The sequence below is a fragment of the Palaemon carinicauda genome, chromosome 8 (genome assembly GCF_036898095.1).
Source record: "Palaemon carinicauda isolate YSFRI2023 chromosome 8, ASM3689809v2, whole genome shotgun sequence".
NCBI classification, from domain to species: domain Eukaryota; kingdom Metazoa; phylum Arthropoda; class Malacostraca; order Decapoda; family Palaemonidae; genus Palaemon; species Palaemon carinicauda.
Genome location: NC_090732.1, coordinates 169289789 through 169361877, shown reverse-complemented (window position 1 = coordinate 169361877; position 72089 = coordinate 169289789). Strand labels below are relative to the sequence as shown.

General features: G+C 38.2%; 3 long non-coding RNA genes across 3 annotated transcripts; 1 reads left to right on the top strand and 2 right to left on the bottom strand.

Annotated features, from left to right (window-relative positions):
* Positions 1 to 1342: 1342 nt before the first annotated feature.
* Positions 1343 to 20394, top strand: LOC137646127 (uncharacterized). Its single transcript, XR_011045399.1, has 3 exons — positions 1343 to 1496; positions 17716 to 17961; positions 20234 to 20394. It is a non-coding gene; the product is annotated as an uncharacterized lncRNA (long non-coding RNA).
* A 3309-nt stretch (positions 20395 to 23703) lies between these two features.
* LOC137646125 (uncharacterized) lies at positions 23704 to 43618 on the bottom strand. The gene is made up of 3 exons (XR_011045397.1): positions 43495 to 43618; positions 41897 to 42033; positions 23704 to 23809 (listed from the first exon to the last, which is right to left on the bottom strand). It is a non-coding gene; the product is annotated as an uncharacterized lncRNA (long non-coding RNA).
* Positions 43619 to 44605: 987 nt separating this feature from the next.
* Positions 44606 to 58743, bottom strand: LOC137646126 (uncharacterized). The gene is made up of 6 exons (XR_011045398.1): positions 58578 to 58743; positions 52643 to 52741; positions 51440 to 51633; positions 50323 to 50421; positions 45701 to 45840; positions 44606 to 44709 (listed from the first exon to the last, which is right to left on the bottom strand). It is a non-coding gene; the product is annotated as an uncharacterized lncRNA (long non-coding RNA).
* Between the last annotated feature and the right edge of the window lie 13346 nt (positions 58744 to 72089).

Sequence of the window (72089 nt, the reverse complement as noted above, 5' to 3'; positions counted from 1 at the left end):
TTAATGTTCTCTCACAAACTACTATAGAATGAAAACACAGTAATTATTTTTGCAGATTTCAAATCAATGTTCAAATTAATGTTCCATCACAAACAACTATAGAATGAAAATACAGGGATTATTTTTTCTGATATCAAAGCAGTAAGGTTTAATAATGTTCTTTCACAAATAACCATAGAATGGAAATATAGTAATTATTTTTACTGACATTAAAGCACAAAAAAAAGGGTTTATTAATGTTTTATCATTACATAAACAGGGCATAGATTGTTACAAAAAAAGGGGAGAACTAATGTTAGGTAAATACAACCTAGGACAGCCGGTTTCTCTCTTTTATCAGTTGCAATGGAAAATTCAGAATTTATTTTTATGGACATCAAATCAATAAGGTTTTTAATTTCATTGACAAGTAAACTTCATGAAGGCGGTAGGTAAAACAAATAGTTACAAGACGCTAAGAGGAATGCAGAGTGAAGTGTGTATGAGCAATGATTTGTTATTAGATATTTGGTACTTTAATTATATACAGTATGTGTGAGCATTTAAGTGTATTCCCTCAGCTATATGGATTGGTACAGAGAGTTTCAGGTACTTACTAAGTTGTGTTAATCTGTAACTAGTTGTGAGGAAGGGGAAGTATTTGTATTATAGAAAGCATACAGTGGGAAATATTTAGTTTCATTAAAGAGTTGGTGGTATTTGAAAGTGCAGTGCTTTGAGTCTTGTCAGGTTATCCAGCAGTTGTTCAGTCTTTTGAGTTATTGAAAAAGAAGTTAGTTCAATATATAGAATGATTTCTAAAGTATGAAGAAGTAAAAACTGGAAGTATGTACAGTATGTCCTCAACTTAAAAACTTAATAGGTTCCGAGAAGTTGTTTGCAAGTCAAATTTTTTTTTAATTTGGCTTGGGATAGGCCTAACCTGAATCCCATGCTTATGATTTCAAGCTACAAAAGTCAACAAATAGTCAGGTTTCATCTGAAATAGATATCAGGTTATTACAAAATTAATTTTGCTTACTGTATTAAATATATTGTTTTATTTCAGTATTTCTTTATCGTATCTTTGTTATTTTCAGTTGGATTTATTTGTATCTCCGAATGTTTGTAAGTTGGAAACCTCCTGTATACACAAATCATGTATAAACAGACCACAGAGGAAATTCAATTGATATAACCAGATATAAAAATCTATATAATTCTATTATTTGGTTTTCATTGATTAGAATATGACTGCACTCTTAATTCAAGAAGAAATATAATCTAATATTACAATTTAAAATGTTTAATTGAAGTTCTCTTCCAGATATAGCCATGTGGAAACGGGGCTTAGTCTCCCACACCCAAAACGGTGCTGGCAGTGAGGACGAAAAGAAGTTCGGTAGTGACAATGAGCCCCTCTTGTCCTGCCACAAAGGCCATCAAGTGGAACATAAAGGATCCCTAGTTAAATCCTGTGACAAATATGGAGTTCTGCTGTTTTTCTCTTGATGGAGGTAAATAATATGGTACTTGGCACCATGTGTGTGGAGTTACCATGACAATTTTGTCTCTAGTGTGATTTTCTATTTGCAGAGTACCATCTGAAATATTTATCTAAAAGGTTTTAGGGGCTTAATCTGTAGATATTTGTATCCTCAGAATGTATTGATAATGAAAACATTTTTTTCAATATTAATCTTACCCGATAATCATGTAGCTGTCAACTCCGTTGCCCGACAGAAATCTACGGACGGGATACGCCAGCGATCGCTATACAAGAGGGGGGTGTACTCACCAGCGCCATCTGTGGTCAGGTACTCCAGTACTTCTTGTCAACACCACCTCAATTTTTCCTCTGTCGTGCCGCCGGCAAGACCTACATGGATACGCTGTTGATTTTGGAGTCTTTGTTCACGGTTTTGGTGAAGTATTGCTCTAAAATTTAGCCTTCGCTATACAGGAAGCTTTTCCCTTAGCTTAGATAGCTTTTGGAATTAAATTGATTTATTGGTTAACGATCTTTGCTTTACTTTGGAATTCCCCCTTGACTGTTCTCTAAATTCAAGATGTCCGACCACTCTCAAGCTCCTAGAATTAGGCGATGTAGTGTTAGGACTTGTAATAGGCGTCTTCCGAAGGCCTCTGTTGATCCTCACACCGTTTGTTCCGACTGTAGGGGGAAAATCCTGTCAGTTGGAAGATCGATGTGGGGAATGTGCTGGGCTTTCGGAATTCGATTTTAATGAATTCCTCAAGTATACGACTAGGTTAGAGAGGGAGAGAGTTAGGAGGAGTTCTTCTCGCTCTTTGGTTTATTCCTCCCCCCATGATCCTCAACCTTTTCCTTCCCCTGTAGTGGTGACCCCCGAACCTATTACGAGTGCTCAGCCTGATATGTCGGATATGTTACGTGCCATTCAGGCTCTAGGTGATAAGGTGGAGTCTTTAGTGAGTGACCACAATCTTCTCTTGGCAGATGTCAAGGAACTTAAAGTGAAAAGTGCAGTGGGAAGTGTTAGTGCCAGTGCTGTGCCTAGTGTCAGTGTCAGTGTTGCGCATGAGGATACTTCTGTGCGTGCCAGTCGTCCTCCCAGTCCGGGACCTCTTGCAAGCTCCCAAGCCTAGGGGAGAAGCAACGTCGAAGGGCAAAAGGGTTCGGCAGGCCTTGATCGGCGCACAGTTGTATCCTCAGTGGTTGCGGGCGTATCTGATAGAGATCGTCACTTCCACTCCCAGACGATTGAGCCCTTAAATTCCTCGTCTGCGGAAGAAGTTTCCAGGAGGAAACGCTGGACCCAGGTCTCACGACCTCTTAAACGTAAGGTCCCGACCGAGCGAGTCCAACGGCCCAGGTGTAGCCACTGGGCCAGTTCGGACTCGCCGCAGTCATCTGATGACTGCACACCTCCTAAGAGAGGTAAAGTGATGCCTCAACAGGCCTCTGCTCCAACTTCTGTTGATCCCAAGTTGTCTATGCTGCAGACAATGCAGTCTCAGCTTGCGGTTTTGATGCAGGAGTTTCAGGCAGAGAAGGTTAGCACACCTCCTCCTGCGAGCGCTCCTCCACCTCTGCGCAGTCCACCCTGCCAGACGTATGATGTTGAGGCTCCTCCTGCCTCCATGCGTGAGCTGCCGCATTGGGAGTTGCCAGGTACCAGCGCTATGCAGCAACCTCCTCTTTCCTTGAGGCAGGAGCCTCTTGCTATGCGGCAACCTCCTCAACCCTTGAGGCAGGAGCCTCATGCTATGCGGCAACCTCCTCTACCCATGAGGCAGGAGCCTCATGCGTTGCGGCAACCTCCTCCATCCATGAGGCAGCAGCCTCATGCTATGCGGCAACCGCCTCAACCCTTGAGGCAAGAGCCTCTCTCTGCGCAGCAACCTCCTCAACCCTTGAGGCAGGAACCTCATGCTATGAGGCAGCCTCCTCAACGCATGCAGCAGCCGCATTTTTCGCAGCATGAGCCTCTTCCCATTCAACATGAACCGCATACCATGCAGCATGAGCCTCATGCCTTACAGCGTTCGCTTCTGACCACGCTTGCTCCTCAGACCTCCGCAGAACCTCCTTCACCGCAGCCTCATGACTTTGTCATTGCCAGCCCTCATCCTCTTCAGCAGAGGCGTGATGATGGATCCGCAAGTGCGCATGCACCCGTTCTACAGGATTCAGCCATTCAGCATGCCACTATACCGTTACCTCTCGCTTCTCAACTCTCAGGAGATGAGGTTTCTGAGGATGAAGCTGCTCACCTGGATGATCCTTCTTCTGATGTGGAGGAACACAAGTCGTCGCCACCTTCCTTAGACTTTCGTAAGGTCCTGACTCTGTTCAGAGAGTTATACCCTGAACACTTCGTTTCTGCAACCCCTCGTTCTCCTCCATCCGAGTTTTCTCTAGGCATGCAGCCTATTACGTCTGCCTACACCAAGCTTGTCCTCGCCAGATCATCAAAGAGAGCTTTGAGGGTTTTAGGGGATTGGTTGCAGTCCAAGCAGCAACTGGGAAGGACATCTTTTGTGTTTCCTCCTCCTAAGCTGGCTTCTAAGTTGGGCGTCTGGTATGCCACGGGAGAGGAACCAGGCTTGGGGGTCCCTGCCTCTGCCCAGGCCGACTTCTCAAGTTTGGTTGACTCTCCCCGTAGGTCGGCTATGAGACGCTCGAAGGTCTGCTGGACTTTTTCTGATCTGGACCACTTGTTGAAGGGAGTCTTTCGCGCCTTCGAAATTTTTAATTTCCTCGATTGGTGCCTGGGGGCCTTGAGCAAGAAGACTGCCCCTTCTGACAAAGACTCGGCCATGCTGATCATGTCCTGTATGGACAGAGCAATTCGCGATGGTTCTGGCGAACTTGCTTCTATTTTTGTCTCAGGAGTCCTCAAGAAAAGGGAACATCTATGCTCCTACTTATCTACTGGTATCACCCCTTGTCAGAGGTCACAGTTGCTGTTTGCTCCTCTCTCCAAGTTCCTGTTTCCGGAGGAGCTTATCAAGGAGATGGCTGCGGCTCTGATCCAGAAAGATACGCATGACCTCATGGCCTCTTCAGCACGTAAGGCTAAAATCGTTCCTTCAGTGCCGAGATCATACCGCACCCCTGTGGCTGATACACCTGCTACCAGATTCATTCCGCCCTTTCGTGGCAGAGCCCCCAGCCGAGGAAGTTCCCGTGCAGACAGTCACAGGGGCAAGTCCAAGAAAGGTGCCAAGTCCACGAAAAGCAAGCTTTGACTTCCCTCCTCTCCAGACAGCTGTAGGAGCCAGACTCAAGACCTTCTGGCAAGCCTGGGAAAGAAGAGGTGCAGACGCTCAGTCTGTCAAGTGGCTAAGGGAGGGTTACAGAATTCCGTTCTGCCGCAATCCCCCTCTGACCACATCTCCCATCAACCTCTCTCCCAACTACAAGGAGAAGGACAAGAGGCTAGCGTTACATCAAGAGGTGTCGCTCCTGTTACAGAAGGAGGCAGTGGTGATAGTCCGGGACCATCAATCCCCGGGCTTTTACAACCGTCTCTTCCTGGTGGCCAAGAAGACAGGAGGTTGGAGACCGGTGCTGGACGTCAGTGCGCTCAATGCTTATGTCACCAAGCAGACGTTCACAATGGAGACGACGAAGTCGGTCCTAGCAGCGGTCAGGCAGGAGGACTGGATGGTCTCGTTGGATCTGAAAGACGCCTACTTTCACGTTCCCATCCATCCAGACTCCCAACCTTTTCTGAGATTCGTCTTTGGAGAGGTTGTGTACCAGTTCCAAGCCCTGTGCTTTGGCCTAAGCACGGCACCTCTTGTGTTTACGCGACTGATGAGGAATATTGCGAAATTCCTTCACTTGGCAGACATCAGAGCCTCCCTTAATTTAGACGACTGGCTTTTAAGAGCCCCCACAAGTCGTCGCTGTCTGGAGAGTCTCAGATGGACTTTGGATTTGACCAAGGAACTGGGTCTCTTGGTCAATTTAGAGAAGTCCCAGCTTGTTCCTTCCCAAACCATCGTTTACCTGGGAATGGAGATTCAGAGTCGAGCTTTTCGGGCTTTTCCGTCGGCCCCAAGAATCAACCAAGCCCTAGAGTGCATCCTGAGCATGCTGGAGAAGAACCGATGCTCGGTGAGGCAGTGGATGAGTCTAACAGGGACTCTTTCATCGATAGCCCTGTTCATCGAGTTAGGGAGACTCCACCTCCGCCCCCTTCAGTACCATCTAGCAGCTCACTGGAACAAGGATATGACGCTCGAGGCGGTCTCTATTCCTGTTTCCAAAGAGATGAGGGCTACTCTAACGTGGTGGAAGAACAACATTCTTCTCAAGGAGGGTCTCTCATTAGCTGTTCAGACCCCCGACCTTCATCTCTACTCGGACGCATCAGACTCGGGCTGGGGCGCGACATTGGACGGACAGGAATGCTCGGGGACATGGAACCTGGAACAGGAAACGCTTCACATCAATTGCAAGGAGTTGTTGGCAGTTCATCTGGCCTTAATGAACTTCAAGTCCCTCCTGCTAAACAAGGTGGTGGAGGTGAACTCCGACAACACCACAGCCTTGGCGTACATCTCCAAGCAGGGAGGGACTCATTCGAGGAAGCTGTTCGAGATCGCAAGGGACCTCCTCATTTGGTCAAAAAGTCGAAAGCTCACGCTGGTAACGAGGTTCATTCAGGGCGATATGAATGTCTCGGCAGATCGCCTCAGCAGGAAGGGTCAAGTCATCCCCACAGAATGGACCCTTCACAAGAACGTGTGCAGCAGACTTTGGGCCCTGTGGGGTCAGCCAACTATAGATCTGTTCGCTACCTCCATGACCAAGAGGCTCCCATTGTATTGTTCCCCGATTCCAGACCCGGCAGCAGTTCACGTGGATGCTTTTCTGCTGGATTGGTCCCACCTCGACCTGTATGCATTCTCGCCGTTCAAGATCATCAACAGGGTTCTTCAGAAGTTCGTCTCTCACGAAGGGACACGGCTGACGTTGGTTGCTCCCCTTTGGCCTGCAAGAGAATGGTTCACAGAGGTACTGCAATGGCTGGTCGACGTTCCCAGGACTCTCCCTCTAAGAGTGGACCTTCTACGTCAACCTCACGTAAAGAAGGTACACCCAAGCCTCCACGCTCTTCGTCTGACTGCCTTCAGACTATCGAAAGACTCTCTAGAGCTAGAGGCTTTTCGAAGGAGGCAGCCAGAGCGATTGCCAGAGCAAGGAGGATATCCACTCGCAGAGTCTATCAATCTAAGTGGGAAGTCTTCCGAAGCTGGTGCAGAACCAATGCAGTTTCCTCTACCAGTACCACTGTAACCCAAGTTGCTGACTTCCTGTTACATCTTAGGAATGTTAGATCTCTATCAGCTCCTACGATCAAGGGGTACAGAAGTATGTTGGCAGCGGTTTTCCGCCACAGAGGCTTGGATCTTTCCTCCAACAAAGATCTGCAGGACATCCTTAGGTCTTTTGAGACCTCTAAAGAACGTCGGTTGTCCACTCCAGGCTGGAATCTAGACGTAGTCCTAAGGTTCCTTATGTCATCTAGATTTGAACCTCTCCAGTCAGCCTCTTTCAAAGACCTCACTCTCAAGACTCTTTTCCTCGTCTGCCTTGCAACAGCCAAAAGAGTAAGTGAGGTTCACGCCTTCAGCAGGAACATAGGTTTCACATCTGAAACGGCTACATGTTCCTTACAGCTCGGTTTTTTGGCAAAAAATGAGCTTCCTTCACGTCCTTGGCCTAAATCGTTCGAAATTCCTAGCCTTTCCAACATGGTGGGTAACGAACGGGAGAGAGTACTTTGCCCTGTCAGAGCTCTTAAGTACTATCTTAAAAGGTCAAAACCCTTGCGAGGACAATCAGAGGCCTTATGGTGTGCTATTAAGAAACCTTCGCTGCCTATGTCTAAGAACGCAGTTTCTTATTACATAAGGCTTCTGATTAGAGAAGCTCATTCTCACATGAAGAATGAAGACCTTGCTTTGCTGAAGGTAAGGACACATGAAGTGAGAGCTGTGGCTACTTCAGTGGCCTTCAAACAGAACCGTTCTCTGCAGAGTATTATGGATGCAACCTATTGGAGGAGCAAGTCAGTGTTTGCATCATTCTATCTCAAAGATGTCCAGTCTCTTTACGAGAACTGCTACACCCTGGGACCATTCGTAGCAGCGAGTGCAGTAGTAGGTGAGGGCTCAGCCACTACATTCCCATAATCCCATAACCTTTTTAACCTTTCTCTTGAATGCTTTTATTGTTGTTTTGGGTTGTACGGTGGGCTAAGAAGCCTTCCGCATCCTAGTTGATTTGGCGGGTGGTCAATTCTTTCTTGAGAAGCGCCTAGGTTAGAGGTTGTGATGAGGTCCTTTAGTATGGGTTGCAGCCCTTTATACTTCAGCACCTAAGAGTTGTTCAGCCTCCTAAGAGGACCGCTGCGCTCAGTAAGGAAGACGTACTTATTAAAGGCAGAGTAATGGTTCAAGTCGACTTCCTTACCAGGTACTTATAATTTCATTTGTTATTTTGAATAACTGATAAAAATGAAATACGGGATACTTAGCTTCTTGATTAACATGTACACTGGTTTTCACCCACCCCCCTGGGTGTGAATCAGCTACATGATTATCGGGTAAGATTAATATTGAAAAATGTTATTTTCATTAGTAAAATAAATTTTTGAATATACTTACCCGATAATCATGATTTAATTGACCCACCCTTCCTCCCCATAGAGAACCAGTGGACCGAGGAAAAAATTGAGGTGGTGTTGACAAGAAGTACTGGAGTACCTGACCACAGATGGCGCTGGTGAGTACACCCCCCTCTTGTATAGCGATCGCTGGCGTATCCCGTCCGTAGATTTCTGTCGGGCAACGGAGTTGACAGCTACATGATTATCGGGTAAGTATATTCAAAAATTTATTTTACTAATGAAAATAACATTTTCCCCAGTAGTTTACTTTTTTTTATATTCAGGCCAGAGACATTTGTTTTGTCTTTAATGTTTTCTGTCTTGAGTGTTTGCTTAGTGAACATAAGAGCTCAGAAATATGGGTACAGTGCTGCTGTACTGAATAGGATTCGTGTGGGAAATGACTTAAAATTTGTGAATGCACGTCTAGGACATGAAACGGAAGGAAGAAGGTAAATTATTATTATTTTAACTACATGCTAAGCTACAACCCTATTTGGAAAAGCGGAATGCTATAAGCCAGACGACTCCAACAGGGATAATAAAGAAGTTGAATGTTATTTTTCAGTGATGATTTATTTGACAAGGTACTTCACAAATTCATTGAAGGTCAGGTTATTGTGCATACTGTGTAGGAAAAGTTGTCTCAACATTGTGTTCTACTGGTTGTATGAAGTTGGTTCATTTGCCTGTTATACATTTATTTTTTCCTCACTGGGCTATTTTCCCTGTTGGGGCTTATAGCATCCTGCTTTTCCAACTAGGGTTGTAGCTTAGCAAGTAATAATAACAACAATAATTGTAGCTGGTGTTGGTTTTGACCCCTTGTTGCCATACAAGATTAACCCTTTTACCCCCAAAGGACATACTGGTATGTTTCACAAAACTCATCCCTTTACCCCCATGGACGTACCGGTACGTCCTTGCAAAAAACTGCTTTTTAAAATTTTTTTTTTTTCATATTTTTGATAACTTTGAGAAAATTCAGTCATTTTCCGAGAGAATGAGACCAACCTGACCTGTCTATGACAAAAATTAAGGCTGTTAGAGCAATTTTTAAAAAATATACTGCAAACTGCTTGAAAAAAAATAACCCCTGGGGGTTAAGGGTTGGAAATATCCAAATAGCCTGGGGGTAAAAGGGATAATTCTCATTCTGTACTTAGGTGAATGGCATATATTATTCCTTCATTTTTAGAGTTGGTTCATATATTGCTGTAATTTTATATCCTTTTCAAGCTTTCTTTTTTCAAGATTTAAGTGTGTTTTTTTTTTAAAGTTATACCATTTTTATTTTTTGTGCTCTTCCTCTCTTCATTCCTTTAGATTTCCTAAGCAGTTCAGCCTTTAGAGGCAATTGTTTTAGTTTTACTTTCCATTTAACTTTTAGATTTATATTCCTTTTAATTTTACGGTGAATTTCCATTCATTTTTAGGCTTATTTTCCATTTCAATTTTACGTTTATTTTCCATTGCAATTAACAATTGATAAGTATCAAGATGATAGATTAATACAGTATTGCAAGTCAAAGGAAGAAGTCTCCAGCCTAGAAGTATATTTAGTCTTTAAGGACCTGTCATAGAAGCTGAGAGACATATCAGTGAACTACACAGAATTGGAATTGAATGGCGACGGTAATGAAGTATTAAAAAAAATGGGAACGGTTTATTCCTAACATACTTGTAACACGCCCATTAAAGAAATTTGACATTTTTAAAAATCCATGTATGAAACGCAAGACTTCCAAGACATGCCATGTTATGTAATGAGCAAGGAGGTTTATGAATAAATATTTGATATACATGGAAGACACATGGAGTAAATTAGGTGTCAGGAAAATATCGACATAGTAATGGAATATGAATAAAACACAGAATCTAGCCAATACCTACTTATTTTAATTTTGTAACCATCTTCGGACAGAAACTTTCCTGTGCAATGGTGACGTGCTATCATCTAGCAAAAGCAAATAAAGACAAATGCTAGTAACCCATCAAACTTTTGAACCATAAGGTTAACAAGCTGTCTGTATGAAGACTATGGAAAAAGTGTAAATTCAAGATAAATTTGGTTTTAAAAAACAATTTGACAGTAATAACCTTACCTTAAGGCAGATCACAGAAAAATATACCTACAGCTAATCCATTGTCCCTTTGAATACCATGTTCAAAGGAGATTTTAGAGAAAAATAAGTAATTGTTGTAATACTTCTTGGCATCAAAAAGGTTTATTAAAGTTAATGGAGATATACTATATAGATCTTACAAAGTGTACTTTTCAGGGGCATTTATATAACATTTACGCTGAAGCATGTAAATTGGAAAATGGTGTCCCACAGGAAAGTGTTCATAGTGACATTCTTAATTACAATGAAAAAAATATAGAACGATTATAGAATGGAAGGACAAATAGTTTACATAAATTGAGGATTTTATAATATTTTACATAATCAAATTTACTCAGCATTGCTCTTAAAAAGTAATTATAGTTCTTTGATATCGTTAGTACAGTAGGCTTTCAACTTTCTATAGAAGAAACTGAATCAATTATGTTTTTCAAAGTTACAAGAGGGAGCAAAAAATTTGGATCTTGATATAAACATTAGAAATCACCTAATCCATACCAACCAAACAGTAAAATTCTTCGGTTTAATCTTTGGCACACTTAAATTGGAAATCTTACATTGCATACATGAAAAGCAAAAAAATAATTAAATCTCTTTTCCAATTAGGGTTGTAGCTTAGCAAATAGTAGTGATAATAATATATTTAAGATTGCCCCGTTTTCAAGTCATAACATATATATTGGAAACAAATCCTTAAAGGAAATTTTGTCAGAACATTTTTATCCTCGTTAAATTTTTGAGTTGTAGCATATTAAATAAGATGTAATAAATTGATTAAAAGTAGGCCCTTCTTGCCAGCAATATGGAGGTATAGATTGTTAACTCTGATTGGGATAAACTAACTTTTTAAACATGTCAGTAATTCATGGAGGAATTGCTTTGTGTTTTGTGAATTTTCGCAATCTGTAATAAATGATCATACCTCATCAGTATCCCAGATTTTGGACTCTGAGATTAAAGTTTTAGATTCATTTGGTGGTTTTGCTCTTAGTTTGAGCTCTATGCTGGAGTTTTCATTCATGTGTTTTACTGTTTTTTTCTCTTTTTCAGTAGTCTTTGGAATTTATATACTCATTCTGAAATTAATTTGGAATTTCCATTTATAAGGTCTGACATTGGTATTTTATACTTGAGATACTTTGTTTTGACAGACAGGCTTGAAAAGCCTACCTGGCGTCTGGCTAGAAAGAAAGGAAAGTTAGTTAGTTTTCCTTTCTGGTGTCTTTCCATAGCAAGAAGCATGTTACCTAGGATATGATTTTAAGTTATTTCTCACTGGTCCAAAGTTATTTAGTAATCAAATTTATTAGTATCTGTTTTTCTCTCTCCAAAGTAAGTTGGATTCCTTTTATGCTTGATGTCCAAGATTTTTTGAGTTTGTTTGATTTTTTTTTTTTTTTGCTTTATATTTCATCTGTTCAGCTTTTTGTTTTTCATGGTCAGAGTGATTGTACTCAAATTTCAAGGTTTATCTAGAAGTTCCTCCTCCAAGGTCTAAAAGTTTTCATTTAGTGCTAGAATGTTTTTGTTTCATCGTGGTGTTTCATTGTCTATAGTGTGATGGATTCTTCAATTAAAAAATTTATTCAGAATTTCTATCTCTCGCATTTGAAATTTATATTCTATGCTTGATTTCTTAATTACATTTTGGTTGTTTCTGTTCTCTTGGGGATTTACTCCATTGAATTCAAGGATTAATCTGTAGTTTCTTTTTCTCAGATTTGAAGTGTGTTCCCTGATTTTTTAACTCCATAGTCTGAGGGATTTTAATGTACAAAACATTTTTCTGGTCATAAGGTTTTTCTTTTTCTGTTTTTCATTCAACTCTGTTGACATACTTTTGTAGAGTCTGGAAGCCTTGTAATATGCCTAAGTCCCAAGATAATTCTAAATGGTTTCTCTCTGAGCTTTAAATTTTTATTCTAATCTAACTTCCTCTTCCTTGGTAGGGAGAATTTTCATACGTCCGAGTTACATAATTCATTTAAAGTTAGTTTCTGTTTTGTCCAAACTATTTGTTTTATGCTCCACTCATGACTTACACTCTAATAACTTGAATGGTTTGTAATATGCTTGACTTCCAATATTCACTTTAAATTTCTTTTGTCTTTGGTCCAATATTATTTCATAGAGCTTGAATTCTCATCTCTGTGAGGCCTGGGTTTTTTACCATTTAAAGTCAAGTACAGTGGTACCTCTACATACGAATTTAATTCGTTCCACAACCAACTTCGGATGTAGAAAATGATCGGATGTAGAAACGAATTTTCCCATAAGAATACATGGTAATTCATTTAATTCGTTCCTCAGCCTAAAAACCCATAATAAATCCTTAATAAATGGCTACACATAATTACACATAACAATAACATAACTTCATAATATGAAAGATAATTACAAAGAAATAATAAATAAAAAATGTGTTTTATTACCACTTTACCTTAGAGACAGGCCAACGCAGGTGTAGGATTTGCTACGCCATGAGGAGACGGACGATCGGCGAGAAGGTACACATGGTGTTAACATGTTCTTTAAATAAATACTCTCTCTCTCTCTCTCTCTCTCTCTCTCTCTCTCTCTCTCTCTCTCTCTCTCTCTCTCTCTCTCTCTCTCTCTCTCTCTCTCTCTCAGAAAAAAATAATAGACGTCTCTAACACTAACAGTGAAGAGAAGAACAAGAGAGAGAGAGAGAGAGAGAGATTAAACAAAAATGAGAGATTAAACAAAAATGAGAGATTAAACAAAAATGTGTTGTGTAGCCTACATATGATTTTTAACAGCGTTAACGAGTTGAAAGACAGTTAAATGTAACTAAAAAAAACAATATCAGAGAATCTGAATTCCTTTATTAACTAGAACAAATATTTATACAAACACACTCGTGTGCGTATGCGCAAACACACACACACGCACGAGGAGACACGATCGGCGAGGAGGGAGAGATTGTGACTGAGATAACATACCGTAACTTACACTACGGAAATTTTAATTTAACTTAGCTTATTTATTTATTTTTTTTATATATTTAATTTTTTATACATTTTTTTCTCTAGATTTTTTTATTTTCATCACTTTCAGTGACGAGTTACGGTATGTTATCGCAGTCACCATCTCTACCTCCTCCCCGACCGGCTCTCTTACTGCGTAGCAATTTTTGCACCTGTGTGTGTGTTTGTGCATACGCACACGAGTGTGTTTGTATCAATATTTGTTTTAGTTAATAAAGGAATTCAGATTAGCTGTTATTACTTTCTTAGTTACATTTAATTGTTTTTCAACTCGTTGACGCTGTTAAAAATCATATGTACTCTAAACACATTTTTTTTAATCTCTCTCTCTCGAAAAAAAAAAAAATAATAGACGTATCTAACACTATAACAGCGAAGAAGAACGAGAGAGAGAGAGAGAGAGAGAGAGATAGAGAGAGAGAGAGAGAGAGATCTTATTTAAAGAACATGTTAATGCTATGTTTAGAGAGAAACAGAAAAAGAGAGAAGTCTTATTTAAAGGAGCTTGTTAATGTTATCATGGTTTTCTTTGCTTCACTTTTTTCTTTCTTTCTGTTCATCACGCTGGCTCTTTTCACAAATGATCATTGCCAACAATCACTTTGTCCTTTATCCCTATCAACAAAAGGCGTTCTATCTCTTCCAGGGTATTGCTAAGATGTCTTGTAATAATAGTGATCCCCTTCGATGGTTATTTGCTTTAATGGCTGCCTTCAGCTTGATGATCCTCGAGATCATAGGCCTATTCCGGCCATATTGTTTAGCCATACAGTAACACTCACATGCACACTGCTCTCATGTTTTTCTATAATTTCTTGCTTCAATTCTAATGAAAGAATTGCCCTCTTCCTGTACTGAAACTTAGCTTCTTAGGCACCATGATTATAGGTAAAATCAAAAAGGAAATGTGAGAAAAGGAAGAAAATAAGCACTGTTAATAACAGACCAAACAGAGGACAACCACACGATACACACAAGAATAGAGAACTGAGCACTCGACGCTCAATGGCGAAATGTTTACTTCGTGTGTCAAAAATTTACTCGAATTTTACTTCGGATGTTGGAAAATTCGGATGTAGATACGTTCGTGTGTAGAGGTTCCACTGTACAATACTATAATTTTTACATGCATTAGTATTATGATCCAGAATATATTTATTTTTCTTACAGGCTGATGGATTGTCTTTTTCATTAATTTTAAGGAGTGCCTGTGCATTAGGCAAGTAAATATATTTTAGGTGTTATATGATATTACTTGAAAAAGCCCCACAAATTTTAATTAGGACTTACCCTTCTGGTCTTGAAATTTGTTCTTATTTGTAGATGAATCTTTTTAGGCAAGGTTTTAAGTCAAAAGCTGTTCATCTCATCAGTAGTTATTAATCTTTTCTCTCTGCCTCAGCTTGCTGTATATCTGTTGCAATTAGCCGCTACATTTTAATTTAAAGATGCTAGCTCCCTCCTGTCTTTGATTAGAAACAAATTGAAAAGCAGAGACAGTTTGTGAAGATGTGATAGTATAAAGCATAATGGAACTATGTTATCATTACAGCTTTGTAGAAAATGTTAGTTTTGCAATGAATATTTCCTTTACTGTACATAAGGAAAAACCTACATATCATTGAATATTTCCTTTACTGTAAATAAGGAAAAACATACATGACCAAAATTTCCTTAGATTAACAATGAAAAACCTGAGGGTTTATGATTAAAGCTTTTTTTAGTTATGCTCAAAACAGGTCCCCACCATTTGTTATAATGAAGGTGATAAACTTTTTTGGAATTTACAGCACTAAGATCATGGCAATCAGATTGTCGTATATACCACCATATAAAAGTATATCAGGCCTGCAGCCCATTACAGTACTCAAAATGATCCACAGAATTATTATTACCTAAGCTATAACCCTAGTTGGAAAAGGTACTTACAAATTATTTGTTCAGACTTATTTTTTCTTAACCATATGATGGTACTGTGTAGGCTTTTGTTGAGTTTGGGGTTACATTATGTAGTTTTGCTCATCCCCATCGTTTTTCTTTTTTTAAAGGCAAGACTCAAGTGCTTATGATACCCTACAAAAGGTTCAGCTTATTACTCACAGCAGACAAGGCAACTGTTATTGTTCATTCTTATACCTATTTAAGTGGTCTTCAGAGATTTTTTTTTTTTTCTTAATACATTATGCTAATAGCAAGCAGCTCTTCTAGGGAAAGGACATTCCAGAATCAGACCATTGTTCTCTAGTCTTGGTTAGTGCTATAGCCTCTGTACCTTGGTCTTCCTATGTCTTGTTGGAGTTCTCTAGAGTACACTCGGGCACACTATTCTGTTTTTAAATTTCGTATCCTCACTGGACTATTTTCCCTGTTAGATACCTTGGGCTTATAGCCTTCTGCTTTTCCAACTAGGGTTATAGCTTAGGTAATAATTCTGTGGATCATTTTGAGTAAAGGGCTGCAGGCCTGATATACTTTTATATGGTGGTACATACAACAATCTAATTGTTATGTTCTCTGTGCTGTAAATTCCAAAGTTTTTCACCTTCAGTGTAACAAATGGTGCGTACTTGTTTTGAGCATAACTAAAAAAAAGCTTTAATCATAAACCCTCTGGTTTTTCTTTGTTGATTTAAGGAAATTTTGGTCATGTATGTTTTTCCTAATCTACAGTAAAGGAAATATTCATTGCCATGTAGGTTTTTCCTTATGTACAGTAAGGGAAATCTTCATTGCCATGTAGGTTTTTCCTTATGTACATTAAGGGAAATATTCATTGCCATGTAGGTTTTTCCTTATGTACAGTAAGGGAAATATTCATTGCAAAACTAACATTTTCTACAAAGTTGTAATGATAACATAGTTCGATTGTGCTTTATCACTTCTTCACTAACTGTATCTGATTTTCAATGTTTCTTGTAATAATCATAGCTTTTGTCTTTGCTGGATTTATTTTTATGCAGGTATAATTCAAATACCCTTCTTGCGTAATTTTTCAATTCACTCATGTTAGAGTTAAATTCTTATTCTCGTTCTTGAATGTATTACACAAAAAAGTACAATCTTCAGCTTATAGATTTCATGAGTTTTGAGATAATTTTTCTCGAATGTCCTGCTGGGAGGAACATATAGAGGAGACTTCCCCTTTTTGGCTTCATTTGTTCGTCGGCTACCCCCCAAAATTGGGGGAAGTGCCTTGGTATATGTATGTATAAGATTTTGTATGACTACCTACATTCGATTCTGTAGTAGCTCTACATTTGACCTCAGTTGTTTTAAACCTGGCTGTTTTTACACGTGCATAATCCTGGCTATTTGATGATGCTATTAAGCTATGAATGACCATTGCTTTTTCTAACATTCTTGGTTGGTGCTTCATGCTTATTTTTATATTAGGTTGAGGATAAGTTATTTCCATACGAGGTTTGGATTTCAATTTTTTTTTCTTGATTTATGAAAGATCCTTGGTTTTTTTTTTTTTTTTAATTTTACTTGTTCTATGGTTTCCCTTAGTTTTGTTTTACGTTTTACTTTGTTTACAGTGCTTATATACCGTATAAAATATCACAACACATGCAACATTTATTCTTACCTATAACCTGATCTATAAGGACTGTATGAAGTATTCAGTTGAATTGAGCATCAAGAAAAACATTAAACTTTATTTAATTTATTCTTTATTGCTGTTAGGGTCAACATGATTGTGTTCTAGATCTGTATTGACATAAACAAATATTCAAGTCTGTTAGTGTATATCTTAAACAATACAGCAATGCTATACTTTATTTCTTGGGTCTTGCGTTCACTATGCAAACACTTGGAGAATGTTAGTATTATATGCAAATTGAACTGAAGTTTTGGTTTAAAAGTATGGAAATTATTTTTTTTTGTAATCAAACTTCGAAATGTATAGTAACAAAAAGATTAGTTTGAAAATGATAATCTTTGCTACCCGAGAAAGTCTTACTTTGGAGAGTTGGGAGTTTTATACTAATGGTTTTTTCATCCAGAGTAATTCAGCCTTTTTATGTGGTATTTCTATATACTGTACAAGAGATTTTGATGTATTTTGAACTGAATGTTATTTATGATATTTATTGAAGGTAAGACCCGCATTATATACAGGAGGCATGTCTTACTATTGTACAGTAGAACGTTTGCTGTACATGTTATTTACAGCTTTAGTTTAGTAGGTAATGCATATTACTGTAGTCAACTTAATAGCCTTTCCACTTGTACTATTACGTTTCCATGTTTTTCCAGACTGATAAGGTACTTGGCTAGTTACGGACTGTGTGTTATACTGATATAGAGATAGACAATAAATTGAATAAATATCCTGGAAATAGAAGGATGGTCTGTCTCAAATGAATATTACATATTAATAAACTATGAAGCTTTTCCACCTTTATTCTATCATAATCATGTTTTTTCCAGGTTGATAAGACACTCGGCTAAGTAATGACTAAATGTTATCCTGATAAACAAATCGGCAACAAAGTGAATACTTTATCTGGAACAGAAGACGTACAATATCATTTGGTCGTCTTCGTTATCTGGAGGATGCGAATCGTGTTGCTATGCTTATAGTTTGCTCAAGTACATCTGGACGAATGAAGTGTTCTCTGAAGCCATATTTATCTGGGCTGTTCAACCGTATACCCTGTAGGGGCAGAGAATCCGGTAGGTAATGTAGTGTTGTAGAATATGACAATCCTGTCTGTGGCAGACTTTACACTTGGTAATGACTGATTTCTCTGCATTTATGTTTACTCTCGTAACTTGCCACATGTATGAGTACCCCATTCCTATTGTGCACATTTTTAGTGCTTGAGGAGAGAGGTGGCATTGTAATTTGATGGTCCTGATATCCCATTAATTGCAAGCTATCTCCTATCTGACTCACTATTGCTATTCTGTCATTGTCTCTCCAGTTTTTCAGCTCTCTTCCCACCTTCCTCTTGATTGAAGATAGTTATTGCTGTCATACTGGACTTGTCTTCCCGCACCTTCTAGGGTTAAGACATCCTCTCGATCATTTCCCATTATTCCGTGTGACAGGGCCCAGATGAACTTGACTGATCCTCCTTTGTTGTTGATCTGGCTATTAGTTGTAGTATGCTCCACATGTATGTTTTAGACTCGCTTTTCTTACTGGTTAGGGATAGCCCTGCTGTTGCTAACCAAAATGATGTCTTTGCTGTATTTCTTTCCCAACTTGATTCTGTCTAGAATTCTGAAAATCTGTTAAAGAGTACTGGAGGTTCCATCACTAACTTCTAGACCCTCTGTAAACTCCCACAAAACCCTGCACCATTTGTTCCATCATCGAGTACAGATCTATCTGTGTATACTGTTACTCCTTATTATGTTCTCTAATTTTCTAAGGAACTCTTGTAGTAATTCCTGCCCACACTGTCTTTCTTTCTCGTAGCGATTTGTTCCATTGCACTAATATCGATGGTATGTCATGGGGTGCCATTTCATGTGTTTAGTACTTCGCCTTTGCTTCAGTGTAGTCTTTTTCTATGTTCGTCATCTTTGCATCGGTTTGCTCTTGCTTTTCTTTCCCACTTTGTAGATGCCTTCGACCGATTTAGCAGTCTGTCCCTACACTCGTATTCAGCTTTATCAGCCGCTGTTCTTATGAGTTGTCCTGCTACTATTATTTCCTTAAGGCGCTGTTATGATTGGTAGTCCTGCCTCCTTTCTCAGAATGTGAGCATCATCACACATCGTGTATCATAGACAATTCTGATTTCCTTCAGCTGAATGCTCACTAATATTTTAGCCTGCCTCTTGGGTGATGTTTGCCTGGGAGCTGGCCCTATATTGAATGATTGATCCTATCAAGATGTCAGTTTTTGAGCATTCCGACAGTTGACACGAAATTCCGCCTAGCCAACTGCCAACGTTGCAAGTGGCTTATAAATTACACAGACTTTTAACCCTCTTTATCTCTGTTAGTGTGGTCTTCTTAAAATTACACCTATGTACTTGAAGGAATTAACTTGTTCTACCTTGTCCTTGTATTGAAGTTACAGTCCCCTTTTCCTTTTCTTCTAATCTTTATCCTATCAGTTGAAACGATAAGGCTATCGTTATTGCAGACTTTGGTGATCTTGTCTAGTGCATTGTGTACTTGTTGTATAGTTCAAACTTGAGTACTATGTCATCTGCACATATGACACAGGCAAAGGGGAAGACAAAAAGCATAAGTACATTAATTAATGTAGGTGATAATACACCTCCCTAGGGTTTTCCCAACTTTAGTGTCTTCCATGATGGCATCGGTCCTTGAAATTAGCGTGCGCACTGTCTGTCTACTAGGTAATCTTTGATGATGTGTAGCAGGGTACTGCTCATGTGGTTTGATGACTTCATGGTTTGCTTTGTCGAGTGCCTATTTTAGGTATTTTAGGTCGATGAAGATCTTTGTGTTTGGTCCTCTCATGACCTTATATTATGCAGAATTGGGTACTTTTTGTTTATAAAACCATACATGTTATTTAGTTTCCCTTGTAGGTAATGGTTTAGTCTGTTCAGGACAATTCTTTCAAAGTACTCATAGACACACTTTGTGAGATTACAGTGTTCCTTACAGCTCAATAGAAAAATACAATTACAATTGTTAATTTGAAGATGACTTTGCAGTATTCTGTCATAAAGCTATTTTGATGGTTTGACCTGATAAAACCAAAATGTGGGCAATATTTTGATTGAAGGTTTTCAATTATTGACTTGGATATAAATTTTTAGCATTGGTTAAATTCTAAGTGAATTCTCTTCAGGTTGGTGGTTCTGTTTTGCTGCTTAAAAAGCTCCAGAAAATATTAGTAATTTTAATATACGCTTAGATTCAAATACTACGCTAAGCAAAATACTTTTTTTTTTTTTTTTTTTTTTTAAACATGCTATGATCATCACTAGATTAAGATGGTTTTTGTTTTTTCAGCAAGTGAATACCAAACTGGAATTACGAGTTGGAATGCTTCTGGTAGTTTCGTGTACTTTTGTGTCCATTACCCATGAAACTACTTCATTCAAGAAAACTGCAGCACTCAATTACGTATGGGAAACGAGTGGGTTCTTTACCCTCTTTGCTGATAACCAGGATCTACCCTCTTTGCTGATACCCAGGATCTACCCTCTTTGCTGATACCCAGGATCTACCCTCTTTGCTGATACCCAAGATCCACCAAGAGAAGGCCCACACTCAGTAGGGAATGATTTGATGACATATGATGGGCCTGCTCACCTCTCCTGCCAGTTCTGTGAGATGGCATGTCCAACCTCATCATTGTGCTGGTTCATTTTTACAGTGGCCTATTTCAACTGAACCTGTGTATCTTAGGCAAGATATCACATTATTTGTAGTATATTATTTTGAAAGGGGAATGAATATACTGATGTATTCCTATAAGAAAATTTTTGAACCAGCAGTTTTTACATTTAACATATAGGATACCCTATAAGTGTTTGGTCTACATGCTACTACTGTATTACTTTTATTTCTTCTGCGTCTCCAAGACATGAAGTCTTGGAGACGCAGAAATAAAAGTGATACAGTAGTATGTAGACCAAACACTTATGTTAAATGTAAAAAACACTGCTGGTTTGAAAAAATCTTTATAGGAATACGTTCGTGAATACATAAGTATATTCATTCCCCTTTCAAAATAATATGCTACAAATAAAAACTACAAAAAATGTGATAGCATAAGATACCACAGGTTGAGTGGAAATAGCCCGCGGTAACAACAACCATAATAATGTGAAGATCACCTAATACGCAAGTGAAGTGAAAATTAAGAAATAAGAGTCCTAGTAAATTAAATTTTTATTTAATCCTATTACATAATGTATTACAAATATCTTGTAGTTGCCATGAAGGTTGCACATGCATTGTCCAGAAAAATACATGTTGCACATACTTCAGCAACTTGTACTTTGAGTGAACAATCTCCGATTCTTATACCCTGCTTTTCCTTGGTATTAAAAAGTCTACTTAAGAGTTCTTCTTCAGATTTCATGCAAACCAAATCTTGAAGACTTAAATACCTCCACAGCATAGCAGAGACAATATCCAATTAGTTGCATGTTTGAAGTTTACTTGGTTTCTCGCAGCAGACTTTATGCAACTTGATACTTGAAGATATATGCCTTTAATACCAGACGAGACTCCTCACTCAAGAGCACAACATCCACTGTAAAGAAAAAAGTTGATTTTGTAAACAGTATAAGTGTAAATATGATGTGAATTTTCTTTAAAATACTTTCCAATCTGTTCACTTTGTAAATTATGTCATTCATTTAAAGTAATGAATTAATTTTTTATAATTTATATGGGGGTCATAAACTTTTCTCGCATGTCTAGTACAAGTTTTTGCAATACTTAACATAATTGATATCACTTCTTTGAACTTTGATAAATTATATATATGATCTAACCAGGATATGAGGAGATAGATAAACAAATACTAAATATATGAGAAACAAAAAATGTAAGATGTCTAAACTTGAGGGGAAAACATGACAAGAATACAAAAGTACAAAATTTTTTAGTTCAGCAAATTTAGCTACATTTTGCATATAAGATCATTCAACACGTGAAATGAAACAAATAAAAAACCGGCTAATAAAAAAAAAAAATTACAAACCCACAGACCGAACTCTCTAGCTTAATAATGTCAGTGTTAAAATTATCAGGAAAAAATACCTACATTTGCAAAAAAAGCATGATGGTTAAAGGGTTAAGTGATTTATTGTTGAGATATGCTGTTGTCCAACAGAACGTACTGAATTAAAGACTTCAATATTCAAAGGTCCAAAATTCCTCTGGAGGAGGCCTGATTTTCATATCTGGCCCCATAGACCTAGTTAGATCTGAATGCAATAGATGATTTGAATCATGAACGGCCTTATACAACATGCACAAAGAACTAAATGACTGTCAGAGCTAAAAATCCAAATTAGGAATTTAACAAAACCCACATTTCTTTCCAACAAATAAAAATGAGTCAGCAGCTGCAATGAGAGAGGAGCAAAGGTATACTCAAAACAGGGTAAAATTTAAGAATTAGTAAAACTATTTCCTCATGTATCATCAATTATCAGACTAGGCCAAAATTTTGTTCAATTGGAGATGAAACCGACCAAATGAGCTTCTCCAAAGTAAATTTGCAATAAAAAAATCACGCCCATAATTTTAGATGAGTTTTATATACTGTAGTTTGAGGAATGACGAAATATACATTGGGCAAGGAGGTTTACAAAGTCACAAGCACAGAAAACTTCTGGAACAGAATCAGAAAAATTTCCTCGGTTTCCTATTTCGGAGATAAACAGTTTCATGTAAGTGCTGAGCAAACTCATAGGAGGATATGGCAAATGAGGATCTTAAATGATTAAATTCAGCCTAAAACCAATAAACATGGGCCTGCACATCACCCATGGCCGAGACGAAGGCAGAAGCTAAAGGTCTCGGCTCGCTAAGAAGGGCAGGAAAAACTATGTCAACAACCACTATCAAAAGCTTAATTGTCATTCTTCATAATTAAATTTCCAGGAGACTGAAACGAAATACCCAAAGAAAGATCTGGCCTGGAAAGGTTAAGGCTCCGGCTTTATTTCTCTTCCGAGGCTGAAGTAGTCGGAAAAGAACAATCACACCTGGCTTTCTTCCTGCATCCAATGAACTTCTCCCATTGAGAGGATAACCACTTCCTACACACATCACAAGGAGAATACATAGAACACTCACGTCCTCTGCACAAAGGACGAATGAAATGAGAATCAACGTCAATGTAGGTCATAAATTTACCAAAAGGGTGCCCTTCAACAACAGGCCATGTACACATGAACACTTACTTCACACTCATGCTGAAGATAAAGAATAAAAGGGCCGAAGAGGTCAGTAACAAACAACAATTGACTGGCAAACGGAAGCAGAGTGAGGATCCCAGACACGAGCACTACGCAACAGCCCTAAGGTGGATGATGCAGCCTTCTTCACATTAAAGGTCTTTAAAGGTTGCTAATGAATGGCAGATGCAAGGGACAGTAATATTGCCCTAGCAAGCAGGACAATGCCCTAGAGACTGACCATATATTATATGATCAGCGCCCAAATCTCTCCACACAAGCTAGGACCAGAGAAGGCCAGGCAGTGGCTGCTGATGACTCAGCAGATAGAACTAGAGGCTCTCCCAAACCCCCAACCTTAGCTCACAAGGATGGTAAGGTTGCAGACACTAATGGCACCAACGAGTGTGAGCGGGACTCGAACCCCAGACTGGTAAACACCAGGCAGAGACGTTACCAACAGATCAATAATTCTTCAATTGGTCGTAAGAGGCTACACCAAATGACGAGGGTTTCTATCCACATATGAACTAACGTTATTTATGAAAAAGCAACATAAATCAAGATCTCTGATACTTTACCTGAGGTTCTCAGAGAGATTCTCCCCCCAAAGCAGCATCCCTTCTTCCTCCTCTGTCTTGTCTCCTGTACACTGGCCATAACTCTCCTAAACTGTAAAGTGTGTGTTAACGTCAATGTTCACATTTTTTTTATTAGGATTTAATTTGTATTAATTTTTTATGTTAGGTGTTATTTGCTCTTTATATGACATTCATTGCAAACCTTTAAAAAAAAAGGGTATAAACTTTTACGGACATGTGGAATTCATTGTGATTTTCCCTTATTTCTTACGATAAACTTTCTCATATTTACGAGCCTGTTCCTACAACGAATTAAACGCCTAAACCGAAGTACCATTAGGCTACTATAATTTTTAAAAAATTCTTGAAAACCAAGTAAAGACTCCAGCAAATATAGACATTTCCCGGTCAAAGTCTTAATTTTCATCTAAAAACTAATACTGTATTACATTGAGTTTACTTTCTCTAGAATTACATTTTTTTTTCAAGAGGGTAAAATGGAGTGGACAAACTAATCAGGGATGAACCAGCAAAATATGTGATGATAGGCCAAGTGAATTAATCAAAATAATGAAGACCAAGATCTTGTTAAAGAGGATTATGCATTTATCAGTCCACTAGAAATCAAAAGACAAGGTGTGAAGAATTTTTCATTGCAATGTAATACTAGTGGAGGTTAGGTTGGGTTGATAGTCAGAGCCATTTTAATAGGTAAAAAATTATGAAGCAAAAATGGTAGTTGATGGTATAAAGCATGGAAACTGAAAAATAAATGATTCAATGTAAATATAGCATCAAAAGAAAAATTAGGGTAAAATGGCTTAGAAATCATATAGACAATACATAATGGAGAAAGGTTCATGACATAACAGAAGGATCAATGGGAAACATTACACCAGAAGAGGCTTTGGAAAAAGTCTTTGAAAAGAATAAAGTACTGAGTCCAAGGATCATCAGAAGCAACTTTAAAAACAAGAAAGCCAGCAGTCTATGAGCTTGCTCATGAAAATATGGTAAGAAAGATTTACAGTACTGTAGTGGTATGCAAAGGAAAAACTCCGAGGAAAGACGACGAAAGTAGTAGTCTTTTTATTGAAACAATGTCATGAAAAGCACTGTACCACAAATAGAAGATTGAATTAAGATAATGATTAAAATGGCATTACAAAGGCAGGGGATACCAGAAATTTTCATTTAGATAATGATGTAACTACTATAATACTATATTAAACTAGAGGCATTGACAAGGGTAACAGAAGTCAGATATGTCCCAGGATCAGCATGGAGCACTTGGCTGTTTTTCATAGTAATAGAGGAAGCTACAATTTAGTAAAAGAAAATCGCTCCCTGTCAAGATACTTTCTGATGATCTAGTGTTGACAACAGAATCTGAGGAACATATGGGAAGATTTTACCCGGGAAGAACGGAGTAAGGATGAGAACTGAATAAGAAAAACATAGCTAATGGTGACGAGAGAAAACATGAATAGGTTCAATCCGGATAGCAGCCACATGTTTGCTGCAGGAAAGGTGAATGGATGTAGTGCGTACTAAACATTATGTAACAAGAGGTGTGATAAATATAAGTCGGAAAGCCTTAAAAAAGGCAAACCATTTAAGCAAGTGCTAAGAGAGCAATAAGATTTGCTCCAGCATGGGGGAAATGGAGATAACTGGATTACAGTACTGCATTTCTTGGATTGGATTTATGGATTTGGGTTACATTATTATTACTATTATTATTATTATTACTTGCTAAGCTACAACCCTAGTTGGAAAAGCAGGATGCTTTAAGCCCAAGGGCTCTAGCAGGGAAAACAGCTGAGCGAGGAAAGGAAAAAAAAGGAAATATACTACAAGAGAAGTTTAAGAAAATTACAAGAGGAAATATACTACAAGAGAAGTTTAAGAACAACAACGTAAAATGAATGTATTGTAAATAAACTATACAAATTCCAAAATAACAAGAGGAAGGAAAAATACAATAATCTATGAGGCCATTCAGCACCCTGGTGCATCTAGGGTAAAATCCATCAATTACACTGGAGGTAAAAGTTTGACAGCAAAATGGAAGGATAAAAAGCAAGTGCATCTGGGCCCAAAGGAGTGCTGCAAAGACCCAGTGAGCTTGACAACTAATCAATAGAAATGTACCATTACTAGAGAACAGAATAGACTTAAATTGTACTAAAGGCCTGAATAACTTTTATACAAGAAATGCTGGCATTGACAAGAACAATGTCAGACTTTGAAAAAGTTTAACATCATACTATTAAGATTTATGGCTGGAGTACTACAAATGAAGAACTCCCCCTGCCCCCAAAAGTCAGTAAAAAAAAGACTGAAAAAACTAGATTTATTCATCTTTTGGAATCTGGACCATATTATCCGGCATTACAGCTGGGGATACCATTCGGAGAGAAAGTGGAACTATGGTTCAGACAAGTAATAAGGTAGGATGAGAAAAATTTGTCAGAAGTGCTGTAGATATGAAAGTGGTAGGGAGAACAATCTTTAGGAAGAGCCAAAAAATAATGGAAAAGGGTTTATCATACAAAAACCTAGATTTTCCAAGATTTTGTGAACAATGCAATAAAGAGGAATGAATTTTTACATTAACCTTCTCAAAGGAAAGGAGTGGTAAACACAGTGATGCTTATGATGAAAGGTTGGATGTTCTGTAATCATTTGTATGAATACAACAGAGGTTGTTTAACTTGTATGTTGATGGAGTGGTGAGAGAGGTGAATGCTCGAGTGCTTGGACGAGGATTAAAACTGGTAGGTGAGAATGATCATGAATGGGAGGCAAATCAGTTGTTGTTTGCGGATGATACTGTACTGGTAGCAGACACAGAAGAGAAGCTTGACCGACTAGTGACAGAATTTGGAAGGGTGTGTGAGAGAAGGAAGTTGAGAGTTAATGTGGGTAAGAGTAAGTTATGAGATGTATGAGAAGGGAAGGTGGTGCAAGGTTGAATGTCATGTTGAATGGAGAGTTACTTGAGGAGGTGGATCAGTTTAAGTACTTGGGGTCTGTTGTTGCAGCAAATGGTGGAGTGGAAGCAGATGTACTTCAGTGAGTGAATGAAGGTTGCAAAGTGTTGGGGGCAGTTAAGGGAGTAGTAAAAAATAGAGGGTTGGGCATGAATGTAAAGAGAGTTCTATATGAGAAAGTGATTGTACCAACTGTGATGTATGGATCGGAGTTGTGGGGAATGAAAGTGATGGAGAGACAGAAATTGAATGTGTTTGAGATGAAGTGTCTGAGGAGTATGGCTGGTGTATCTCGAGTAGATAGGGTTAGGAACGAAGTGGTGAGGGTGAGAACGGGTGTAAGAAATGAGTTAGCGGCTAGAGTGGATATGAATGTGTTGAGGTGGTTTGGCCATGTTGAGAGAATGGAAAATGGCTGTCTGCTAAAGAAGGTGATGAATGCAAGAGTTGATGGGAGAAGTACAAGAGGAAGGCCAAGGTTTGGGTGGATGGATGGTGTGAAGAAAGCTCTGGGTGATAGGAGGATAGATGTGAGAGAGGCAAGAGAGCGTGCGAGAAATAGGAATGAATGGCGAGCGATTGTGACGCAGTTCCGGTAGGCCCTGCTCCTTCCTCCGGTGCCTTAGATGACCGCGGAGGTAGCAGCAGTAGGGGACTCAGCAATATGAAGCTTCATCTGTGGTGGAAATGTGGGAGGTTGGGCTGTGGCACCCTAGCAGTACCAGCTGAACTCAGCCGAGTCCCTGGTTAGGCTGGAGGAACGTAGAGAGTAGAGGTCCCCTTTTTTGTTTTGTTTCTTGTTGTTGTCGGCTACCCCCCAAAATTGGGGGAAGTGCCTTTGGTATATGTATGTATGTACAACAGAGCTTATACACCCACTTTGTTTACAGTCGAGATAATAGATATTTCTAGTGCATATTAAAACTAACTTGACCCCACAAAACCAAAGTGTATGCATAATGTGTTGAACCAGTTAAAAATTTGATAATTTCTGTAGGCAAGAAAATTGATAGCAAGAATAAAAAGCAATTTCCCCGGACATCCATGTATTTTTACACTTAACGCATGTTTTACTTTTAAGCTGTTAACCCTTCAAATAAAGTGATCATTAACATAAGAAGGGTATTTAACATAACCTTGGTAATACAACATAGTTAAAATCTGAGGTTTCCAAGGATATAAATTCCTTAAAATAGTATCGCCAAACCGGGCAACATTGTTCAACTCATAAGGCAAAACCAAATGAAATTTATCTACAAATAAAAGTTATCAGGCCTTTAACCCTGGATAGGTACGCTCCTCGGACACCCCTTTAAGGGTATACTCGGACGCGAACGACCCCGACGCCAAAAAAAATTCTTGAAAAATCAGTTTTTGCAGTAACCTCCTTTTTTCTTTTGCCAAAAAAAACTTCAATGAATGCTTAAAACAACTGTAAAGATAAATACTACTCATCTGCAGAAAAACTATTTATTATAAATATTTTAAAAAATTAAGTAGAAAAAAAAAAAGACCTGACATAAAAATTCATAAAAAAAAAGTTTATACATATATACACAAATCCTTTTAGGAATTGATTCTTGAATGTTTAGGACACATCTTGATGTATTTTGGATGAAGTCAGACCCATGGAGGTGAAGATCTGAAATGATCTGAAATGAGAAAAAAAGGGTAACTTTTTTTGGCCAAAAAAATTTGTCCAAATTTCATGAATTTTTTGGGGTACCCAAATGAAATAGGAAGTGGCTAATTTTTTTAGGGAATAAACATATGTTATCCTAAAATAGAAATATGTAAAAAAAATCTTCATTATTTTGTAAATTACATTTATATCAGGGGCCATATCTAAAGGTAATTTTTTGAGTACTTAGAAATTTCGTAAAAAAATACATATATTTAATATATAATATGATATTTATGCAGGTAAAAATATACCAAAATATCACAAATTCTATAGGGAACAAGAATATATATAGATAGGGCAGCTTACGCTTCGGATATGTCCACAAAATGGCCGCCAACCACACTGACTCAGACTCCCTAATCTGCCACTTGAAATGTAGGAAGGGCATGTCAATTTCAAGGTGTTATTTACTAATCTAATTATTATTGGATATGCATAAAAATTGTATGGTGGGTTGCTGGATAATTGTCGATTATTTTACGACTATAAAATTAAAATTCTGACCCAAAAAAAATTTTTTGAAGGGAAATAAAATCGAAAAAAAAAAATGTAAAACAATATAATATTTTAGCTAAAAAAATTTGATGATATTCAATCAAAAAAAAAAGTAAACAAAATTTTCCGACAAATAAACATCTAGAGGAATCATTACTCTGTGATAGTTCCTTAGTACGTAGTAATTTTGAAAGAATTGGGAAAAAACGAAAAAATGGCAATCACCGGAAAATCGAACACATACCTATATATACGCCATATCTGGCTAAAAAAAAGATAGGCATGGGTAGCCAGATCATCTAGAAACACTTTCCAACACTATAAAAATATAAGTTTTGCGACACTACTTGCCAATTCCTTACGGTAACATGACTGAGCAAAAAAATGCAAAACAAATAAAAAGGGGCACTCGCGGAAAAATGGCTAACATTCTAATATACGGCATTTCAGAAGAAAAAAAATTCAGCCACGTGCTAGGCAAACCATCAAGGCACATTTTCCGACAAATAAACATCTAAATGAATAATTACTCTGTGATAGTTCCTTAGTACGTAGTAATTTTGAAAGAAATGGGAAAAAAAAAAATGGCAACACAGGAAAATCGAACACATACCTATATATACGCCATATCTGGCTAAAAAAAGAAGATAGGCATGGGTAGCCAGATCATCTAGAAACACTTTCCAACACTATAAAATTATAAGTTTTGCGACACTACTTGCCAATTCCTTACGGTAACATGACTAAGCAAAAAAATGCAAAACAAATAAAAAGGGGCACTCGTGGAAAAATGGCCATTCTAATATACGGCATTTCAGAAAAAAAAAATTTCAGCCACGTGCTAGGCAAACCATCAAGGCACATTTTCCGACAAATAAACATATAAATGAAATATTACTCTGTGATAGTTCCTTAGTACGTAGTAATTTTGAAAGAAATGGGAAAAAACGAAAAAATGGCAATCACAGGAAAATCGAACACATACTTATATATACGCCATATCTGGCTAGAAAAAAAATAGGTATGGGTAGCCAGATCATCTAGAAACACTTTCCAACACTATAAAAATATAAGTTTTGCGACACCACTTGCCAATTCCTTACGGTAACATGACTAAGCAAAAAAATGCAAAACAAATAAAAAGGGGCACTCGCGGAAAAATGCCCAACATTCTAATATACGGCATCTCAGATAAAAAAAAAAGACATGCACGTGTTAGCCCAACCATCAAGGCACACTTTCTAACACAAACATGAAAAAAAAATCAATAATATACGGCAATTCCTTACTACGTAGTAAATTTTTACAAATATTGAAAAAAAACAGAAATTGGCAACCGCAGTTAAATACCCAATATACCAATAACTACGTCGTATCTGACAAAAACAAAATCACGCATGGGTAGCCAGATCATCTAGACACACTTTCCAACACTAAAAAAGCAAAAGTTTTACGATACTATTTTGCAATATCTTACGGAAAAATGACTTGGCAAAAAAATGAAAAAAAATGAAAAAGGGACACTCGCGGTAAAATGCCCGACATTCTAATATACGGCATCTCAGATAAAAAAAAAGACATGCACGTGTTAGCACGACCATCAAGGCACACTTTCTAACACATAAACATGAAAAAAAAATGAATAATATACGGCAATTCCTTACTACGTAGTAATTTTTACAAATATTGAAAAAAAACAGAAATTGGTAACCGCAGTTAAATACCCAATATACCAATAACTACGTCGTATCTGACAAAAACAAAGTCATGCATGGGTAGCCAGATCATCTAGACACACTTTCCAACACTAAACAAGCAAAAGTTTTACGACCCTATTTGGCAATATCTTACGGAAAAATGACTTGGCAAAAAAATGAAAAAAAATGAAAAAGGGGCACTCGCGGTAAAATGGTCCTCGTGGTGATGAACGACATTTTAACTAAAAAAAAAATCATGCACATGGTAGCCAAACAATCCACCAAGACTTTCCACAACTGATAACCTATACAAGTTGCACCATTCTACGACAATTTCATAATACGTAATAACTTTGATAATTATGCAAACTACCTTAGAAGGGTAAACTCGGTCGCGCTCGACCCCGACGCGTCTCAGAAATCGGGGAAGGAGTACAGCTACAGCAATGCACATCTGGACACTACTAGAGCGTGTAGGGGAGACACCTCCTGCAGGTCGATCACCCACAAATTCAGTCACGGGGGTGAGTCACGTGAGAAAAACCTGTTTTTTTTTGACGCTCGGGGTCGCAAACGACCCATCGTACCTATCCAGGGTTAATTCATTAAATGTAGCAAAACAACTATGTGACCAAAAATCTATTCGTGATAGGAAGATATACTTTCCAAATTGACACACAAAAATGAAACTACTGAGAAACAATTAAAGCAAGCAAGGCATAAGCTTACTTATGGATCAAGTATCATAACATCAACTTAAAAAGTACTACCAATAGCTTGTATTCCGAGACATTACGTGCTTTCTTGAATTATAACAAACTGGTATGTGATGAGAAAGTGAAATTTCTATGTTTGACTTTTTCAAATGATCTGTATTTGATTTGTGCTAAATTATTCTAAAAAACATGAAGGATACAGAATTTCTTGAAAATTGTAAAACAAAAAATGTAACAAGATTTTCAGCAGTCAACTTAAAGGTGCTGTTTAAATTAGTTTTCTGGGTCGAATCTGTGGCGCCCGGTGAAAAGTCCTTCTTGTATATCTTTTCTGATAAAACCTTCCAATTATACCAGAGAAAGATAAAAGCATGGAATGCTGAGGTTACAACCCTAGCACGAGCACCTTTTGGGTGTCGTGTATAAAGCAAAGGCGCGTGAAATCCACTATTCACAGGTTGTCTTCCATTTAGTTAATTCCTTCGTCAAAGGGATGGGCCGATACAGAGGCCCTAGACACACCCCCATCGCCGCACCACCCACGCCACGACGCGAGCGCCATCTGAACAACATCCTTCTTTTTGGAATACAAAGTGTTGAATTGTTTTGTTGTGCTCTCGGTCTTTTTTATCAATCGTGGATTTATTTTGTCATGTCCGAAGCTCCATCTTCACACATTCCAATGTGAAGTACCATAGTTTGTTTTGACAGTATTTTATTGTACCGGGCTTTTGTTTTATATCCAGTATAGTCTGTTTTGTTATTCCCGTCTGGCCTTTCATGGCGGCCATTGTTTGTTCACTGTTTGGGAATTCATCTTTGTCTGCCCGTTTAGTACTCTGTCACTTAGGTTCTTGGTTAAGTCCCTGGCCTTATGCCTTTAGAACCGTTATTATTTTTATTTTTATTTTTTTGTGTATTTATACTCATGGTACTTTTTGCTAGTAAGTCCAGCCTACGATCGAGATAGCGATTTAGCTTTGTATTTGTTTAGTACCCGCCCCTCCGAGGCGTTCGTCACTCGACTGTGCTATTTATTTTAAGTTTTAGCAGTTGCTATTCTTCGATCGTAGTGTTTTATGGATGTAAAGGTTTATTTTATACGTTTATAATAGTGTTGTGTGTTTTTTAGTCCTGTTTTTGTGTTTAAGAGAGCGAGAGCTTGGGGTCCCCGTTTTCTGTTCGCAGTCACGAGTTACCCCTTTCTCTCGTTTTCTTTCTTAGCTCAGGTGGGGGAGCGGATTTCCCGTTTTCCGTTTTGTGCGTTCAGCGGGTTCTCCCTCCCTCACCTCTCCCCCTCTGGGTGGATGATAACTTACGAGTTATTTATTTTTCGTGACTTTTCAATTGTTAGCGTTATTTTGGTCCGTGTTTCGTCCTCTCCCCGTTACGGCTCGGGAGTAGTTATGAACATTTTCCACTCCGCCTTGAGTTATACTCCGCCATGAGGGATTCTCAATAACTTTCGTTCTAGTGTTATATTTATATTGTTTACTACATGGGACGGGCTTCATATTGTTTAGATACGACCCTCCGGTGGCCCTTACTTCGGTCTCAGGCCACGGCCATATCCACAATAGCCTTTGTTATTACAACTGTGTTTGTTATTCACAATAATTATTCAGGACCTTTCTTCTCCCTCCGGCCTCACCGGAGATCGTAAATACGCTTTACTATAATCTAAGCTTTAGTCATTAGCTGCGGCTTAGCTTTTTATCTTTCACAATTGAATTATTAGCCACAATTGAATTATTCAGGGCATCTCATTATCCTCCGGCGTCACCGGAGGTCGCCCAAACACTTCACACTTATAGTTGCCTTAGCTAATTAGCTAAGGCTCCTTTATTCAGGACATTTCATTACGCTCCGGCCTCACCGGAGCTCCGGCTTCACCGGAGGTCGCCCATACACTTCACACTTATATTTGCCTTGCCTTTAGCTAAGGCTGGTGTTTATATTTATTTTAAGGGCATGTCACTGCTTCCCCGACCCTTGGAGGTCGGCGGATTGCTTTAAGCTAATTATCCTTATGTCATTAACAGACATTGGGTGCATTACAAATATACAGAAATTGAATATTAAAGTGCCAACAATGGTATGGGGCGGTATCAACTTAAAGTTAATATTCAGTTGTTTGGTCAATGTAATATGGGTGCTTAGGTAATTCAGTGAGTGCCGGAACTCTAAAATAATAGGTTTTTTATCCCTTATCAGAGTTTCAAGCAACACCAGCCTTATGTCTCCTTTCTTTTACAGAAGGCCCGTTGTACTGCTGAAGGATGCTCTGCCTCGTTCAGCGACCCCGTTGGGCATGACCTCTGCCGGTCTCATGCTCACTGCTCCATTCCCTTTATCCAGGAACCGGGACAGGCCCAATACCCAGTGTGGTTCCCGGATTTGTGCTCGTTCTGTTACGAGTTGTCGTCAGTTCTGCTGAATGATGATGTAAGTGGTTTTCCCTTTGTTCCTTATTTCTCATTGGCAGACACTAATATAGACATGAATATGATATACACAGTATATTTGGGAGGGCAAACCCCCTCCTCCATCACTAATCACTGCAAATCTTACAGGCCGATGATGTCTCTCTTCGGTCAGCAAGGGCTACTCTTCGTCCGTGGGTGTCGGGCTTTGGCAGGAATGCCCCGTCTGGCGCACCCTATCTCCTCGATGGGGATATGGCCTCCCGTCTCTTCCCAGGCTCGACTACTGCTGCAGTCTCCCCTGACTTTGCTGCCCCTTTAATTGAAGAAGTCAGGGCTACCATTTCCGTGGAGGACGAACCCCTCGTACCGATGGACATGGCGGGTCTGGATATAGACGTAGAACCCAGGGACGAGCAGGTAAGTGGTGCCGAGTTGGTGGAAACCCTTTTCTCTCCTACTCCCTCTCCTACCTCTTCCTTTCTAGGTTTTGATAACTCTAAGGCTTCTCCTCGGGATCCCTCTGCCTCCGTACGACCCAAGGTGAAGCCACTTCGAACTTATAAGACTTCAGCTTTGGCCAGTATCAACGTCACCGGTCCCCGGACCCTCGACAGCTCCTGATATTCATATTGCTCCTCGTAAAACCGCTACTCCTAAGAAGTCTAAGTCTACCAAATCCAAGAAAAAACCAACGGGTGACTTTCAGGTACCCTGGGCTGATCTCCTCCCCATCCAACTGATCAAAGGATTGGTCAGGGATCAAGTTCAACATCACTCTGGTGCAATAACAGAGATTAAGGATATGATGGCTACTCTGATCCGCGCCGGAACTCAGTTTCCTCCCCCTTCTGCCCCAGACGCATCGAAGCTGCCGCCCTTCGATAAAAACAATCCTTGGCGGTTTGCTTTGCATGCTCCATTCGTAGATGGCTCCCTAACTCTGGAGGGCATGGGCACCCGCCCTCTAGAGGACCTGGAGTTCTATCCCCCGGGCCTAGCATTCCCGTTCAATGGTTTTGTACGGTTAAAGGAACATGCATTGGTCCGTATGGACAAGGTACCGAAGGAAACGGTCATATTTCCAAAAGAGCAGGCCCAGGCTATCTGGGCCAGAACACTATCAGAGTGGGGGTGTATTAACTCCAAGCTCACCCCTCACAAAGGTTCCTACACTATTTTTACGACAGCGGCCTCCATCTCTTTGCCGCTCATAGACAAAGTCACAGAGCTGACTATACAGGCCATCAAAGAAGGCTCTTCCATGCCGGCTCTCAAGGAGACGGACCCCACCTCTTTGCTTATTCCGGGTTCCTCGGCAGCCTGGGATGCTGCGGCCTCTACCTTCACGGTGGGGAAACTAGACCCGGACTGTGCCTCTACTCTTTTCTCTGAGAAGCTTCCCAGATTAATAGAGAGTCTTCTCAAAACTGAGTTCGAGACCCGTACTAGACTTGCTAGGTCCCTCCAATCCATCACCTCCATGGAGTCCCTAGCATCTCTTTACCCAGAGGAAACGCTGTTCAGAGTCGCCACAAAGAACCAGCTGCTATCCTACCAAATAGATCTCCATGACTTCTGGTCAGCTCGGGTTAGTTGCAGGAAGTTCGTTCTGTCGGAGGCCACCATCAGGCATGAGCCGAACAGACTGATAGCTTCCTCCTGCTGGGGTAAGACCCTCTTCCCTCAGACCGAGGTGGATAAGGTTCTTCAGGACGCAGCGAGGGCAAACCAGAATTTGCAGGTAAGGTGGGGTCTCTCAGCCAAAAAGAGGTTCGAACCCCAGAGACACACGTTCTTCAAGAAGAAGCAGAGGTTTAGTCCTTACAAGGCGGCCCGGGGTACCTCGTCCCCACAGCCTTCCGCGGCCTCGACTTCTCGACAACAGGCGCCTCCTCAGCAGGTAGTCTACCTCGCTGCTCCCCCTGGTACACAGCCCAACTCCTCTTGGATGCCCTCACCTGCATACAACCCTGCCTACGAATCCTCCGGTTCCTTTCGTGGATACCAAAGAGGGAGTTCCAGAGGTAGAGGACAGTTCCGCCAACGCGGCGGGCCTAGAGCAAGGGGTTCCCGTGGAGGGAGGGGCCCTAAGTTCACTCCCTCCCAATGATGTGATGCCGGTAGGAGGGAGACTTTATCACTTCCGGGATCATTGGACCTTCAGTCCATGGGCTCACAGCATAATATCAAGGGGCTTGGGTTGGAAATGGTCACGGGGATCCCCTCCTCCACCGGTGACCTTCTTCCAGAGACCCACTCCCATCCTGGAAGAGTACACTGCGGAGTTACTCAAGAAGAGAGCAATCAAGCGGGTTCGATCCCTGAAATTCCAAGGCCGCCTGTTTACAGTCCCGAAGAAAGACTCGTCGGCGTTGAGGGTAGTTCTGGACTTGTCGAAGCTCAACTCTTACATCCTTTGCGACAAGTTCCGTATGCTGACTATCTCTCAGGTACGGACCTTACTTCCCCGTGGGGCCGTCACCACCTCTATCGATCTTACCGACGCCTATTATCATGTCCCAGTAGCTCGAAACTTCTCTCCTTACCTAGGCTTCCGTCTCGGCAAGAGAGCCTTCGCATTCAAAGTCATGCCCTTCGGTCTCAGCATTGCCCCCAGGGTATTCACGAAACTGGGGGAGACGGTGCTCGAGCAACTTAGACACCAAGGGATACAAATCGTCGCCTATCTGGACGATTGGCTCATTTGGGCCCAGTCGCACCAGGAATGCAACAGAGCTACGTCGAAGGTACTCCATTTTCTCGCCAAACTGGGCTTCCAGGTCAACCTCCGGAAGTCCCGCCTACAACCATCAAGCCTCTTCGAATGGTTAGGCATCCGTTGGGACCTCTCAAAGCACAAGCTCTCCCTTCCTTCCAAGAAGGTGAGGGAGATAGCTTCCAAGGTCAGGAACTTTCTCAAACACAAACAGGTGTCCAGAAGAGCTTTAGAACGAGTCCTCGGCCTACTCCAGTTTGCCTCACTGACCGATCTCCTATTAAAAGCCAAACTCAAAGAAATCAATCGAGTTTGGAGAAAGAGGGCGACAATACCTTTAAGAGACAAGACCTCGAAGATCCCCTCTGTCTTGAAAATGAGACTACAACCATGGTCCGATCGGAGGAACCTCTCCAAGTCGGTTCCTCTACAGTTCCCCTCTCCACAAGTGACAATTCATACCGACGCGTCTCTGAGTGGTTGGGGGGGTTACTCCCAACATCAGATGTTTCAGGGCTCTTGGTCACCCGCCATGAGACAGTTCCATATCAATGTTCTCGAAGCCATGGCGGTGTTCTTGACCCTGAAGAGAATCTCCCCTCCGAGGTCGACCCACATCAGAGTAGTCTCAGACAGCACGGCCGTAGTCCACTGCCTCAACAGGGGGGGGTCCAAATCACCCAACCTGAATCAGATCCTGGTCACTATCTTCACCTTGGCAGCCGACAAAGACTGGTTCCTGTCAGCAACTCACCTAGCAGGAGTCCAGAATGTGATAGCAGACGCATTATCCAGGACGAGCCCACTGGAATCGGAGTGGTCCCTGGACATGCACTCCTTCCGGTGGATACTCAGGCTGGTTCCAGGTCTCCAGGTAGATCTATTCGCGACCTGACTCAATCACAAACTCCCATGTTATGTGACACCGAACCTGGACCCTCAGGCTTATGCCATGGACGCATTAACCCTGGGTTGGAACCATTGGCAGAAGATCTTCTTATTCCCTCCAGTGAATCTTCTACTGAAAGACTTGCACAAACTCCGCTCCTTCAACGGGGCAGTAGCTTTAGTGGCACCTCACTGGCCAAAGAGCAGTTGGTTTCCTCTCCTCCTCGAGTTGAAACTCCGTCCCTTCCGGATTCCATTCCCCAAACTGACCCAGGTGGTCCAAACTCGGACTGTGTCAGATTCCTCAAGGATAGCCAAAACCCTAACTTTGTGGATTTCATGAAGTTTGCGGCACGTAGGGACGCAAACATCGACCCAGATAATGTCCTCTTTATAGAGTCAGACAAAAGGGACTCAACGATTCGCCAATATGATTCGGCGGTTAAGAAACTAGCGGATTTCTTAAGGACTTCAGACCATTCGGTTATGACTCCTAATTTAGCCATCTCCTTCTTTAGGTCCATTTTTGACAAAGGCCTAGCAGCTAGCACTATAACCACCATTAAGTCAGCTCTGAGGAAAGTCTTCCTGGTTGGGTTTAACATTAACCTGGCGGAGTCTTATTTCTCATCTATTCCAAAAGCATGTGCTAGGCTTCGACCTTTGGTTCGTCCTCAAAAGGTCTCTTGGTCTCTAAATGATGTCCTCAAACTGGCCTCCGACACGGACACCGAATCCTGCTCTTATATCACTCTTCTTAGGAAGACTTTATTTCTAACACCTTTGGCCTCGGGTTCCAGAATCTCAGAACTAGCAGCTCTCTCACGAAACTCAGAGAACATGGATTTCCTCCCTTCAGGTGAGGTACTTCTTTCACCAGACAGGGCGTTCCTAGCTAAGAACGAGGACCCCCAAAATAGGTGGTCCCCTTGGAAGATTATTCCTCTTCTCCAAGATACTTCTCTATGTCCGGTCACCACTCTCAGGGCCTTTTTAGCCAGGACTGCTACCCGATCGTCTGGCCCCTTGTTTATCAGAGAACAAGGAGGTACCATTTCCATACGTGGCATTAGGCAACAGATCCTATACTTCATTAAACAAGCCAATCCGGGATCATTTCCCCATGCTCATGATATCCGATCGATAGCTACCTCCATTAACTATTTCCAGAATATGGACTTTGATAACCTTAAGAAGTACACGGGTTGGAAATCTCCTATGGTCTTCAAACGCCACTATCTAAAGAACTTACAGGCTCTTAAATACCCAACGGTTGCCGCTGGGAGCCTTATCTCTCCCCATTGATCTTTTGTTCTTCCTTTCATCCATCTCTTCTCTTCTCCCTCCTACCCGCCACTCGCACCACGACGCCGCTTCCTTGGTGGTTCGTTAGCCCTAAGTGTATTACATATTAGGTTAATATGATTGTAACTATTATTGTTTTCCGTTGTTATAAGGTTGGGATATTCTTAGCCATGTCAGTTTTGTTGCATGTTTTCCTCTGATACTCAGAGGTTTCCTTGTTATCATGTTTGTTTATCCTTACTCTCACTATGCCCTGTGGCTAGTTTATATTTTATGCCTACTTACCTTAATTATATATGATTTTCTTTACATGGTGTTGTTTCTCTCCCCTTATTAAATTAGTAGTTATTGTGGGCTTGGAAGGCATTCTCTGGTACATTTTCACCGGGCGCCACAGGTTCGACCCAGAAAAGGGATTTTGACGAAGGAAAAATCTATTTCTGGGGAGAGACCTGTGGCGCCCGGTGAAACCCTTCCCCTTATTTTACACGATCCCACCCTTTCCTTTCCAAGCCATCATGGCCAATACAGAAGGATGTTGTTCAGATGGCGCTCGCGTCGTGGCGTGGGTGGTGCGGCGATGGGGGTGTGTCTAGGGCCTCTGTATCGGCCCATCCCTTTGACGAAGGAATTAACTAAATGGAAGACAACCTGTGAATAGTGGATTTCACGCGCCTTTGCTTTATACACGACACCCAAAAGGTGCTTGCGCGAGGGTTGTAACCTCAGCATTCCATGCTTTTATCTTTCTCTGGTATGGAAGGTTTTATCAGAAAAGATATACAAGAAGGACTTTTCACCGGGCGCCACAGGTCTCTCCCAAGAAATAGATTTTTCCTTCGTCAAAATCCCTTAATTGCAATTTTTATCAAAAGAATATATTGTGAGCATAACCCTAATCATTTTAAAAAACTATTAAAAACTTTAAAAGTAATTTGTATTTTTCTTAGCTATACAAACCAAAGTTCTTTACTAGTAGCAGCTTCTGGTGACAACTGATAAAGGCCAATAAAGAATTATCAAGGTTCTGGCAACTGCTGCCCAGTACCACTATATTTCCATTACTAGCTAAGCTGCAACCCTAGATGGAAAAGTAGGATGCTATAAGCCTAAGGACTCCAACAGTAATAAATAGCCCAGTGAGGAAAGGAAATGTGGAAACTACAAGAGAAGTAATAAAGTTAAAATAAAAAATAATTTCAAGAACAGTAACATTAAAATAGATCTTTCATATATATAAACTAGTGAGATTTGTCAACTTATTCGACATAAAAACATTAGGTGCATGTTTGAACTTTTGAAGTTCCACAGATTCAATTACCCGAATTAGGAATATCATTCCACAACTTTGTCACAGATCGAATTAAACTTCCAGAATACTGTTTAGTATTGTGACTTATGATGGAAAAGGCCAGACTTTTAGACGTAACGGCATGTGTAGTATTACACACCATGTATTCTCCAGGAAGATCTGAATGCAAGGGATGGTCAGAATTATGAAATATCTTATGCAACATGCATAACGAACTAACTGAATGATGGCGCCAAAGATTAATATCTAGATTAGGAATAAAATTTGATAGACAGTAAGTCCTTGTTCAACAAATTAAGACGAGATTCACCGTCTGAAGACCAGAGAGGAGAACAATACTCAAAATAAGGCAGAATGAAAGAATTAAAACACTTCAGAACTGATTGATCACCAAACATCTTAAAAGACTTGATCAATAACCCAATGTTTTGTGCAATTAAAGAAGAGACAGGCCTAATGAGTTTCTCAAAAGTAAATTTGCTATCAAGAATCACACCTTAAATTTTAAAAGTCATACAAAGATGGATGAAGAAACATTACCAAATCTGAGATCCAGATGTTGAGGAGCCACTATCCTTGACCTATTTACAATTAACTTCATGTCCCCGATTTTGCACCAAGCACTAATTTTAGCTAGATCTGTGTTAAGGGATTCAGCAACACACCAAATCACATATGTGTAGATAGTATGAAAAGTAATGGGCCAAGAAAACTACCATGAGGAACACTACATGTCACATTCCTACAGGCTACATTCTCTAGTGTCCATCAACAACAATAATTTGCAATCTTCTACTTAAAAATTCAATAATGATGCTAAGGAGACCCACTTACTCCCAGCTACTGGAGTTTTAAAACAGCCAGATGATTAACATTGTTGAATGCAGCACTTAAATCAAGGTCAATCATAAGAACTTCTTGACCACAATCAAGGGATTTCTGTACAGCATTGGTGATTGTAAGAAGGGCATCACATGCTCCAAGGCCTTTACAAAAGCCAAATTGTAAACTAGAGAATTGATTATTACTCGTTTAGATGTTTTGCCAAAAGACATTAAACAACCTTTAGATATTATGGGAGTTATGGAAATTGGCCAGTAATCAACTGGACTTGAGCTACCACAAACATTTTTCCCTCAAGAGATCTTGGTAAGAAGTATAATTTCTTTTAGGACATTTTAAAAAGATTTTTATGGATTTACATGACTTGTGAGATTAAAAGTCATCTTTGTTTATCATGTGACCAGGTGAAAGCCCATTAGTTTAAAATATTTACAAGATTAACAAAATGAAGTCTCGTCACTTGATTGTGTAACCAGGTTTACAATCAACACTCAAAAGGCATAACTGTTTGTCTTGAAAAGTCTAGTGACCCTGGTTGTAGTCTTGTCAAGTTTGGGCCATATGGCCAAACACTGGTTGCCAGGGGATAGACCACTTGGTCCTGAGATACAACAGGGGTGGTAGGGAACCTCACAGTGGCACTACAAGTTCAAAGTCAAGATGTTAGAAGGGAAAGGGGAATGGAAGTAAATTACAATATCAAATTGCGGGCCACAGCTAGGGGTCAAAAGGATGGTGCAAAGACCCTTCAGTAATGTATAAAGGTGCTCTAATGGCACTAAACCTCAGTAACTTATGGACCATATCCTCCTTTACTTTCATGCTACTCTAGAACCTTTCTTGCCTGTTTTAGAAGCACTAACACATCCAATTAGACAAACAGCCATTACCTTTCACCTAAATTTGGGCTGTATAGAGGTGTTAATGCCATATCGTTAACTTGAAATTCATCCAGGGAAATTTTTTCATAATTATGAATACAGTACACTGTACAACTTGTATAAAACAAGCACCAAATACAGTAAAAATTATCATGCATAATCTCCCAATAAAGTTAAAATGAGAAAATTAAAATGGATCCATTAAAATACTAACCTAAACAATTCAACACCAAACAAAACTTTCATTGTATATTGCTTGAAGAATCTTAGGCTTGATTTTTCCTTGTTCACCAATTTCAGTTCAATAAAATGCTTCGGTCTTGTATCATTGTGGCCCACAATAGGATTTACCTGTAAAAAAATTACTAAATTACTATTTGTTAGAACTCCAAGAATCACACCTTAAATTTTAAGAAATACAGAGATGAAGAAACATTACCAAATCTGAGATCCAGATGTTGAGGAGCCACTATCCTTGACCTATTTACAATTAACTTCATGTCCAAGATTTTGCACCAAGCACTAATTTTAACTAGATCTGGGTTAAGGGATTCAGCAACACACCAAATCACATATGTGTATATAGTATGAAAAGTAATGGGACAAGAAAACTACCATGAGGAACACTACATGTCACATTCCTACAAGCTACATTCTCTAGTGTCCATCAACAACTCCTCTTTGCAATCTTTTACTAAAAAATTCAATAACGATGCTAAGGAGACCCACTTACTCCCATCTGCTGGAGTTCTAAAACAAGAGCCTGATGATTAACACTGTTGAACGCAGCACTTAAATCAAGGTCAATCATAAGAACTTATTGACCACAATCAAGGGATTTCTGTACAGCATTGGTGATTGTAAGAAGGGCATCACATGCTCCAAGGCCTTTACAAAAGCCAAATTGTAAACTAGAGAATCGATGATTAGCCGTTTAGAAGTTTTGCCTAAAGACATTAAACAACCTTTAGATATTATGGGAGTTATGGAAATTGGGCAGTAATCAACTGGATTTAAGATACCACAAACATTTCTTCCCTCAAGAGATCTTGGTAAGAAGTATAATTTTTTTAGGCCATTCTAAAAAGACTTTTATGGACTTCAATTAAAAGTCTAGTAGTTTATCATGTATCCAGGTGAAACCCCATTCGTTTCAAGAATTTACAAAGTCTCGTCAGTTGATTGTGTAACCAGGTTTTCAATCAACAATCAAAAGGCATAACTGTTTGTCTTGAAAAGTCTAGTGACCCTGGTTGTAGTCTTGTCAAGTGTGGGCCATATGGCCAAACGCTGGTTGCCAGGGGATAGACCACTTGGTCCTGAGATGCAACATGGGTAGTGGGGATCCTCACAGTTGCACTGCAAGTTCAAAGTCAAGATGTTCGAAGGGAAAAGGGAATGGAGGTAAATTACAATATCAAATTGCGGGCCACAGCTAGGGGTCAAAAGGATGGTGTAAAGACCCTCAGTAATGTATAAAGGTGCTCTAATGGCACTAAACCTCAGTAACTTATGGACCATATCCTCCTTTAGTTTCATGCTACTCTAGAACCTTTCTTGTCTATTTTAGAAGCACTACCACATCCAATTAGACAAACAGCCATTACCTTTCATCTAAATTTGGGCTGTATAGAGGTGTTAATGCCACATCATTAACTTGAAATTCATCCAGGGAAATTTTTTCATAATTATGAGTACAGTACACTGTACAACTTGTATAAAAGAAGCACTAAATACAGTAAAAATTATCATGCATAATCTCCCTATAAAGTTAAAATGAGAAAATTAAAATGGATTCATTAAAATACTAACCTAAAAAATTCCACACCAAACAAAACTTTCATTGTATATTGCACTAAGAATCTTAGGCTTGATTTTTCCTTGTTCACCAATTTCAGTTCAATAAAATGCTTCGGTCTTGTATCATTATGGCCCACAATAGCATTTACCTGTAAAAAAAAATTACTATTTGTTAGAACTCAGTTCCAAATGATTTATACAATTAGAATGTCAATGTTATATTAATGAAAGTATGTTGAAACCCACAGGAAAAGTAATTCCCTATTCATATTCTCTTGTAAATATCTTGGGGGATGAATGCTACTACACTTACGATTCAATTAATACTCCTACCCTCTTACATAAAGAATATCTCCATGATTACAGTACAACATGTAACAACTTTCAATGTTCTCACCCATAATATTCATGACTGCAGTTTCAATTAGTGAACCCCTGTACTTGTGAAAACTTACTGACAGGATATCTTGAGTCAAACTTTAACAAGAGTGCCTTTGGTTTCTCAATATACCCCATTTTCAAAATCGAATAGAAAAGAAAAACTATCATAAGTGTAAAAAAATATTTTCTCTTAAATAATAGGTAGCTAATTAATTCTAGCTTAAATGTTCTCTCTCATTCCTGCTACAACTATAGTTCCTCTTTGGGAAATATAGGGCACAGAAGTTCTTAGGCAACTAGCCCCTCCGGCTATCAAGCTATACTTATCTAGAATACAACACTGGCAGTGCAAATGTATAATCAAATAATGTTAGGAATAATAGCAACAACAGTTGTAATCCGAGTAGTAGTAGGATATGGAGAGAAAAGTAGTAATAGTTCGGGTAGTAGTCGTAAAAGTAAATATTAGTAGAATAGTAATATAGTAGCAGCAGAAACAATGACAATATAAGTTATTTTTAATGTACATTAAAAAGCTGCATGATTAATTAAAATATTCCATTGTCTTTGAACAAATATGCTATAAAGATAGTTTTGAGGTCAACTTTGGATGTTTAGTGTTACATTAAATTCATCTACAACACTAACAAATAAACAGTTTTTAGATCTATAACCTTCTAAATATTCAGTTTAAAGAAACAGTGAGTAAAGAACAAATTAACATATTACTAATGATGAAAACATTTACCTCAATATGAACAAAAAAAAAATGTCCTCCTCAAAGTAACCACTGTCAATTTATTTTAAAACCATTCTTCAACTTCTCCATAAAATCTCCAGCTATACCTGCAAGATAGTAAAAAATTTGTTACATGACTAGTCTAAAACACATTGAACAATTTTAATGTTCTTTAAATTTCATTACTAAACATACCATTTAACTTGGAAAACCAAATACAATGAGCCTGATTGTAGTTTTGTAGAATTTGGGCCATATGGCCTAACACTGGTGGCCAGGGAGAAGCTGCAACAGGGGTGGGGGGATCCTCACAGTTTAAAGACTGCTCACAAATGACAGTGGCAAGGAAAAGTGACATTACTCTAGCTAGAAGAACATTTCCCTAGAGAGTGACCATGTATACATACGATCAGTGCCAAGCATCCTTTCCATCCAAACTAGGACCAGTGAGGGCCAAGTAATGGCTACTGACTCAGCAGATACAATAGGGTATCCCAAATGCCCCATCCTTAGCTCACAAAAATGGCGAGGTTGCATACACTACAAGAAATATCGAGTGAGTAGCACTGGGAAACCAGTCCAGCAGATTGCCAGGCAAGGATGTTTTCAATAAGCCACCACAACCCTTGTAATACAAGTTAAACGTCAATATGTTAAAAAGGAAAGGGTAATGAAGGTAAATTAGAATATCAAATAGTGGGGCACAGCTAGGGATCAAAAGGATGGTGCAAAGACCCTTTATTAAGGTGTAAATTGCAACGCAGAAGGTGGTCTAATGGCATTAAACAACCTTGGTAGCTAATAAGCCATATCCTCCTCTAGTTTCATGCTACTTTCGAAACTTTGTCTATTTTTAGAAACACTAGTGCCATCCTATTAAGCAGCCAGCCATTACCTTTCATCTAATTTTGGGCTGAATAGAGGTGATAATGCTACATCGTTAACTTGAAATTCACTCATGGAAATTTATTCATAACTGAGTACAGTACACTGTACAACTTGTATAAAACAAGCACCAAATACAGTAATTATTATAATGCATAATACCCCTATAAAGTTAAAATGAAAAGATTAAAATGCATCCATTAAAATACTAACCTAAAAAATTCAACATCAAACAAAACTTCCATTGTATATTACTTGATCAAGAACCTTAGGCTTGATTTTTCCTCGTTCACCAATTTCAGATGACTAAAATGCTTCATTCTTGTATAATTGTGGCCCACAATAGGATTTACCTGTAAAAAAAAATTATAACTTGTTAGATAATTATAATTTGTTAGAAATCTGTGGCCGCGGGGGCATAAAAACAAGAATAGCGCCAACGTTATCCCTGCGTGTCGTAAGAGGCGACTAAAAGGGACGGGACGAGGGGGCTAGGAACCTCCTCTCCTGTATCTACATCCTGTGAGACATCGACAAAGAGATGGAGCTGGGGGGAGAGTGACTGCTCCCCGCACTCTAGTTTTGGGGTGTTTGATGTGCGTGGATGTAGTACGATAGAGTAAAAGATGTAAAATTGGAAGTATGTTTAGGAATAGAAGGATGGATGTATTAGCCTTGTGTGAGACGAAGATAAAAGGAAAGTGTGAAGTGATGTTTGGTGAAATGTCTGGTAGTGTGTCTGGGATTGAAAGGGGAAGAGCGAGAGAGGGTGTGGCTTTATTGCTGAGTGAATGGATGACAGGTAAAGTAGTGGAATGGAAGGAGATATCATCTAGGTTAATGTGGGTAAGGGTTAGGTTGGGTAGGGAATGTTGGGTGTTTGTCAGTGCGTATGGGCCAGGTAGTGAGAAAGGTGAAGAAGAGCGGAATGAGTTCTGGAATGAATTAACTAGGTGTGTAGAAGGACTGGGTAGAAGGAATTATGTAGTTGTCATGGGTGACTTAAATACTAGAGTGGGCGCTGGAGAGGTAGAAGGTGTCATTGGGAACTATGGCGTACCAGGTGAAAATGAGAGTGGTGAGAGACTGGTAGATATGTGTGTTGAGCAAGAGATGGTGACAAGTAATAGCTTTTTCAAAAAGAAAGATAAAAATAAGTATACATGGGTAAGAGTGGCAAATGGAAGAGTAGTAGAAAGGGCATTAATGGATTATGTGTTGATAACTAAAAGAATGTTTGGAAGCTTGAAAGACGTGCACGTGTTTAGGGGTATGGCTAACGGTTTGTCTGATCATTTTTTGGTGGAAGGAAAATTAGTTGTAGCAAAAGAAGGGGGGAATAGAGTAGGTGGATGTAAAAGGGAGGTAGTGAGGGTTGAAGAGCTAATAAAACCGGGGAAAAAAGTAAATATCAGGAAAGGTTGAAAATGATATATGACAAAGTGAAAGTAAGAGAAACTGGCAATTTAGAGGAGGAGTGGAAGTCAGTATAAGAAAATTTTGTTGGGATTGCAAGTGATGTGTGTGGAAAGAAGGTTGTTGGAGGCAGCATGAGGAAGGGCAGTGAATGGTGGAATGAAGGAGTGAAGGTAAAAGTGGAAGAGAAAAAGAGGGCTTTTGAAGAATGGCTGCAGAGTAATAGTATAGAGAAGTATGAAAAATATAAAGAGAAAAATGTGGAAGTAAAGCGCAAGGTACGTGAGGCAAAGAGGGCAGCTGACCTGAGGTGGGGTCAGGGATTAGGTCATTCATATGAAGAGAATAAGAAGAAGTTTTGGAAAGAAGTGAAGAGAGTAAGGAAGGCTGGCTCAAGAATGGAAGAGACAGTGAAAGATGGAAATGGAAGGTTGTTAAAAGGAGAGGAGGCAAGGAAAAGATGGGCGGAATATTTTGAAAGTTTACTGAATGTTGAAGATAATAGGGAGGCAGATATAATTGCTGTTCCAGGTGTTGAGGTGCCAGTGATGGGAGATGAGAATGAGAGAGAGATTACAATAGAGGAAGTGAGGAGAGCACTAGATGAAACGAGAGTAGGAAAAGCATCTGGTATGGATGGTGTGAGAGCTGAGATGTTGAAGGAGGGGGGTGTGACTGTACTTGAATGGTTGGTGAGATTGTTTAATGTGTGTTTTGTGTTGTCAATGGTACCAGTAGATTGGGTTTGTGCATGTATTGTACCACTATATAAGGGTAAGGGAGATGTGCATGAATGTTGTAATTCAAGAGGTATTAGTTTGTTAAGCGTAGTTGGAAAAGTGTATGGTAGAGTATTGATTAATAGGATCAAGGATAAAACAGAGAATGCAATCTTGGAAATACAGGGTGGTTTTAGAAGAGGTAGGGGTTGTATGAATCAGATTTTTACAGTTAGGCAGATATGCGAGAAGTATTTTGCAAAAGGTAAGGAAGTGTATGTTGCATTTATGGATCTGGAGAAAGCGTATGATAGAGTTGATAGGGAAGCAATGTGGAATGTGATGAGGTTATATGGAGTTGGTGGAAGGTTGTTGCAAGCAGTGAAAAGTTTCTACAAAGTTAGTAAAGCATGTGTTAGGATAGGAAATGAAGTGAGTGATTGGTTTCCGGTGAGAGTGGGGCTGAGACAGGGATGTGTGATGTCGCCATGGTTGTTTAACTTGTATGTTGATGGAGTGGTGAGAGAGGTGAATGCTCGAGTGCTTGGACGAGGATTAAAACTGGTAGACGAGAATGACCATGAATGGGAGGTAAATCAGTAGTTGTTTGCGAATGATACTGTACTGGTTGCAGACACAGAAGAGAAGCTTGGATGATTAGTGACAGAATTTGGAAGAGAGTGTGAGAGAAGGAAGTTGAGAGTTAATGTGGGTAAGAGTAAGGTTATGAGATGTACGAGAAGGGAAGGTGGTGCAAGGTTGAATGTCATGTTGAATGGAGAGTTACTTGAGGAGGTGGATCAGTTTAAGTACTTGGGGTCTGTTGTTACAGCAAATGGTGGAGTGGAAGCAGATGTACGTCAGAGTGTGAATGAAGGTTGCAAAGTGTTGGGGGCAGTTAAGGGAGTAGTAAAAAATAGAGGGTTGGGCATGAATGTAAAGAGTTCTATATGAGAAAGTGATTGTACCAATTGTGATGTATGGATCGGAGTTGTGGGGAATGAAAGTGATGGAGAGACAGAAATTGAATGTGTTTGAGATGAAGTGTCTAGGGAGTATGGCTGGTGTATCTCGAGTAGATAGGGTTAGGAACGAAGTGGTGAGAGTGAGAACGGGTGTAAGAAATGAGTTAGCAGCTAGAGTGGATATGAATGTGTTGAGGTGGTTTGGCCATGTTGAGAGAATGGAAAATGGATGTCTGCTAAAGAAGGTGATGAATGCAAGAGTTGATGGGAGAAGTACTAGAGGAAGGCCAAGGTTTGGGTGGATGGATGGAGTGAAGGAAGCTCTGGGTGATAGGAGGATAGATGTGAGCGAGGCAAGAGAGCGTACTAGAAATAGGAATGAATGGCGAGCGATTGTGACGCAGTTCCGGTAGGCCCTGCTGCTGCCTCCGATGCCTTAGATGACCGCAGGGGATTCAGCATTATGAAGCTTCATCTGTGGTGGATAATGTAGGAGGGTGGGCTGTGACACCCTAGCAGTACCAGCTGAACTCGGTTGAGTCCCTTGTTAGGCTGGGAGGAACGTAGAGAGTAGCGGTCCCCTTTTTGTTTTTGTTTCTTTGTTGATGTTGGCTACCCCCCAAAATTGGGGGAAGTGCCATGGTATATGTATGATGTATGTAGAAATCTCAAAGTTCCAAATGATATATATAATAAGAAAGTCACTGTTATATTAATGAATGTATATTGGAACCCACAGGAAAAGTAATTCCTTATTTATATTCTCTTGTAAATATCTCAGGAAGAATGCTATTACACTTATGATTCAATAACCACTTCAGCACACACTCATGCAAAGCAAATCTCCATGTAACAACTTGCAATGTTCCCACCCATAATATTTATGAGTCAAGTTTCAATTAGCCAGCTACTGTACTTTTGACAACTTACCGACAGGATATCTTGGGTCAAACTAACACTAGTACCTTTGGTTTCTCTACATACCCCATCATCAAAATCTAATAGCAAACAAGGAATATCACATGTATATAATGATGCTTTACATTTATTTAGGTAAGAGGAACGTATTGAGGGGTGTCCCCTTTTCTGTTTCATTTGTTTGATGTCGGCTACCCCCCAAAATAGGGGGAAGTGCCTTGGTATATGTATGTAAGTGGGTAATTTACTTGAACAATAGCTATCTAGCTAGTTAACTCTAGCTTATATATTCTCTCACTCCTGATGCAACATCAGTTCCCCTTTTGAAAACATAGGGCACAGAATTTCTTTGGCAAAGAGCCCCTCTGGCTACTAGGCTATACTTATCTAGAATACAACATTAGCAGTGTAAATGTAAAACCAAATGCTGGTAATAACAGCAACAACAGTTGTAATCCAAGTAGTATTACAAGGTATGGTGAGATATAGTAGTAATAGTGGTTATGGTAGTAGTCGTAATTACCTATTAGTAGAATAGTAACAATAGTAGCAGTAGAAATGTTTACATCAAGTTATAATAGTGCTCATTAAAAGGATATGCTTGATTAAGTAAAATACTGTATTCCATTTTCTTTGAACACACATGCCATAAAATATAGGTAAGAAATAAATTATGGAGTGTAAAATTGTTACATTAAATTCATCTACAACACTAACAAATAAACAGTTTTTATATCTATAATCTTCTAAATGTTCAAATTAAAGAAACAGTAAGTAAAGGACAAAATAACATATTACTAATGATGAAAACATTTACCTCAATATGAACAAAAAAATTTCGTCCTAAAAGCAACCACTGTCATCTAATTGACTTTAAAACCATTCTTCAACTTCTCCATATAATCAACAGCTATATCTGCAAGATAGTAAAAATTAGTTACAAGACTATCAGGTCTAAAACACATTGAACAATTTTAATGATCTTTAAACGATAAAATTTCATACGAAACAAACCATTCAACTTGGAAAACCCAATACAATGAGTCTGGTTGTAGTTTTATAGAACTTGGGCCATATGGCCTAAGACTGTTTGCCAGGGGCTATGCCACTGTCCTGAGCTGTAACAGGGATGGGTCGGGCAGTGGCAAATAACAGTGCCATTACCCTAGCTAGCAGAACATTTCCAGAGAGATTGACTATGTATACATACGATCAGCGCCAAGCACATTTTCTACTAAAACTAGGACCAGCGAGGGCCAGATAATGGCTGCTAACTCAGTAGGTACAATAGGGTATCCAAAACACCCAATCCTTAGCTCTCAAGAATGGTGAGGTTGCATATACTACAAGAAATATTGAGTGAGTGGGACTGGGAATCTAGTACAGTCCAGCAGAATGCCAGGCAAGAATGTTTTCAATAAGCTACCACAACCCTTGTAATACAAGTTAAACGTCACAATGTTAAAAAGGAAAGGGTAATGAAGGTAAATTAGAATATCAAATTGTGGACCACAGCTGGGTGTCAAGAGGATGGTGCAAAGACCCTTTAATAATGTGTAAATTGCAATGCACAAGGTGTTCTAATGGCAATAAACAACCTCGGTAACTAATAAGCCATATCCTCCTCTAGTTTCATGCTACTTTCGAAACTCTGTATTTTTAGAAACACTAGTGCCATCCTATTAGGCAGCCAGCCATTACCTTTCATCTAATTTTGGCCTGTATAGAGGTGATAATACCACATCGTTAACTTGAAATTCACTCATGGAAATTTATTCATAACAGAGTACAGTACACTGTACAACTTGTATAAAACAAACCCCAAATAGAGTAAAAATTATAAAGCATAATCTCCCTATAAAGTTAAAATGGGAAAATTAAAATGCATCCATTAAAATACTAACCTAAACAATTCAACATCAAACAAAACTTACATTGTATTTTACTTGATCAAGATATTAGGCTAGATTTTTCCTCGTTCACCAATTTCAGATCACTAAATTCCATCCGTCTTGTATCATTGTGTCCCACAATAGTAAGATATTAGGCTAGATTTTTCCTCGTTCACCAATTTCAGATCACTAAATTCCATCCGTCTTGTATCATTGTGTCCCACAATAGTACTTACCTGTAAAAAAAATTAGTATTTGTTAGAACTCTCATGGTTCCAAATGATATATACAATAAGAATGTCAATGTTATATTAATATAAGTATATTGGAACCCACAGGTAAAGTAATTCCTTCTTTATATCCTCTTGTAAATATCTCGGGATAAACACCACTACAATTATGATTCAATTACCCCTTCTACACTCTCTCATGTAAAGCAAATCTCTAATTACACCATGTAACAACTTGCAATGCTCCCACCCATAATATTTACAAGCACAGTTTCAATTAGTGAACTACTGTACTTATGACAACTTATTACTGGCAGGATATCTTGGATCAAACTTTAACAGTACCACCTTTTGTTTCTCAGCATAACCCATTTTCAAAATCTATGAGCAAAGATAAACTATCACAAGAATATAATGATGCTTAACATTTATTTTGGTTAAGAAAGTATTTACTTTTAAATAATAGCAAGCTAATTAATCCCAGGTAAATTATTCTCTCATTCCTGCTGCAACTATAGTTCATCTTTGGGAAATATAGGGCACAGAATTTCTTTGGCAACAAGTCGCTCTGGGTATTAGGTTAACTTATACAGTATACAACACTAGCAGTGCAAATGCATTATCAAATGTTGGGGATAACAGCAACAACAGATGTAATCCAAATAGTATTAGAAGATATGGTGAGATATAGTACTAATAGTAGTTATGGTAGTAGTCGTAATCGTAATCATTAGTAGAATAGTAACAATAGTAGCAGCAGAAAAATTGATAACTAAGTTATTCAAATGTACATTAAAAGGCTGAATGACTAAAATATTCCATTGTCTGAACAAATATGCTATGAAATATATTTTGAGACAAATTATTGATAGTTTAGTGTTGTTAAATCAAATTCATTTAAAACACCACCAAATAAGCAGTTTCTGGATTTATAATCCTTTTAATGTTCAACTTGAAGAAACAGTAAGTAAAGGACAAATTAACATATCACCACTGTAATGAAAATTTCATTTACCTCAATATGAACTTAGAAATTTCATCCTCAAAGCACCCACTGTCAGATAATTGACCTTAAAACCATTGACCAACTGCTCCATGAAATCTCCAGCTATATCTGCAAGAGAAAAAAATATGTTACATGACTATCAGGTATAAACCACATTGAAAAAATTCTTTAGTAATGATCTTTAAACTACAAGACGACTTTATATGAAACAAACCACTCAACTTGGAAAATCTAAGACAATGGCGTAAACTTTTCGAGAATTTCTCAAACTTGTAAATATGGACGTCAATACCAATAAATGAATAAAATAGTTTTTGAAAAAATTTTGTTTAAAATAAATAAATAATTTAGTCTACTTTCTTGCCCCATACTCGACCTTTAAAACTAGCATTCCCTGAACTGATAATACATTGGAGTCTGGTCTTCTCAAAAATAACATTTCAAAATATCCTACAGGTCATTCCGGTTTCTAGCCTGGACAATCTGGCAGTGGCAGTGTACACCGTTACCATACTCTTGACAAGTGTCAAGAATGAGTGGCAATGATGCCAGTACTACAAAAACCATAGGTACGGATCTGGATACAGAGTGCTACCAACTCTACCTGCATCTGTGGTCTCTGTACTTAAAAAGGCAACAACTTACAGGTAAAGCTGAAAACTTATGTCTACACACATTTACAGTACTGTACTAGACTAAGTTTTTCCAGAACAAAGAAGTGGGAGTGATTACATAGAATAACGGCAAGGGGAACCCATGTAATGATCTTGCATGAACTGCATGATAGCTGCAAATAAGGTTTTAGAAACTAACTGAGAATGGGCCCTAGCAATTTTTATAATCATTTCGAGATAGTGCAACACCAAGACAACACATTTACCATGGATAATATATCCCGAGGCACATCTAAATTCAACAGAAATTTGTTCTATAAAACAAATGCTAATACACTTCCCACTTACTTACAACAAGAATATAACAAAGTTCCTCTTTTATTAATCCAAAGACAAGGCAAACTTGTAGGAAAGTTTTGAATTGACACTGGAAAAAATATAAAATTTTTAAAGCAATTTGTATTTTTCCTAACTATACAAAACAGACCTTTAATAGGAGTATGATTTCAGCAACTGGAAACTATTGTTAAAATCTATAAAGAGGTGTCTGTACTGCAGTTAGTGGTAGACTAAGGGGGGAAGTCCCTCTGCCAGCTCAATGAGAAGCCACTTAAACCTTCACCTAGAATTTGCGGGGTGGATGAGGTCGGAAGTAAACTTAAGATGGTTCGTGTGGTTATGAAACATACAAAATAACTTTTTAAATTTGTGATTTGTTCTTATGGAGAGGTAAAAGTTCATACATTCAAAACTGGAGTGTTTAAAATTCCAGAATGTTTGACATTGGTCTTCGTGATGAGCAAGGGTGTTGCGTACAATCCAATTCCTATCACTTGAGCATCAGATGGGGCTTGGTTACTGTCATAGACAACACAGTCATGGAAGACCTATACCCTCAAAGGATATTGTCTGAAATGTAAGGTTCAGTTAAGTGATGGGATCACAATACTGTACTGTACTATCCATCCTCCCCCCTCATCAGAAGGATGGGAAAAAAGGACTTATCTTAAAATCAAGAGAATAGTTACTCGGTACAATGTTTTGCCTGCATCCAAGTCTGTTCCAGTGATGTTGCTGTCCAACCTCTACATCCCAAGGGAGGGGGAAGGGGATGAAGAAAGGCCAGAATTCCTACTCTCAGACTGATGTTCTAACAGTTACACTACTGGAGAAGAAGAAGCATGACATGCGAAGGAATTGAAGCTGTTAAATGCTCGTGCAAGGTTGGCAACTTAGAAAAATTACATTTGGTCATATCAACTGAACAATGTTGAGAGTGAAAAACCCACCAACAATAACATCGTCAATAAATAAATTTTCCAATTCAAACTATAACCCGTTGATCATTAGGGGTCACAGTTTTGGTAATTTGAAGATTAACAGTGTTGCATTCTTGTGATGCTTGATCTAAGTGGAGCATTTGATACTGTAGAACATACATATCTGATGGAAGACAAAGCTGTGGGCATCGTAGAACGAGCATATGACTGGTTTGTGAGTTATCTTGAAAACTGCAAAGTTAAAGTAGTAATATCCAATATTGAATCTGAGACAAGAAAACTAACCAAAGGGGTGCCTCAAGGCAGCGTACTAGGTCCTCTCCTGTTTGAAATTTACACGATTGAACTGGCAAATATACTTGAAACTCACAGAGTTAAGTTTAAAATATACGCTGATGATACACAATTCTATTTCCCAATAGAATCAGTTGATGAAGCTAAAAGAAAGATACATGAAATAATGAATGACATTAAGGCTTGGATGTTAACAAAAAAGCTCAAGCTCAATGAAGATAGAAGTGAATGTATTATTTTTGGAAATGAAAAAGATATATAAATAATCGAATGCTTCCAAAGAATTTAAATAGGTCAATCGATCATTGACCTAAAGAAATCTGTCAGAAATCTTGGAGTAATCATGAATGATAGACTGACAATGAATGAACATATAAATATGGTAAGAAATTGTAACCATCATATTAGAAACATAGCATTTATTAGTAAATACTTAGATGAAAAATCTATGGCCATACTCATTAATCACCACATATTTTCAAGAATTGATTACTGCAACTCACTGTTCTATGGCTTACCAAATTATCAGCTAAAGAAAATTCAGAGAGTACAAAACAGAGCCATTAGATTAATAAAAGGACTACACAATAGGGAAAGAGTTACCTCTGCACTAATTAAATTACACTGGCTGCTGGTAAAAGCGAGAATTGAATACAAGCTACTCTTACTAACGTTTAAGATACTGAACCAAAACGAACCAAAATATCTAAAAGAATGCCTGAACAAACTAGAACTAGAAACAAATGTTAACATAAGACACATGAGTGACAAACATAGGCTATCTGAACCAAGAACAAATAGTAAATTTGGTGAAAGGGTTTTTAGCTACTGTGCACCTAGACATTATAATAAACTGCCAACTGAAATGAAGGACCTAAAGGGAGCAATTGAATTTAAGGAGAAACTAAAGACATTACTTTTCACAAGATCATATGATTTGGAAGATGCTGCAGTCAAAGAATTGTATAAGTTATAATGAAAATGTTTCGTTTGATGATTAATATGGACCCGCCCGAGTAGTAGTTCACTTGACTTCAGTGGAGGGTTGGATTTAAACCCAAAAGAAGTAACAAGTAAATAGGAATGCTTTTACAAATGCTCCCTATTCTTCGTCACAAACCTATGTATAAGAATAATATCCTAAGTTTTGGATAACACATGCTTTTGCAATGCAATTTACTACTTCACATCACTTATCAATACATACTAAACCTTTGGATCAAGCATCCTTTTCATGCCTAAATAACATCCCATGGCAGAAAGTAAACTAGGGCTAATAATGAACCTTCCTTTAAGAAGTTTCAAGCCTACCTAGTATTTTCATGCTAAAGGGCCATATTATAACCATTTTTTGATTAACTGATAACCTTCAAATACACAGCCATTCAATATACAATCACATGGAATTATTTAAAAGTTCCAGGATAATTTTTTAATATACACATGGCTTTGGATTCAGCTAGCAGTGTTTATGTTGAGACACCCATTCTATATGAATACTTCTTTGGATAAAATCACCTTTTTTATAGGATATTCAATGGCTTAACAATAACCAAGATGACTTATGTTAAATATGATAGACAATTTAGGAAACCCTCTTGATACAACACTACCTAAATGTTAGATTGAACACAGTTAATACAAGCTGCTTGATAATCCAGCTCAACCACTCAATACATAAACCTTAATTAAACACTTCAAGCTTAAAATGCCAGATTAACAGATTAATATTTTATGAGCTTCGTTTACGAAATGAAGTTCCTAAGTGTCTATAATCAACCATTGAACCTTTATACAACGATAAATGTTTCTTATATAACCATCTCTTTTGAATTAATATCAATGTAATAGAGTTTTGATCCCTACTCAACCTGCTCCATACCTAACCCCTGCTTTAAAGCGAACACTTCATCTATGGAAGTGTTTGCTTTCCTGATAAAAAGTCTGAAAAACCTAAACTTTTGTAAACTATAAGCATAAACAAGGAAGCTTAGCATAGTGCCAGATCAGACTAACCTCAGATGAGGAGCGAGCCCCAAGTTTAAACAATGATCTTTAGCCATTTTATTAATACCTTTCAGTTTTCAACTCGTGCAGACCTCACTGTTCATGAATTAATACTTTACACCTGGATTAACCTCCATGTTAGGGCTAACATTCAAGAGCTACCGAGTGACAGCTAAACTTTTCTAACTGGAACCATCATTTAGCAATGCAGTTTTAGTTTCATTAATAGCATAAATAACATGTTTAGAACCAATCACCATTTTCCTGACATTAATGGCATATTACATACTGTGCACGTTCTAGCTAGAACATTAAACTTTACCATTACAACATGAGCTGGAACACTTAACAGGAAAGTAAAAATGTTTCAGGTCCAACAGCCCTAATAGTAGTTCGTGATAAAAAAAATTAAATAATAAATCAGGATACATTGCAATGTAAAACTACAAATTTACAGTAAGGTCAAACTATTGATATTCATTGGTCATATGGTTAAATTGCTAAAAAAAATATATTTGCACCAAGTCTGAGCTCATGAGAAGTTCCAATGATTCATGAAATCAAAATGTATTAAAATACTGAATCAAGTAAAATACTTGAATAAACCGGGTGAAGTAGAATACGTACTTGAATGTGGCGGGTAACATGACGTAAGGTGAAAATGGGGAGCGGTTATAAGAGGAATAGTAATCCTATCAGTGGAGGCGGCGTTTCTGCGCAGGTGGGAGGAGTTTAAGCGCAGAAGGTCGAAAACTGCAATGTACAAATGAACGAATGAGAGCGACTACAACCGACCCGTAAAATGTCAGCAAATAAATGAAAAATATACCGCTACTATAGGATATAGATAGTGAATTTTTTTCATCAAATTATCATACATCCAAAAAAGTAATGTATAGAGAAGAAAAGGCTTGTTTTACCATTATATACCATTTCCCGAGTGTTTTCCCCACCCAAAACCCAGAGTTCCCACAGAGGGTTCCCCATTATCGGTGGATATAGATATATATATATTTCTGAAACTATTCATTTGCGACAGGAAAGTGCCATTTTCAAAGCGAACAGACCTTTTTCTAAAGAAAATTTTTTTTTCCCTAGGTTACATTACCCTGTAATACTGTACAATATTACGTATTATATACCGTTTCCCCAGTATGTTAAAAAAATTTACCAGTATGTTTTCCCCAACCAAAACCCTGAGTTCCCACTGGGGGTCCCCAATTATCGTTGAAGATATATATATATATATATATATATATATATATATATATATATATATATATATATATATATATATATATATATATTTCTGAAACTATTCATATGCAACGGGAACGAGTGTCATTTTCGAAGAGCGGAATTTTTTCTACAGAAAAAAGTAATTTTTTCCCTAGGTTACATTGCCCTGTAATACAGTACAATAATACCGCCTACCCTAGGTTACATTGCCCTGTACTACAGTATAATAATACCGAAAAAAGTTTTTTCCTTAAGTTACATTACCCTGTAAAAAACTACAATAAACCCCATAATATAGCTAAGTAATCCTTAGCGAATTTTTACATAACCTAACCAAGTGTTCTCGCCGTTTGACAATTAGAGCAGTCAATTACCAGCCCATAACCACGGTACTGTTAAATGAACCCAATAAAACCAAAAATTAACTGCTGGAAATCTAGGACTTTTCCTTTAAGTCTAAACACTAAGAAAAAACTTGAAAGCATAGGATGGCCTACACTTATGTCTTACCTATACTTGGAAAATAATGCCGGGATATATGGTAGCTTGTACAGAGATTTAACATTCTCAGCTTTCTTGCAAAAACTTCAACCACTTCAAAGTACAGAAAACATTATAACATCAGTCTAAAGAGACTACTGTGTAAATCTTTTGCGGTGCAACGCTAACATGGTCGGATGGCTGACAAGGCTGACGAAACATGTTCCAGTATTATGTGCAAAAATACGAAGTCTCCTATTTTACTACTTTTTATTGCTTTATTACACACATTTTTATCAAGAAAAGTATTTTTATATTTCAAAATATAATCTTACTATTTAATTTATATTGTTAGAGGAAATTATTTAAATCAACAAGAAATCTTTAATTTTAGTACACTTACGATATACTCTATGGAAGGTTGAGTACGGAAGAAGGGGGGTGGGGAAACTTTATGGACGGTAGGGGTGGGGGGAGGTTAAGTGCCTGGACCTATCCCTGCACTTAATATTTAGAAATTACAAAGAATTCGTTATAGGGCCTTCAAACTACTTAGACTAGGGGATTTAATTTCAGGAAAATATTGATAAGTATGTCAAGAAATAAAGGAGAAATACAGAGAAAGTGTTAATAAGTTACTCTGCCAAAATAGAACGCTTGGATACCAAGTGAATTAATAATAATAATAATAATAATAATAATAGTAATAATAATAATAATAATAATAGTAATAGTAATAATAATAATAACGAGGAAGGACAATACAATAACACTAACTATTGCTACACATCTTGTAATTTACTTGTAATTTGTCTTCAGAACACTAAACAATAATACACTTTTACATTTAAAAATTAATTTCTCAAGCAATTCTACAGAATGAATTAATGTTTATTCTAGACAATATTGCACCTTTAATGATTGCCTCGTCATTGAATATAGTCGTCCTTTTTAATGCAGTTATAGGTCATTACAGAAAACGGAAATATACAGGGTGCCACAAAAAGGTACTTTAAGATCATGTAACCGAAGGTATCAGCTTTTCCAAAATTATTACCTCCTATCTTTGCGAAAATGCCTTACACTGTAGTACGCGCATTATCAATGTTGTTTTTAATTAGCATATCACATAAACATTCTTTTGGTTATACCTTAGTCTTAATTTAGCCTAAAAAGAATACGCTATTAGAGGATCTATTGATTTCCAATACATACAGAGTGACTCAAAAAGAAATCGTACAAAACTATTTCCAAAAATATTCGTAAATTTAATTTTCCCATGCTTTACACCAAGCCAAAATTAACTATTTCATATCGGGATCACATACAGAAGGGCTCCGGTATATCAGCAAGTATATCTAATCTTCATCTAGAGTTTTTTAAAGCCATTCAAAAACAGTCGTTTATTCTTTAGAGTCCTTGTATAACTAAAATTACAGGGTGACGAAGAAGTTATTTATAAAAAACAGACCATCATGATTAAGATTACGTTGTTGCATCTCAATAACACATGATAAATTTATAAATCTCTGCAATGTCCTGAAGATATATGTTTCATTTCTCAATTAAATATTGCCCAATATTATCTGTATTGGACGTACCCATATTCATTTGCTTCGTGTCCCTTTCCCCTGCAATGCTCTTCTTGTACAGGGAACACAAAAATGAAAACGAGGCCTCATATAGTCACTAGAATTGGCTTATAATGCATATCAGTGTTTTATTCCAATATATAAGAAAAAACATCTTATCGTGAGACCAGCCAAATGACCATGAGTCATTCCCTGGACTTTATCAGCGACAATTTTAATTGAAAAATTCGAAATGTTTAAGATACAGTCCATGGTACTTTAGGCTCCTTGGATAAAAAAAAAAAACGCTAACACGCTCCTAACAAAGAAATACAGGGTGGCTCAAAATTTACATGCGAAATTCATAATCCCTACGGCATTATTGATGCATTTTAATTTTCTTTTAAAATCAAATCAATGTAATGAAAACAATCTTAGACGTTTGGAACTTATCTTCCTCATAATTTAAGTGTGTTTGTAAAAAACTGTAAATCCTTATATAGATAAAACTAACATATATTACAAGACGTATCAGTAACACAATGAAGTCTGACTTTATCATGTGCAATTACTGGACAATTGTTATTGATAATTAAAGTTTCTATAAAATCATATATATATTATTTTTTTGCATCTTTGTGTCTAGCTTTGAAAATCATCGCCAGGAAAATTTTCACTTATTTCTATAGAAAACGGAGGTTACCAAGACTGAATACAGGGTGGTGCAATAACTATCTTCAGACGGTGTAACATAAATAATCTAGAAATAGTGGATTCCATTTTCGGAGATAATCACTTATGCTGAAGAATAATATTCATAAGTTTTCATAGACACTTTTCAATTAATTGCTTGATCCCATTTATTGCTATCTAATATGAAATAACAGCGATTCGTTCGTATTTACGAGATTAATTCCTACAATAAATGCATGAAATGGCTGCCATAGATATATAGTGAACAGGCATAAAAGAAAACGTACACTAATACAGGGTGTCACAAAAAGGTACTTCTAAAGTGTATGTACTTAAAAGTATCGGTTTATTCCGATGTTACTAATTATTTATTTCCTAGAATACACGATTGCTATCATAAGTGTAATATTAATATAATTTTACACACAAATGCCACATAAACTGCACGTTATTTGTGATTTAAATCGATACAAATAAAAAAAATACACTTTACCACGATCCTTAACATTCACAAACATCTACAGGGTGACCAAATAAAAACTTCGAGGAAACGATTCTCAAAATTATTAGTAAAATAAATTACCCTATGATTCTTTCAAAAGCAGAATAATATATACTGTATCACAATCATCCTCAGACGGTCTTACATATATCTAGAACTACGTATAGCCTATAATAAGAGGTCTTTGAACGCAATATGTAACTTAGTATTCGTTCTTTCGGTATCCTTGGCTACCTGGAATGACAAGGTGATGAAAAAGTTCTCTGGTAAAATTGGACCAAAATTATTTAGTGTTTTTGCTGTCGCACCTCAGTTAAACATTATTAATGCTACATCTTTGGAATGTCCTGAAGACACAGAGTTTACTTCTAAATTAAATATAGCTTGATTTTAACTGTTTGGGATGCAAGAGGCTTTGCTTCGTGTCCCTTGCCCCTACAATGCTCATCTTGTACAGGGAACACAAAAAAGAAAGAGTAATAGTCTAGTCGCTAAAATTGGTGTATAATGTATATCGGGTAATTTATACAAATCTATAAGAAAAACATCTTATCATGGGAACAGCCAAATGGCCTTAAGTCATTCCTTGGACTTCATTTACCACAATTTTATCTGTAAAATTTGAAATGTACTAGATACAGTCCATGGTACTTAAGGCTCCTTGCCATGAAAAACACCAACACTAGGCTAGCAAAGAAATACAGGGTGCCTCAAAATTTACTTGTGAAACAGCTTAATCCTTACGGCCTTATTACAGCGTTTTTTATCATCTTTTAAAATTAAATTTAATGAAGACAGTCATAGACGTGGAACTTATCCACATAATTTAAAAAATAAATGTTTGAAACAAAAGGGTAAGCTCTTGGCTAGAGATAACTAACATTTTATTATAAGAAATGTCAGTAACACACCAAAGGCTCCTTTCAATAGTCTGTAATTACTGGAAAATTACAATTTCTAACTAACGTTTGTATGACAATATGTTTTTCTTTGCAACTGTTTGCACGATTTTGAAGATCATCCCTAGAACAGATTACAATTTTTCCGATTTCTATAGAGAACAGAATCAATCAAAATTGAATACAGGGTGTTGCAAAGATTATCTTAAGATGGATCTATAAACAAAAAAATAATTATTAATCTAGAAATGGTGGATTTAATTTTAAAAGGCTATAACTCATGTAAGTGCAGGCATATAGTATTCCAGTTTTTACAATTAATTGATTGATCAAATTTATTATCTAATAAAAAAACTAACTGATTCTTTCGTATTCACGAAATTAATTGCTACAAAAATGCATAGAATAGCTGTCAGTTACGTACTATAAAAACTTCATAGAAAAGGTACATAAATACAGGGTGTCACAAAGAGGCACACCAAAAGTGTATATACTCAAAAGTTTATTCCAATGTCACTAATTTTTGGTCTCGTGCAATACCCCATTGCTATCAAGTGCAATGCTAGTACATTTATGCACACAAAAAGCAAGTCTCTTCTCAAAAGAAATAGCACGTTTAAGAAGTCCATTCTTAACAAATATCACGCCCATCCTCAATAAAGGTATCACACCCGCACATCATCATCAATCTATACATAAACACACAAGTCATCCCCGGTTAAGATATCACACCCACACAAGTAAACCTTGTTTCTACCTAAGTCGTCATCCTCAACACAGACATCATTGTCAACCCATATCACCCTAAACATAGAGATATATCACGCAAACATTGATCATCCTCGATTGAAACAGAATGTTCTCACCATGACGTCATTCTTAGCAGAGATATCACTCCCACACATGCCATCCTCAAAACATCAAACAATCCTTGTAAACAATGACACAATACTCACACATATCAACTTTAACAGACACACCTCATCAATTATATCATCCTTAAAAAAAATTACATCCTCTAAGTCATACTAAACATAGACATCATAATTGTCATCCTAAATTGAGTTGCAATGGCCGCACATGTCAAGCTTAACTGATATATCACACTCACACGGTATCATCAACAGAAAAATTAACTGCCACCCGTTGAGATACTACCGCTCGAGAATTATTGGGTCCTTTAACTGACCAGATAGTACTACATTGGATCCCTCTCTGGTTACGCTAATTTTTCCTTTGCCTGCACATAAACCAACATAGTCAGGCATATTCTTCACACAGTCTTCTCTTTTCTCATACACCTGACATTAAGATGACCAGAAAATCCTTCTTCAGTCAAGGGGTTAACTACTGCACTGTAAAGTTATTCAGAGGCTACTTTCCTCTTGGTAAGGGTAGAAGAGACTCTTTAGCTATGGAAAGCAGCTTTTCTAGGACACTCCAAAATCAAACCATTGTTCTCCAGTCTTGTGAAGTGCCATAGCCTCTGTACCATGGCCTTCTACTGTCTTGGGTTAGAGTTCTCTTGCTTGAGGGTTCACCCAGGAACACTATTCTATCTGTTTCCTTATTTCCTTTCCTCACTGGGCTATTTTCCCCGTTGGAGCCCTTGGGCTTATAGGATCCTGCTTTTCCAACTAGGGTTTTAGTTTAGACAAAGGTTATCCTCAACTAAAACATTATGCCCACACACATCATCCTGACGAAACACAGAACTCATGGATATATCACTCACATGCCTCCTAACTAGTGCAGTGGTAACGCGTTCGCCTAGCATTTGCATGGCAGCAGATCGATCCCAGCCTGGGACCGTGAGTTTAAGCTGTTTACTAGGGAGACCACTGGTGTGGTTGGGCACCACAGTGGGGGGTTGGGCTTGCCAGGCTGACGTTCTGGTGAGCATCTATTCTCATGAAACTGGAATTGAAATCAGATACCTTTAACGAAGTCATAATCTTTAGACGGAGATATTATGTATAGAGTAGGCTAGTGCTCTCTCTCTCTCTCTCTCTCTCTCTCTCACTCTTGGTTTATCATGGGACACACACACACACACACACACTCTCTCTCTCTCTCTCTCTCTCCACCCTCCCCCCCCCCCCTCTCTCTCTCTCTCTCTCTCTCTCTCTCTCTCTCTCAAATACAGTAACCAGAACTTGTATATTAAACCACTTTAAACTACTTAAAATCATTGATTTCACATCAGGAACATTTATAGCAGCGATTTAAACGGACGTATTAGACGAGAGAGAGAGAGAGAGAGAGAGAGAGAGAGAGAGAGAGAGAGAGAGAGAGAGAGAGATCCTCAACAGAACCATCATGACTAAAAAGGTCATCCTCGTTAAGAGTATCAAACTCAAGAAGCTCACCCTTAAAGGGTTTAAAGGCCGCTCATGAATGGCAGAGGTAAGGGACAGAGACAGTGTCATAGCTAAGGGTAGAAGAGACTCATTAGCTACTGTATGGTAAGCAGCTCTTCTAGGAGAAGGACACTCCAAAATCAAACCACCGATCTCCAGTCTTGTGAAGTGCCATAGCCTCTGTGCCATGGTCTTCCACTGTCTTGGGTTCGAGTTCTCTGGCTTGAGGGTACCCTCAGGCCCACTATTCTATCTGTTTCCTTATTTCCTTTCCTCACTGGGCTATTTTCCCTGTTGGAGCCCTTGGGCTTATAGCATCCTGTTTTCCCAACTAGGGTTGTAGTTTAGATAATAATAATAATAATAATAATAATAATAATAATACACGTTATCATTAACACTAAAACATTATGCCCACCCACATCATCCCGAGGAAACATAGAACTCATAGATATATCACACATAAGCCTCCTAACTAGTACAGTGGTAACGTGTTCGCCTAGCATTCACATGTCAGCAGATCGATCCCAGCCCAGGAACGCGAGTTTAGGCTGTATACTAGGGAGACCACTGCTGTGGTCGGGCACCACAGGAGGGGTAGGGCACCACAGGGAGAGGGTAGGGCTTCCCCAGCGGACGTTCTGGTGAGTATCTATTCTGATGAAAATGGAACTGAAACCAGACAACTTTAACGAAGTCATAATCTTCAGACGAAGATATTATGTATAGAGTAGGTTTATTGCTCTCTCTCTCTCTCTCTCTCTCTCTCTCTCTCTCTCTCTCTTGGTTTATCAAGGGACACCCCCCCTCTCTCTCTCTTTCTCTCTTGGTTTATCAAGGGACACTCTCTCCTCTCTCTCTCTCTCTCTCTCTCTCTCTCTCTCTCTCTCTCTCTCTCTCTCTCTCTCTCTCTAAAATACAGTGATCAGGATAACAAGATTACAGACACTACAAAAAACTACCGAGCTTGAACAGGTCTCGAACCAGAGTCCAGCAGAATATCAGCCAGGGACGTTTCCATTAGGCCATCACAATCCTAAAATTTGTAATTAAATTCAATTTCTCTTCTTTAAAATACTGCCAATCATGATATGGATTTTACGAGTAAAAAGAAACATTATTTCTTAGTTTTACAGCAGCTAATGGTAAAAAAAAGAAAAAAAAAATAATGGATATCATAATGAATAACGAAATTTAATGCAAGGATAAAATTCAACCATAAATCCAAATACAAATTCAGAATAATAAAAGAAACGATCACCAAAGGGTATAATTGAAACAAAATTAAACATAAGAAATTAGAATATTGAAAATGACACAAAAACAAAGTGAAAATATACATAAATACGTACACAAACCAAAATACTTTATTGCTCTTGATAATGCGAAGATATTTTGCAGCGACATAATTACAAAAAGAAAAAAAGTAAAAAATCATCACTTTGAGTAGGTGATACAAATCCTTTAATACTGAATAGAAAAACTATTCTACTCCCTTTGTTATCCATTTCCATTTGCTACTACTACTACTACTACTACTACTACTACTACTACTACTACTACTACTACTATAGTTGTTATAACAGTTGCTCCCGACTGACTGTAGAATACTAAGAACGATTTTAAAGAATTAAAGTTACATTCTGACGAGAGAGAGAGAGAGAGAGAGAGAGAGAGAGAGAGAGAGAGAGAGAGAGAGAGAGAGAGCTTCTCATCAATATAATGACTACTGCTTGTGCATTCAAATAAATCTCTTTCACTTTCAGAGACATCTTACCCCATTTTTTTAAAAGATAGAGGTCTCTTCCACCGTGCATCATAAAAAAAGATATATAGACTTTTTTAAGCAGTCCCATGAAACCAGCATTTAACATGGATTAGAAAACCGACTAATAAGTCTGAACTAACAGGCCTCATTGGTTTAATAGCCTCGCTCAGCCTAGTGACACATTAACATTTAATAACTCGAGGTACAAAATGACTCGAGTTCGCTAATTTGAGCGTTTAAGCATTTTAGCAAATATGAGGCAACGTCTTTAACAGCTTGGGTAGTTGGTGAATTAACCTTGTTAGAGTCCTCACGAAGCTATTAGCAAGGGCCTCTCATCTCCCGCTTATTCGGTAGGAGTCTCTTTGAAACGATGAAAAAAAAAAATGTTTAGTGACAAAATTGGGAGTTATTTGGAATGCATTCTTGTCGAAAGCAAACATGTCATTTCGAGAACCTTTGCCATATTTCATTATAATTGGCCTCTTAATTGATTCTGATGTGTGTGTGTGTGGTGTTTTTTTTTTTCCAGAACTGATGGCATAGAAAAAGGCTTTCGTAGATAAGTGTTTAAACAAGTTAAATGAACTAAGTATTAATAGAAAGCGTGGTTCCGTATAGCGCCACTTCGAGGACCTCTGCCATATTTCATTATAATTAGCTTCTTAATTGATTCTGATGTGTTTGCTTGTTGTAGAACTGATGGCATAGAAAAAGGCTTTCATAGATAAGCGTTTGAACAAGTTAGATGAACTAGGTATTCATTGAAAGTGTGGTTCTGTATAGCACCATTTCGAGAACCTCAGCCATATTCCATTATAATTGGCTTCTTAATTGATTCTGGTATGTTTTGTTGTTGCAGAATTGATGGCAAAGAAAAAGGCTTTCGTAGATAAGCGTTTAAACAAGATAGATGAACTAAGTATTTATAGAAAGCGAGGTTCTGTATATGCTACTGGACTCAAACCCCAGCACCATTGGGCTTGTGAAAAGTCTGTCTTCATCCGTAAAATATTTGTATCTTATCTTATCTAAATCCTCTGGTCCCCATGGGATGCATAGGGCCTCTATAAATTCACGCCACATGTCTCTTTCCTGTGCCAATTTTCAGATCCAACCTCCCTACGCATTGTCATCAGCCACGTTTCTCTTGTTCTACCACGTCCTCTCCTGTCCAGCGGCTTACATTCAGGTACATTCTGGACTAACTCATCTTTCCTTAAAAACGCCCCATCCATCTCCATCTTCATAATCTAACTATATAGTTCACATTGGGCAACCCTGACACCTTACATGGTTAATAACAAGTGTGGAACTCGTTGCCAAATTAGATCCGACTGAATCATGATTGGATCATGCAATGGAATACTACTTCAAAATAAATCGTTTTAAAAAACCCACAGATTTTTCAATACGTTGTATTTTCATTTTGCTTCTCTGAGTTATTCATCCCATCGAAATAAACGGTTATTGTGAAATTCACTGAAACTATTGAATCAGAAATTGGTACTTTCTGATGCGTTAACATAAAATCGAAATTCTCTGACCATCATAGAGGAATACAAATTGGTTACAGGATTTAAAAATGTTGTTGTTGTTATTATTATTATTATTATTATTATTATTATTATTATTATTATTATTAGCTAAGCTACAACTCTAGTTGGCAAAGCAGAATGATATAAGCCTAATGCTCCAACAGGGAAAAATATCCTAGTGATGAAAGGGAAAAAGGAAATAAATAAATTACAAGCGAAGTAATAAACAATTAAATTAAAACATTCTAAGAACAGTAACAACATTGAAATAATTCAAAGGGAAATCCAAGGCACTTATTACCTGTTTCAAGTAAATTTCAATACACAAAACACTTTAAATACTTAATTAATTTCTGATAGCAAATGTATCAAGAGCTCCTGACGTAATTAATACATGAATATCCAGATTATATATCACAAGATTTAATAGCTTTTGAATTTGCTAATATTAAATATGAAAATAAATGTTGTGACAATCATAAAAAACTTGTAATATTAAAAAAATATATTTAGAATGACCTGACGCAACATTCTAAAAGAAGTCTGGTGTTGTAATAAAATATACGGATTATCTTACATTACACATATTTGATGTTCTGAACACATAAAACATCGAGAGAGAGAGAGAGAGAGAGAGAGAGAGAGAGAGAGAGAGAGAGAGAATAACGATAGTTTTAATAATTTTGATAATATTAATTCAAATAGTTTTAATAGTAATAATCTTAATAATTTTAGTAATGTACAAATTACATTGAGAGAGAGAGAGAGAGAGAGAGAGAGAGAGAGAGAGAGAGAGAGAGAGATAATAATAATAATAACAATAATAACTTTAGTAACGTACATGCATCTTAGAGTAGGATTTAAGAGAGAGAGAGAGAGAGAGAGAGAGAGAGAGAGAGAGCGATGATGATGATAATAATAATAATAATAATAATAATATATATATATATATATATATATATAGAGAGAGAGAGAGAGAGAGAGAGAGAGAGAGAGATCCAAATTGTCTAAGACAACGGATGTCTATCTTCAGTCTTCCAACTGACATTGCACGACTAAAATCATGTCATAAAGTCCAGTGTCTCATTCGAACTAAGCGTAACTTTTGGTTAGAAAAATAGCTTCAATGATTATGTAAGTCTTTGAGAGCTTTTCTCTTATGTCACTCTTGTGGTCAGTCATCAAGGGCAGATGAGGTCCACTTCTGAATTGGCTCTCCGCTGTTATACTTCATTTCGTGATTTTTCTTAACAAGCTCTAAGAGTCAGTCTCTCTCTCTCTCTCTCTCTCTCTCTCTCTCTCTCGTGATTTTTCTTAACAAGCTCTAAGAGTCAGTTCTCTCTCTCTCACACTCTCTCTCTCTCACTCTCTCTCTCTCTGTGACTTTTCTTAAGTTCCAAGAGTCTCTCTCTCTCTCTCTCTCTCTCTCTCTCTCTCTCTCCCTCTCTCTGTTTTCTTAACAAGCTTTAATAATCTCTCTCTCTCTGACAGTTTTCTTAACAAACTCCAAGAGTCTCTCTCTCTCTCTCTCTCTCTCTCTCTCTCTCTCTGTTTTCTTAACAAGCTTTAATGGTCTCTCTCTCTCTCTGTGACTGTTTTCTTAAGAAGCTCCAACTCTCTCTCTCTCTCTCTCTCTCTCTCTCTCTCTCTCCCCTTAAGCTCTAAGTCTCTATTTCTAATTGTTTTCTTAACAAGCTCCAAGAGTCTCTCTCTCTCTCTCTCTCTCTCTCTCTCTGTTTTCTTAAGTTTTAAGTCTCTCTATCTCTGACTGTTTCCTTAACAAACTCCAAGAGTCTCTCTCTCTCTCTCTCTCTCTCTCTCTCTCTCTCTTTAACTGTTTTCTTAAAAAGCTCCAAGAATCTCTCTCTCTCTCTCTCTCTCTCTCTCTCTCTCTCCTAGTCTTGTTAAATGTCTGGATAACCTTAACCTGTAATTTAGCATTAAAAGATCATCGCCTCTTTGAAACTGATCTATTCTCACCTCGCCCTGACCCGCCAAAGTGAGTTGCCCTTTTCAGACGTAACTTTCTGGGTTCCATGCAATGCAGGTTTCATTACCATCTCGTTACAATTATTCCTTTTAAAAACCGATTGATCCCGTTTTAGTTTATGATGTAAGGGGAATTAGTTTCTGATACTTCCATGTATGTATATTTTTTCTAACCTCAGCCCAACATTTGTTTTTCTTGGATGGGTGACCATTTTTGAAAGCTAGGCCTAATTGCCACTTAGCTTCTGTGGCCAAATTTTAATCGTATTAAACCACTGGAATCTACAGAATCTAGTATTCTGCCTTGATTGATAATGGGTCCTATTGTGGCATTCAATTACGAAGATCAAGCGAGCCTCTTTTTCAATTTGCCCAAGATCCAAAATGTGATTTAGTTATCCTCGAACTGTTCTTTTATATTCCAGCAGTTCTTATACTATTTTTCATCATTTAGGGAATTAGATATCTAAAATTTTTAGATATATTCTTATTTAAATGACTAATTCTGTTGAAAAGGCGTATTTTCAGAAGATACTTTTTCTTACTTCATTTGCGGAAAGCAATTGACCAATTTTGCTTAATATAGAAACTTTACGTTTACCTGCTTCGTCCTAATCGAAAATATAAGGTTTTTTTTTCTCCGTCTTGCTTTTATACTTTATACTTTCAAGATTTTAAAGTATAACTACCGTACATCTAGTTAACAGACGGATTTCTGTGCTGTAAAGTTAGACTGCACCCCTTTTAATTTCGCTATGCAAATAAGGATTTATATGGACTTTTCGATATTTTATCCACTAACTAGAGGGGCACTCAGTAGACCTTACTTTTCAACCATATGCTCGACCTTAACCTTGACCTTTAACCTTAACATTTATTGATTGGCGTGGATTTTCATACACTTAAATATGAACCAAGTTTGAAGTCCCTGTGACAACGATGTTCAAACTTATGGCTGACTACGTGAATTGGAAATGTTGCTTGACCGTGACCTTGACCTTTGACCTCAAGTACCCAGACTTTAATAATTTCCAGCTTATTACATAACAGTTAATCCCTGCATGTTTAATTACTCTACAATTTTAATTGTGGTCAGCTAGCTGCTCACAAATAAACAAATAAACACACACACAAAACAGGGGCGGAAACATAACCTCCTTCCAACTTCGTTGGCGGAGGTAATAACAACTAGAATTGACATCTAACTTAGAAGCTGAGGACAATCGTCCAATACCGTTACTGAATTATTATTATTATTATTATTATCATTATTATCATTAATGATAACCTCAACAATGACGACTCTCGAAACCGAGAAACTGTGGAAGTCACACGATCCACAGTTCCACTGTTCCGCTACTCTTGATTTCATTCCCCTGCGGTTATTCGATGTTACTGTTGACGCCAGATGGAAGGATTTCAAAGGACGTCGAAGGGGGAAAGACGAGAGTTCCTGTCTCTCTAAGTTGGCATTTGCACATCGACGGTAATCCATCTTAACATATCAAGGGAAAGATGCAGTCGTGCGTGGGACACACACACACTCTCTCTCTCTCTCTCTCTCTCTCTCTTTCTCTCTCTCTCTCTCTCTAGCTTCGGACGAATGGGATCTCGGGAAGAGAAGTCTTAGCAGATGTCTCTCTCTCTCTCTCTCTCTCTCTCTCTCTCTATGGGCGTGAACAATTAATATAAAATATTTTAGGATAGTTCATTCAGAATTAATATTTGGTTGTCTCTCTCTCTCTCTCTCTCTCTCTCTCTCTCGATGGGCGTAAATAATTAATATAAAATATTCTAAGATATTTCATTTATAAAATTAATACCAGGATTATTAATTGGTTGTTTCTACGCCATCTCTCTCTCTCTCTCTCTCTCTCTCTCTCTCTCTCTCTCTCTTGATGGGCGTGAATAATTAATATAAAATATTTCAAGATATTTCATTCATGAAATCAATACCAGGATTAATATTTGTTTCTGCGCCATCTCTCTCTCTCTCTCTCTCTCTCTCTCTCTCTCAATGGGCGTGAGGCGTGGTTCGGCAAGATCCATGATTTATGAGGACCGAATTGTTGGTGTTGTTGGTGTTGTGATATTGTTGTTATTTTTGTTATAGTTGTTGACCTTTGATGTGACATTTGGACGAGGGTTGCTCGTCTTAAATTTCTTGGTTTTTGCGTATCAAGTAATAAAAAAGGGTAAAGGAAGTACATGATGCTGTTAAA